This window comes from Coffea eugenioides, chromosome 4 (assembly GCF_003713205.1).
Source record: "Coffea eugenioides isolate CCC68of chromosome 4, Ceug_1.0, whole genome shotgun sequence".
Lineage (NCBI taxonomy): Eukaryota > Viridiplantae > Streptophyta > Magnoliopsida > Gentianales > Rubiaceae > Coffea > Coffea eugenioides.
In genome coordinates, this window is record NC_040038.1 from 13319587 (window position 1) to 13391675 (window position 72089).

Genomic DNA, 72089 nt, shown 5'->3' on the forward strand with positions numbered 1-72089 from the left:
CTCCTGCTCTCAGCCAAGGTCCATATTGGTTCTCATTTTGTTCTCTGCTTAGTATTATTTGTGTCTTGCAGCTCCTCTCACTATGTCAAATCATTCCACAATGATAGCAGAAATCTAGACATCTTTCATATTTAAACTGTAACCATTTATAACCTCCATCCAATTTCACAGTTGTTCCTCTGGGAAGAAGTTGGTTTAAGTCCATGGTAACCCATAGTTTCAAATGTTTTCCTTCTTTTCCTCCCCCTTGTGGTATGATTACCTCCTTCACTTCTGCAAATATACTCCCTATTTTCCTGCCAACTTCCTTGGCAATCCAGTGTATAGGAAAGTTCCACACCTGTACCCATAATGGAGCTAAATTAAGCTGATTCATCCTCTTGAATCCCTGCTTTCCATGGTCTAAGTACCAGAATCTGGTTATTTATAATCCATGGTCCTTCATTTTGAATTTTTTCCCTTTTTTCCACTTTTGGGATAAGGAACTGGAACAGATTTGGTCCAAGTTCAGTTGTTCTTAGCTCCTCAGGGTACCCAATGCTGCTGTTACAAACTTCTTTACACCTGTGAAATTTGCTATTTTTTCACTCTTAATTCTTCCAATCAAGCTGTTTTGGCATTCCATTATTCCATTGTCAGCATCGTTTACATCTAATTCAGCTCCCCGCATTTCTGACAATGACAAAGCAAATCTTTGAACTATCTCTGCTAGATCGTCCTCCATGACTTGCAGTCCGAATACTTAGGGGATTCTTTCGTTAATCACAACCAAATGTAATAGATCCAAGCACTCCTAAGATGAAACTAACTAGGACAGCAAAAACAAAGTAAAGCAGTGCAATTTTCAAAACATTCAAGAAATTACCCAAAAACTTTCAGAAGAGCCAAGAGGCTAAAGGATATTAGAACAGCATAAAAACAACATAAAAAAGAAAAATTGTGAAAAGGCACAGAGCTTGCAAGGTTAAAGGATTTATGAAAGTCTTAGCTCATGAAATCCACACAAGGTTCTGGGCCATAGCTGTAACTAGTATGTTTACCGCCTATTTAGTAGTCTTTGTTCCTTCCATATTTTCACGCCTGCATTTTTGTCTTGCTAGTAATCATGTTTTGATGGTCAGCTATGTTGTTTCTGGGTGTATATCATCTCTGCCACTTGGATTTTCTGGGGAAGCTCCAGCCAACACCTTTGCATTAATGTCTCTGGTAAGTACGAAGATCCCAGATGGAAGCTAGTGTATTAAATACAAAGATTCCAAGTTGGAATCTAATGTGTTTAATGTTCTTGGATCACGATTTGTGTTGGTGGTGGTGTTTGCTGAATTTTAGAGCGCAAATGCTTTTGTTTGAAAGTTTGAACTTTTGATTGTTTGAAAAGCTCCCACCTTGGGGAGAGAATCTCAAACTAGAGAGAGAAAACCACAACTTAGAGAGTGGTTTTTTTTTTTTTTTCTAAATTCCTTATTTGACAAGTACAGAACTGTCATAGACAGGCAAATAAGGCAGTTCACAAAGAAATCCATGGATGAGGGGCACGGATGGTTGCAGATAGCAACTGTCCTTGGCAGTTTACGACCATGATTTGGCCAAAAAAAATTTGTAAGGTCCAGATTTCGTCTTATATTTCATTCTTAATAACATGTGTGTGACCTACAAAATTTGTTCTAAAATTACATGTTGTTGAAAGTAAGTTACATCGTGTGCAAATAGAGTTACACCGTGTGCAAAATGCACATAACAGTCAGGAACGGTTGCTTCTGCAACAGTTCCAGCCCTGGGTCCGAAATCCATCGGTTATTTTAAAGATGAAATTGAATACCATAGACAATAACTTGACATTATTCTGAGCCTCCAACTTCTTTAATCAAAACATATATCTATATCCATACTTACGCGTTGTTGAAAGTAAGTTACATCGTGTGCAAATAGAGTTACGTCGTGTGCAAAATGCACATAACCGTCAGGAATGGTTGCTTCTGCAACAGTTCCAGCCTCGGGTCCGAAATCCATTGGTTATTTTAAAGATGAAATTGAATACCATAGACAATAACTTGACGTTATTCTGAGCCTCCAACTTCTTTAATCAAAACATACATCTATATCCATACTTATAAAATACCATGAGCTTAGTGAAAGCAGAATTTTGTCTTACTATAAAAGGGAGGAGACGAGGAGGGGGAGAGGAGGAGAGGAGGGCGGAGAAGAAAAGGGAGATAGAATAGAGAGGAGGACAGAGAGGGGTGGTCGAGGTGGTGGGTGACAATGGTAAAAAATACGTTAAAAAAATTTTAAAATTAAAAAATATCCAAAATACATCCTCCAAAAGGACTAAAATACCTCTAAAAATATTTCAAAAAAAATACGTCAAGAAACACTTATCCACTGTTTTTGGAGTTGTTTTAGAAATACACATTTACTGTAGCATTTGGGATGTGAAAAACAGTTTTTCAAAAACAGCTCCAAAAACAAGGATCTAAACACAAGTTTTTTATTACACAGTTACAGTAAAATTTTTTGAAAAATACTTAATCTATACGGAACTGGAGCCGCACTTTTTAATTTCATGATCACAATTTTAGAAATAAAAAGAGAAATAATGTAAAGCACAAAGAGAAAAGACTTTCAAAATTTTCATCAAAACATCGAATATTCATTTAAAAAAATCTTATAGAAATGTTTTCCTACATAGAATAGAATACATTTTTACGAATTACATCAAACCTCGTAAAAAAAAAGGATCTTAAATTCTCAAATAAAGTCTCCGTCTCTGACCAGTCCAGTCCGCTAATTCAGCGCCAGCCTACCAAAACCCAAAAAAAAAAAAAAAAAAAAAAAAAATCCACCGCGTCATATGATTCTCTGACGTCACCGTTTACAAAAGCCCTTCTTGTTCTCATTTTGCCTTAAACCCTATTTTTTATCTATGACTCGTCATTTTCCCGCCAAAATTCCATCTGCATAATCGAACTTCATCGGAATTTTGTAAAAAACCAATCCGATTGAATGATAAGTATTTGATTACTGAGAAGACGAAGAAGAAGACGGCGACGGCGACGAAGAGTTTGGCGTGAAATTTCGAATATGACCGCCAAGGTCACTTCCGGAGATGTTCAAGAGATTGTTTCCAAACTCTCATCCGATAAAGCTAAAGCCAGAGAAGTAATTGATATTAATTTTTTATTATGATTTCGCAATTTGTTCTAAAAATGAACTAATTGTTTTTTTGAATTTGTGTGATAAAGGATGGGATAAAGCTGTTGAATACTTGGCTTGAAGGCGAAAGATCGATCCTATTTTGTAAATACATCTCGGAAAAATCTGCATTGCTTAAACCTGATGAACTTCCTCACTGTAAGAAATTCTTTTTTCATCAGTAGTCATATTTATTGATTTTTTGAAATTTAATGAATAATCGAATGGTTAATTTGATTGATGTTTTGAGCAGCGGAGACATGGCCGTTTATTATATCGTTGCTTACACAATGTGTGACGCTGGAGATACAATCAAGCAAAAAGCGTTTGCCGAAATTAGGTTTTGCGAAGACTCTTAGGATTGTAGTTCAACGTGCTGAGGATCCTAAATTTTCCGGTTTGTATTGATATAGCTGCATTTTTCCCGGTTTGTTGTGAAATTGATTGAATTATTGGTATTAGTTGAAAATCTGTTAAGATTCTAATATGTGGAACTCTGGTAAGAACTTCAGATTAGGTTTATTTAGTAATGTAATAGATATATATATATATATATTCCCCTTCGTAGTGAGATTGATTGAATCATTGAATTTAATTTTGTTAATTTGCATGAGCTTGAGGAAATATCCAAGAATTCTGTTTTGGTAGAAATTTGGAATAAACCTTCACATTGTTTCTGGTTAGTATAATCGTAGAAACCTATATACCCTCCGTAATGAATTTGTTTGAGTTATTAAGATTAGTTTGATTAAGATGTGGTAGAGAAATATATTAAGATTCTAATGTGGTAGAACTATGGGAAGAACTTCGCATTATTTCCGGTTAGTGAAATGGTGGATAGAAATGTTTCCCTTGATTGTGAATTTGATTAAATTATTGATATAAATTTAGTTAGTTTGTTTGCATCAGCTCAAGGAAATATGTGAAGATTCTAACACGTAGGACTTTAGGAAAAATTCATTTTAGTTCTAGTGAGTGTTATGATGGATATAAATATTCCCTTGGTCATGCATTTAGTTGAATTAATGTGATTAATCTAGATAATTTGCATCAGGTTGTGAAAACATGAGAAGATACTGATATGGTAAAACTCTGGAAAAAGCTTTACGGTTTTCATTTTTCATTTCCCAAATATCTTAGAAATGTGAAAACAATAACTCTGAGTTCTGTTGCCATTATATTCCTATTGATTATGTAAACGATCTAACAGCTGTCTATAGTAGAATGATATAGTTGTTGTTGGATTATTTGCAGGCAAGAATTTGCTTCTTGTTCCTGTTGTGAAATTGCTTTTTAATCACATCTGGGATGTCTTAAGAGATGTCCCCAGCTTTCAATCTGAGTATGGGGTCATTCTCCGGCACCTGTTGCAAGTACAACATTATCGTTTACATATCAGAAAGCGCGTATACTCTGGTGAGTATGCTTTTCCTACTGTTGTATAGATCTTATATCTGTTATGGTTTACTGTTATTTTTTCTGAAGTTCCTTTTTTTGATTTTGGTCAAAGGTCTTGTGCTTTTGTATATGGAAAAAGTGGAAACAAGCTTGGATGTGAAAACTAGTGGCTACTCGAATCCTAAAGAGGAGGTCTTTCGTTGCATTTTAACTCTTCACTCTCTTCTTGAAAATCCTCCTGGAGATTTTCCTGCTGATCTTCGAGAGGACATCGTCAAGAGCTTCATTGGAATTTTCTGTCATATCAGGTAATATTTCCTGAGTCTTCTCGGCACAATTCACTTTTTCCTTTTGGTGTGGTGATATGGCTTTAAGCTGGAATTCCATTTGCTAAACTTTTTCTGGTGGATGCAAGGGAGGAGGGGAAAATTTCACGCAAGCTAATTGAATGCCTCAACACATATTTGTTAAAGGATGGTCCAAATTTGGATTCCCAAAACCTTGAAATCCATGATGCTGTTCAGCAATTTGTGTTCCGCTGCTGGTTAACTACACATGATCGAAGCTTAAAGGTATTTTATGCCTTGCATAGTAACCTTTCGCTAATTCCGCATATCAGAATTGGCCTAAAAGTTTTCTCCTGGCCTTTTTTTGCAGGATGCGCTTGTTCTTTATGCAAGGTTGCAACTGAATTTGACCAGGGGTACTGGTGATGGGAATGCTTTGTTAGAACAACTCAAGGAGGTGCTAAGCAAGGAACTGGATCAAATGACTACTTCCAGCAGTAATTTACCCTGGTTAGTTTATGTTTCTTCAATGTATGGGTTGAAAATTTCTTTGGAGTTTTATTGCAAAATTTGTCTATTCCACTGTTTGTAGGAATGACATAACAAGAGATGAAAAATGTGGTATCTTAACACGCTCACAGCAAAGGTTCTTGGAGCTCGCAGCTGTTGTTTTTTGGCGGGTATGTGCTCTGCAATTTTCATGATTCTATAGCAGCATTTATGCTGTGCTTTGTTCCCTTCTTCCTTCATATGCTTATTTCTTTCTTTAGGGTTCTATAGTATTTTTCACTGTCTTTAGAACCAGCTTCTTCAACTTTGAGGCTTTTCTTTATGAGATTTTTTGCTTTTTTCCTGTAAATTATCAACGTGTAATTCCTAAGGCACTTTTTGCAACTAAAGTATACATGCTGTTTGCCCTGGTTACTCAACTTCTTGTCTTTTAACCAGATGGAGTTTGCCAAAGTTTAATGACTGTTGCACTTAAGGTGAATGTTACTCAATATTCTGACTTCCTTTCTTCAGGCATGCGCTAACACATCGAAACCAGCATCAGCTGAAAAACGAGCAAGGAGAGAGCACATGGTGGTACAAGTGAAAGATGGGCTGATGAATGGAAAGTGGTCATGGTGGGTTTCATAGAGTATTTGTAATGGAGGGAGATTTTAAAATTGGGGATCATTTGTTTCTTTAGAGATTGATTTTGGAAGCATTTGTTTTCTGGAAACATCTTTCTTATCATGTAATACATTTCTTTTACTTTCCTTTCTTCCTTTTTCATACTATCTTCAGTTTCCCCATTCTTCAAAGCGCATTCTGGAGTTTGTCAAAATAGAACATGATGGGATGCTTTCTATTTTATTTTCTTTAGTTGGTGGTCTGAAATCATTTTTTTTATTTAGAAGCAAATATTTTTCTTAAAATTCATTTTTTGGGTCAAGATGACTTGGTGTCACTGCCTGGTTCTTTCTGAAAGAAATTATCCTCATTAATAAAAGCAAGTCTAGGGTGCAGTGCTCTTTGTTGTCAGTTGATTACTGTTTTGGATCAGTGTGAGCCACTGTCTTCTTACAAATAGTGTTTTGGTTTTATTGTTTTTTGTGAGATGTGATTAACTTAATTATGCTTCAGTAATACTCGCATAGTCTTACTTTATTTTGTGGGTAATATTGACCGTTTGTTTGGCAGGCATGCTGCTTTCTGTTTTCTTATTCGTAATTACTCTAATCGCATCAGAAAGGATCTTATCATCTATTGGTTCGAAAGCATATGTGCAAGCTTTGACAGGTAGATATTAGTCGGCATGTGATACTATATGGTTTCTATTTTGCTAAGTAAAGTTGTGCCTTTTTGAAGGTGAACAATTTCATATATCAGAAGGTATCGTTTATTGCTTGGGATGGAAGTTGGGTGTGGGGATGCGTTTCTTAAGTCCATGTCATTTTTGTGTTGTTACTCAAATATATGTGCTCTGTTAATTGCTCTGATTTGTAAATGTGATACTCATTTGTCAAATATTTCTATTGCTTCATTGAAATGCTTTGATGGCTGACCTTCTAAACATACAGTTAATCACGTTGCATCGTCAATTTCTCATATTCTTTGATGTGGAGACATGTTCTCCTATCATTACATAGTACACCTAGTTTGCATAAATGGTTTTCTCAAATTCAGTGATAACATGGGATGCTACGTTTTCCAACAGAATCATAAATGATGCAAATGTGGAGCATACTTATGATGGCCTGCTGTGGACTTTGCGGTAAGCTACTTGCATCTAACATGAAGTGGAGTCATATTGGTGAAGATATCGTGCTGCCTTTACATATCTTTTTTTCAACACTTTACAATAGTGTATGTGATTTTAAGTAGTTAACTTTTTTGAAAGTTTAAACTCAATACTCCTTGGTACAATGTGTCATTTGATTCTTACATTTCCCAATGATTTTTTCCATGAACTTATGTGCATCTGTAGGAGTCTGCAGAGACTTTCTTCTTTGGTGCTTTTTCCTAGTTCAAGAGGGGACCTTTCACCAAAGTCATCTTTTTTCATGAACGAGGTAATTGGTGAATACTTGGTTTGATTTACAGCCAATAGAAATCATAGTTCTGATCATTGAGGAAATGTTTGATGCTCTTAAGTTTCAGACCTCGTTTTGTATTTGTTCATCAAATTAGCTGCACAATATCAGCTGCTTTAGTGCTCCATGTAGAAAATTTAAGCTACACCAAAAGGATTTTAGAAACCTTCTATGTTCTTTCTTGCAAGTTCATTGGTTCGAAGACTGTGTGTTCTCACTGGATTCTGCTGTGTATTGGCATATATCTTCCAATGAGATGTGAACAGTAAACATGTTGGCTAATATCAGCAAATGATCGTTTAGTGTAGGTTTCAGGGGCCATTTAATTTATGTGATAATGGTGGCCATGTTCTTTGTCCTGGTGGTTAAATCTTTGGGTTGTAGTTTTTGAGTCTGTGGTGGCAGTGTTGGTGTTATTGACTACAATTTTGGCTTTGCTGGTAGCAGTGTCCACATGCCCAATGTTTCTGTTTGACTTAAGTGTAATTTCAAGAATTTTTTTGAGTGGTCTCTATATTATGCTACCCTGATGGGGTTTACCGTCATCAAAATTGCAATTCAAATTCGAGCTTATATAGAAGAACAACTACAGATATTTGTGTAGATAATGTTGGCATTGGTTTGGATGGAGGAAGAACTGCAAAATATTTTTAGAAGGCTTGTATTTTAAGAAACTGGGAACTTCTAATTTAGTCTCCTAAGCCTCTGATAATTGCTTCATTTGTATAGTGTAAATGCAGATTGTGCAACTATATCATATCTTCTTAGTATCTGTTGTTTGATTTTATTGACTTGGCTGTTGGGGAAACTTCTGCAGTTTGACAAATTTTGGCATACAATATGGAGCTGTACTGTTCGTGGTTTGCCAATATTCAGTAATATCATTTCAGTTGTAAGTTTTGGTCTACAGATGTCATCTTCTAAGTATACCTATTAGTGTCTATTCTACGATAGGTGATCTGTTGGCACATTACACTTATTTGGTAAAGATTGTTAAATGGATAACAATAGACAATGGCTACACATCACTGATACCTGATTTAGATAAGTTGACACATTACACTTATTTGGTAAAGATTGTTAAATGGATAACAATATACAATGGCTACACATGTCACTCATACTCCGCTTGTACTCTTGAAATTTCGTTTATCATATTGTATTTTGCAAATTATGACATCAATGAACTGTTAAGAGTTTTGGGGGAAAATTCTGTACTTAATTTTGGGTTGGTGAATGGTAAGGTGGGGAAGAAGAAGGGATTTAGGGAGATCTGGAGGAAGAAGAACAAAACAACTGAACAAACGACTCAAATTTTTATTAATCAATCTTAATGAAGAACAACCTAGTAGCTCAATTCTTTATTAATTGGTCTTAATGAAGAATAACCTAGTAACAAGAGTACTTATAAGTGACAAACTTTCCTAGAAGATGGAAACCTATCATGAATTGAGATCCTATTTGCCATTCTAATACACAAGCAAAATACTTGTAAAATTTTTCTGGAACTTCCTATTACAATTGCAACTCCAATTAGTTTCCTAATGTAATCAAATAACAAAATAAGAGTCAATGACACAGTGTTTCAGAACTTCTTATGAGTAAACAAAAGACCAAAATACTCCTTTAAGATTTAAAATTCTATAATTTACTAAACTCAGACACTTAAGTATCTACTACTATAACACTTAAATAAAGAATCTTAATTGATGCAGTCCAACTTCCAAATAGGCTGTAATCTTTGCCAGATGTCTAATTGAAGCTGAAGAAAGACAATCTTTTAGCTTAAAATCTTTTTGAGCTCTTTGTTGACTGCATCATCAACGTAATAGAGCTCTGAAATATCTAAAGAATATTACCTTTTTCTGGCTTTTCTGTGTTTAGGCTATGTAATGATTGATGAGTGAGAAAAGAGAAAGGCAGAGGGTTATGGGTTGGGATGGGAATGAAGTTTCAAAAAGAATGGCATTTGGAAGACATTCATTAAATGGAAGTTGTCATCTCTTTATTTAACAATTGTATTTTTATCAGCAAATAGCAGCTTCAATCTTGGTCTGGTTGCAATTTCAATTTAATAAAAAATTGTTAAGTTTAAGGGAGAATCTGCTTTCGATGTTTTTACGGATGAAACAAAAAAGATATTGCATGAACTTGATTCTACTTGTAACTGCTACTAGGTTTTAATTTCCATTACCTTAATAATGGGTTGCAGTACATGTGTTCAGGGCAACTCATAAATTAGTCACAATTGATATTCATTTACAGATAACTACTCGAGTAATTTAAATTAATAGGATGTTTGAGCTTCAAAAGGGATTTAGATAATAAATTATTGTTCATGAGATATACAATGTTTACGTATATAATATTTGATGGTCAGGATATTGATTGTTTTTTGAGAATCTTAATTATCTTCAGAATAAGGTAAAGCAGCACTCGCTACCATTATTATGTAGCAATGTGCCATATCTGAAGTCCTCCCCCCCCCCCCCCCCTCTTCCTCTTATCTTGAGAATTCTTCATGCACACACAGACTAGATCTCAACTTTTGAGGAAAGTTGCTGCTCACTTGCTTATCTGTTGTCAGAACTTCTTGATGCTCAGATACTAGAAATATTTGGGTGCTGTTTATGCTTCCTATTTATACACATTTACATTTTGCTTTATGTTCAGGCGGAAGCCGCTTTAGTGCTTCTTCGCAACATGATATTGAGCGTAAGTAGAATATTGTTGTTTACTTAAGATCCTTTTCTATTAGGCATATCTGTTTTATCAATGCAAAACATGTCTTTAGAGGCATATCTGCTAGTGGCATCTATGCAATTCCCATATAATTTTTCTGATGACATCATGTTTCCAGGATAAGCTCATTACATTTACTGTTCCTCGAGATATATGGGATCTCCGGTTATTCACTCATTTACCATCAGTGTAAGATTTGCTTGACTGTACACACTAACTAATACACAGTTTTTGTACTTCTGCACATTCGGCCTCTTTGAGTGTGGGTTCTTTGTGCAGTCTTCATAAAACATAAAATGTTTGCTTGCTGGTGCTCTTCGTATGGTATTGGATCATTTAAACAGTGTCCATGAAAGAGAAGTGGCTCCTAGTCTTCCTGCTCCTTATGGTTTCAATTTTGGTATTTATTTAGGAAACTTTGTGACAAAATAATAGTTGTTCTATCTAATATTTGCATTTTAGGAAATTGTTTCCAACCTTCTCCTGCTGGTGCTGAAAGTTACCCAGCCCTTCAACTTTTGGCATAATTTTTCCTTTAGTTATGGTGGTGACATGCTCATAGGGCATACAGTCTCCAGTTAAAGATGTCATCCCTGAAATAGAGTTTGTGATAGAAATTGGTGTTCTCTGAGCATTGGTTTCTGAAATACATTTGGTTTAGTGTCATAAGAGTGCCCAAGGGTTCTTTTATATGAATACCAATTCCAGAATTATGCCATAGTCATTTTGGCATTTGGAACTTTTATTGACTTTCATAGTTTCCTATTGCAAACAATTCGTAACGAAGTCCTTTGACTTAGCATGCTTTTCTAGCAACATTCCCTATCTTGGAAAATAACAGTATGTGCTCATTTTGAAATAGTAATTGTGGTGACTAGATTTACCTTTCTATGCAAGCACCTTTAATATCTTTACTGTCATATTGAATTTGCAGTTGCCTAAACCAGTAATATAGTGATTGTAATTTTGTTTCTCATGAGCATGAAACCCTTAACATTTATAAGAAACTGTTGATGTTTATCCTGGATGCTGATTACCATTTTTTTAGCAACAGTATGATGAAACAAGAAAAAGAAGTCTAGCAGCTTTTAATTGATTGGTTAAGCACAACATGGAAAAGTCTCTTCCTCTTTCTTCAATTAAAATAACTTCAGTAAGAAAAGCCAATTAGTCCAATATTGTGCAGCGTGGTGATTTTGGTGTTTTCTGCTGTTCCACTTTTAGCATCTTTCCATCTCTTTATCGGGACACACATGAAAAGGTCTTGATGCCTCGGGCTTTTTATAAGTTAAAAGTCTTGTATATCTTCCTTCCTCTTTTTTGAAGATAAATTTATCCTCATAAATTCATTACTTGGCTTTTCATATCCCACTGCGAATCTCTTCCTCCTTTTGTTTCAATGTAAATAATTGCTAGTCCAATATTGTGCAGCATAGTGTACATGATTCTGGTGTTCTTTCTGTTAAAATACGATTTATTCTTATCAATTAATTACTTGCCTTTTCATGTCCGACTGCATGGATCTAAGATCTATTAGGTTCACCTTTGGTGACTTTATTTTATTTTATTTTTGGTATCATGTAAAATGTAACAAATCTCTGACTTTGGGTCGTGACTTCTTTCAGATCTGTTTTGTGCTTTGTGTCTTGCTACTTCTCTAGTAGAGCCTCTCAAGTAAGTGCTCAACTGGCTTTTTTCTCTTAGGCTTGTCTATGATAATATTTCTGGTATGTTTATCCTGGAAAAACTATACTTGTGGTGATAATTTTCTTTCTGTTTTGTTACAAGTAATACTGGTTTTCAGCTTTCATAAAGACAGCTTTTCCACTAAGAAGTATTGGAGACATTTGGTGTTTTTCAGCTAACATATAAACTGCTATCTTAAGATTGTTTGGGGTGTTAAGCTTGGTGCCTCGGTCACTAATTTTGTGTTTCTATTGCCATACAACTATTGTCTTTGGTCAATCTAATTATCTAGTTGGTTCATTTTATAATGTTACTTGGCGGGTATGTTGTTGAGTCTTGCCAAGTGGAAAATTAGTTTTGTTGAGTGGAAGCAGCATACCATGGTACGCATCCAAAGATTTCATACATGAAGTTTTGTGCTAAAGGATTGCATAAACAGTACTTTTACATTGTGCCATAATTTTAATAAGTATTTTGTCCAGAATCAGTGTTTTTTGCTTAAACAGTTTATATTTTAGAAATTATTCTCCTGTTTAAGCTAGGCTTAAGCTCATAGGACGAAAAGTTCTGGCTTCATCCTGTTTTAGTTGTTGCCAAGATCATAACATGAAGAGTTTGAATTATCCTGGAGAAGAGTTTAAAAGACAAGCATAAGAGAGGAGTGCATGTGCTTCATGTTGTTCAAATTATGGATTTGATCATAATCTAATGCAGAATAATTTGGGGCTGGATTAATAGGATATTTAGATGGCCAATGCATTTAATCTTCTCATTCTTTTTAGTACTTTCTCTCAATAAGCTGCATCGTTGAGATTGTTCTTCCACATTTTGCACTTGAACATAGGTGTTATTTTCATATGCAAGTCTGATACTTGTTATCTTGACAGGGTGATCTGCATGAGGCTTTGCATGTCAGACAGAATCTCTTAAAAGCTGTTTTAGCTCTTCTGAACTGGAAGGTGTGTTTATATGTGCTGATCTTTTAGATACTTGGCATTTTATAGGACAACGCATGTCCCTGTTGTATGTCCACTAGATTCTCCTGCATGTATTTTGTCAGCTTTACTTCTTCAGCTGTGTCCTCTGAGAACTGCTAAAATGTGAAAAGCTGTGATTTTGTTGAATTAACATAAAGCTGAAAAACTTTTGTACCCTGTGTGTATTTTTTGTTAGGGTGGCAATATTGGGACTTGAATTTGTTTTAATGTACATTAATAACTTTTTATTATATAGTCTCCGAGTCAATAGCATTTTTTTTTTTGGTAGTGAAGAAAAAGAATTTGATGAGACTCAATGATTTAAAAATGATTGCTTAATATTCTATTTGTATGTGGATGTTATATTGTTCATACTTCTAGACGAGCAAAGTCGACTGTAAACTTGTATTAGCAAATTAATCTGTCATCAAGCTGTTTCTTAGGATAGAAATTAAAAATAACAATATGTATTAAAATTTATATAGATACTTTTTAATATTATTTCACGATTATGTTATGAGATATTAGAAGGTTACTGTTGTTTTAGGAACTTTAAATGGTAAATGAAGCAGCGATAATAGAATTAGAGTGCCAATGTTATCACTGTTCTGTCATAGCAGCGTGAAAATGATTTAAACATTCATTTAGTTGGTAGGGAATTTAACTCCCAAAATGTTGCTCTAAAACTTGTTGATTGTTGCCTTTTTTGTTGTTTGCAGGAGTCCTCTATGTTAAATGACCAATTGGTGGTGATGTTGCCACCAGCTGTTTATGCTCTTTGTGCTGGTTGTGCGCCTTTGTCACACTCTGTTCCTGAAGCTGGAATGAACTGGGTTATGGTATGTTTATCTTTTTATTCTTGTGTTTGTTATATATTTTTTTAATGTTTTATCTTTTATGAATTTGGATAAGTGGTGAATTGCCACTGTTATTTAGGCAGAAGAACAGGAGCAAGAAAATGCGCATGAGTTTTTTGAACTCTCTGTGGAAGTCCTTGCAAGCATTAGTCATGAATCCACTCCTCAGGTGCTACAGTTGGTATCTTTTGCTTCATTTCATGAAAGGTGCCTGTGTTATGTTGTCTGATTATCAGTTGATGTCATGGAATCAGGATTGTCTGCCTGAATGCTACCAAAATGTGCATCTTCCAATGAAGTTAAGAGATTTGCTATGTCATGAAGTGGAAATTTGTACTCTTGAAGCTCTAAAGGAGATAGAGATTAAGAAGATGCTTCTTTCTGATATCTTCTTGACATGCGCTCTCTTATCTAATTTGATTTACTGCTCATGTTCAATGAGGTTTGTTAATCTAGTATATGAAAATGCTCTCTCTCTCTCTCTCTATATATATATATATATATATCTCGGCTTTGTGTTTTTGCTTATATTCCATACAAATTGGATGAAGTGTGGTGACATTCTTAATTGCAACTTTTGAAACTAGACTTGTGTATTCACATTGGTGGTGTTCTTATTTGATTATTTCACACGATTTTGTTTTCTGATTTTGGAAAATCAGTTTTTTTGATGTCATCATTTACTTTTGTCCTAGATTTTAGATATTTTAATAGGCAAAACAAGCTAAAATATATAATCTATTCAGGAGTAGCTTCTGATTATAATTTATTAACTTTTTGCATATCTCTAAATTTGTCCTTTTCTTTTAGTTTTTGAAGTGTCTACTTCTGCTTCCAAATTTTTGCGTGGCTTAGGTTTATTTTGTTATTAACGAGTGAATTTGACTTTTTCATGAAAATTGACTAGTCTATGTTTTCTATGTTGGATAATTAACCAGAATTTACTTCTGATTCTGGTTAAAATGCAGGTTTTGTTATTCTGAAGTATAAGGCTTTCTTGATTCATTTTGAATTTGCGTGTTTTAGGGTTGCATTATTTATACCTTTTCTAGAATTGTGCATGTATGCAGATTGTAGAATTGTACTCTCGAGGAAAAATCTGATTTGTCCTTTTCTTTCATTTGTTGAATTGTCTTTCTCAGCTTCCAAATTTTTTCATGGAATTAGGTGTAATTTGTTATTCACAAGTTAGTTTGACTTTTTGCATGAGAATTTAGTACTCTTATGTTTCGTATGTCTCAATCTTTTGTGCACTTTCAGGAATAGAGATGAGAAGTCCTATTTCTTAACCAAGCTGGGAGAGTACATGATAGGGTTGTTGGATCAGTCTGCTTCAATCTTAGAAAGAACTCATAACGATATCAGATGTGGTTGTGCAGGCTCCAGTCCTGTTTTTAATAGCATGGATTCTATTGTTGCTTCATTTAACAGTTTTGTTTCCTCTCCTTTTTTTAGCAAATGGAGAGATAAGAATGATATCGACGTTGTAATCTATACTGGGATTGTAGAATCTATTGAGAGACTTCTGAAGGGTTTAGCTAAACTATATGATGCATGTTCTGATAATGGAAAAGATGTTTATTCAGGAGTAGATCTCCCTGATGATTTTGATAGTAAGATGTTACAGAATGATCCAGCCGATAATAGTAAAAGCATCATTGTGGATATGGAGTTGGATGTCAACAGTGATTCTAAAGACATGGATATTTTAAATTTGGGTGGGAAAGTTACCCATGGGTTCGGTTTTTCATCTGAAAATCTGAAGATGGATGTTTTGTCTTTCATTTCCAGTTTTTTCTCAGTTTTGCCTTCTCTAACGTGGGATACCTTGTTTGACCTTATTGAAAAGGACGGCAACCAAAGGGTATGTTATGTTTAACTTACAGTGTTTGTTTTAAGAGATTGTTATTGACATTGCAATACTGGTACCATCATTTTGGTACATAAATATGATATTGAACAGAATTTTCCATCAGGTGCTGGAAAATCTTGTTTCCTGTTTATGCCAGCATCCTCACTGGTCTTCCCATAGAAGAGTTTCTGAATTGGTACTGTAATGGATTGAGTCTTATTTTCATTTTGGCAATTCTAGCTGCAGTTTTCTTTTTCTTTGAACTTTGAAGACTGTGCTTAATAATTTTCATCTTAATCAATTCTTTTCTCCACAGATTATGTCTCTGAATAATGTTGTAGATATGCAAGCAAACCTCAAACTCCAGTGCATTCGTACCCTTGATGCCATCTGCAGTTTGGTGCGCAACATCTTGTTGGCAAGAACTGCAAAGGATAAAAATGTCTCTTCATTATGGGATAGAATATCTGAAGAGGTATTTAGTGTTGACAAATGCTTGATTGAAACAGTTTGGGGTGTCTTACTGAGGATATAAGCCTGTCATTTGTATGCTTTTACTCTTGAGTTTATAGTTCTTGATATGAATTTCTGTGCACGTGTATTGGACATTCATATGTACATAACTGTGAAAATGCGTCATAACAGGTATATCATTTACCAAAGCTCCAGTATGTTTTGAGTGCTTGTTTTGTACTTTTGAGACATGGTCAAAAGATAAAACATGAAAGAAACGGAAAAGTATAAATCCCATCTTCTTTCCACAAGTTCTCTCACATAATTAGGTTCTCTTAAATTTGTATTGAACAGTCAGAGGAGATGATGAGGAGAATAGTCTTGTCAAATTGAGTAGTGTGAATAAAATTTGGTGTCATATGTGACCTTGAGAAAGGCATGTACTGATAAAATTGCAATGCTGAAAATAATAAGCAATCTCCTGGATCTATTCATTATCTTGGCTGCACTCACTGTTTTCACAAGTTCATCAATAGAAGTTGGCAGTGGAGGATAATTTTTGGGGCTAGTCTTTAGCAAGTCCAATGTTTGCATTTCAGGCATGTATCTACATTATTATTTGGTCTCTAGTTGTATTTGTGTTTTCCTAGTTTATCACTGCATCTGAAGCATTGAATTTTACTGCTGCAAGTTTCTGGTTGTTTCTATCATTTTTGTTGTGAATACGAGGCAAAACAGGGAGCTGTTTTGTTATTTTTAAGATTCTTTTAAGAAGTCTGTGATTCTTTATCATTTGTAGAATGAGATGTTCCTGAATATCTGAATTTTCTTTTGAACTGACAGGAATTGATTTCTCTTGGAGATTTGATTAACAAAGTTGATGAGAAGAATCTAGTTGATTGGTGCGGGCGTACTAAGCTTATTGGTTGCATATGTGATTTTGTGTTGCTTAAACCTGAAATTGGTCAGGTGATTACTTCTTTTTCTTGTTTTGTTGAGAAAATTGAGTGTGGAATGACATTTTATGTATTATTCTCCTATAGCATTTGCTTGAGTTTCTTCTTGATCTTGATAAAGTGATTGTGTTGCATTTGTTTTAGTCCATGATTGAGAAGTTGCTTGGTATGCTTCGAGATTCTGATTACCGAGTTCGGTTCTGCCTGGCACAACGAATTGGCGTATTATTCCAAACTTGGGACGGTCACAATGAACTCTTCCAAGATATATGGTAGGTTTTTCGAAGTTGCTTTGTAGCTTATTCTGTAAAAGCTTGTTTGGCTTGTTGACAGCTTTACAATGGTTCATGAGGCATCCTTTCTGCTTTTAACTTCATTTTAGTTTTTCTGTCATTCGCTGGCCTTCCTGGACTTTTTATAGCTAAAGTTGGAGACATGGTGGAACAGTATAACAGGATCAGTTACAAAGATCATATGGCTGTTGTCTGTATGTGTCTGTAGGCATTGTTAAGATATGATATTCTCTAAACAGTGCAGTTGGGAAGTTCTAGCCTTGTTTCTAGCTTGTTATGTATTTACCCTAGGAATACTTTCCTCTTTCTTATGTAGCTCTTACGTGTTAGCTTTTAAACAGATATGTTGGTTGGCTACCATGTTTGTGATCTGTAGGCTGCTCTTTTGGTTTTGGGGCTCTAATTTTTAGCTTATAAATTGATGGATTTGGTTGTTTGTTATGGTTTATAACATTTTTCTTTTTTCATGTTAATTTGGTTTCCTGTCCTGTCCTGCCTTCGCCCGCCCCAACAAATAGGATGACGTGTTTACATCACTCTTAAAATTTTTGTTACAGTTCCAATTTTGGTCCAAGATTGGTGATTTTCTCAAAAGATAGAGTTGTTACAGCAAAGGAAGTTTTGGCTGCTGGTCCTCAAGCTGGATCCCTGTTGGAAACCACGATAACAACCCTCTTGCATCTTGCAGTGGAGAGTGAGAAAATAGAGTTAGAGGTACTTTTCATTTAGTATTTGTGTGTGGGGCTATGTGGTTCCGTGTATCCGGTTTCTGTATCAGAGTAACCAAATATTGTTTTTGTATATCAGAGAAATTAAATGTTGTTTCTGAATACGCTGATGTGAAATAGAATACAAGGAACACCCTCGAACCAACTTCAGTCTTGCCTCTATTTGAAGTCATGCAATTAACTGATAAAATAATTTGTAGATGTATTTTTCCTTCTTGTCCTCCATTGTCACATTGCTTGATGTTGAAACTTCATATGCAGGCTGTTTTTATGATGTCTGTTGTTGCTGCAATTGATCCTTCTCAAAGGTAAAAGGATGTTTGTGTGTTTTTCTTCTCTATTGCCTGTTCCTTTATTTAGAATATTTCTAATTCTGTTTTCAGGGAATTGGTCACTGCTGTGTTTGATAATTTATCGAGAGAATTAAATTATACTAGCAGGGCAAAGGTGATAAAAAAAGGTTTTACTTGATTCCATTTCATATTCATTGTGAGTAGATAGCTTGTACCTTTTACTGATAGCTTGATTTTATGGAATTTACAGTATATGGAGGAGCTGATTGGGCCACTTCTTTTTTGCTGGGTTGCTTGTGGCGTAAGTTTAGTGGCACTTGTGGAGGTAATGCATCATTTCATGTTTTGGTGTAGTGTTATGATTTGCTCATAATTGTTCAATGTATAAAAATAATTTAATCTAATACTGGTAAAATGTTGATCTTGTAGATAAGGGACATGTTTGTCTCGAGTGTGGAACCTTGTAATTTCATCCTGTACTGTTGCCAATGGCTTCTTCCAGCTCTGCTCCTGAATGAGGACTTCTCCAATTTGAATTGGGTTGCTAAGGTAGGAAAATTTCTATTGCATATCTTTTATATCAAAGTTGAATCTGATTATTGTTAGCAAACTCATCTCTTAGTTTGCTGTTGAGCAAAATTACATTTTTCCTGCCTTGGTATATGTCTGCCTTGATTTTGACAGAATAAACTTTCAATTTGCACTAAAAGTCTTTGAGCTGCTATGAGTATTTTCAGTACTAGGGGAATACCATTTTGAGTTTGTAATCCTCAAGTTAACTTATATTTTAAGTGACAGATACAAGCACTTATTTCTTTTCAGATTGCCTGTCAGCCCCTAGCAACTTTGGTCAAGATTCACTTTGTGCATGTGTTTTCAGTTTGTATGGCACTGCATTGTAGTAAAAAGACTGGATGGCAAAAGGGATCAGCTGTGCTGGAAAGTTTGATTTTGAGGATTGCTGAGATATCTGAGAATGAGAGAGACAAGCTCATCAAAAGGCACATGGTATTATTCCTTTTGTTGGCATTCTTTTTGTAGTGTTGTCTGTAGTTCTTCAATTCCTCGTGATTGATTTTCTAGCAATTGGGAATCCCATAAAAATTATTACTTGGATCAAATCAATCTCTTTTGAATCTCCATAGGTGCGATTCCCTCTGCAATAGACAGAAACTGATCTCTCCTGATCTGAATCTTTTTCAACCAGTTTTTGCTATTCTTATCAAAATCACATGGGATTTGGTTCCTTTGCTTTTACTTGAGTATTAATCTGATCTGTGTTGGCCTAATATACCAACGAAATGTCATTTATGCCAGTAGTTAATTTAATTAACACCTACAAGAAAATTGTGCACCTTCAATAGAGCTATAACTATTTCCAAGTGATATTGAGTTGCTTTTGTTCTTTTATCAAAAATAGCACTTTTGGTTTGTGATGGAAAGAGGTTTCCTACACCGGAGTATTTGTTGGATATTTTCATTGGGAATATGAAGCTTTTTTTTTTTTTTCAAAAACTAATTATGACCGATTGTTGGTATTCAGCGTTATCTCTTATTATAGATAGGGCCTTGTTTTTGTTTTTTCGACTATAGGGATTGCTTCTACCAAGGGGAGATAACTTTATGTTCTGATAGGTCTTTTTTTTAATGTTTCCAATAGTTTGACTGAGTTAACATTAATTTTTTGTCGCTTATGGCATTTTGCAATTTTACATCTTTGTTTGAACTGAGATAATTTGACATTTTTTTAACAATGGAAGTGTATTTGCCCTTTTGCATTGTATGAAACTACCTCATATGTATCTCAATGCCTTTAGTTGGTCTTTTTGTTGTTTGAAAAGCTACCTCATGAAGCTTTGATTTATATGCAAATATGTAGTGCCTAACAGCTTCTAGATAGGAGTCTCCTTCTCAGCCTTTGTGCAAGGCCATGAAGTTCATCTCCATAAAATTTTTATTATGTTTTCTTTGATTTCTACTTCTGTTTTTCGGTTTTGATTGACTTATGCCCTAATCAGTTGCTGTAACAAAGTATATAGCATGTAAGATCTGTTATATGCCCTACTCAAATTGATGACAGTACGTCAACCAAGTGAAGAACTTTTATCTTCATTTCTTTTCGCACTCTTCCCCTACACATTTTGGCATCTCTTTTTCCGTCCTAATTTTTTCACTTCTGTTCTTTCTTTATTTCTTTCTTTCTTCCTTTGGAAGATAATGAAAGGGTTCTTGACACTGATTCCTTCATCAAGTGATGCTGTAGATTAGACATAACTGAAAACTCTGGATAAATCATATTATATGATTCTGATTGGTGGGGTGTGCCCTTTGCCTTTTGCCTAGGTCTGAGATCCCAAGAGACCTTGTTCCCCTATGGCTTGCGCTATATTTCTTTCTTTTTACCTTTTCCATCATTACTCCTTTTTGATTCGTCTGTCATGTGCAAGTGTTATTTAATAATCTCTACTGAGTGCTTCTGCAATAGCAGTTTCTTGGCATCTTAATGAATTTGGTGGCGTTAACATGAAAACACATTCTGACTTTTCAATGCCATCATTGTGCATGCAGGTTTCTATTGTCAACCATCTTTTTTCTCTTGCTGCTGCTTCCGCAGACCCTGCACCACCTCTCTTTTCCAGAGATACGATTGTGCATGCCATTCAAACTGTTGTTGATGGATTCTTGGAGATGTTTGGCACCTCACCTTGACTCAGTTCTTTAGTTATTTCTTCATTTCTTCTTTCTCTTTTTACAAGTCTGAAGTATGTATTACTGGTATTTGCTTCAGGGAGGATCGTTCTAGAAGTGGTGGCCTGGTTGACAAAATTAATATTTTCCGACCTGATAGAGTATTTTCTGTAAGACTTCTGACTTTTGGTCTATTAGGTCAAAGAATAACTTATAGTACATGATTAATCATATGTAACTACTTTTGAACTTACTAATTTGCAGTTTATAGTTGAGATGCATTACAAAGTTACTGCAGCAGCTCATCAAAGGCACAAATGTCATAGATTAGGTGGCATTGAGGTGCTAGTTAATGTACTTGGGCACAGAGCTGGTGTTTCAAGTAGTTTCATGTATGTTCTTATAACAATCCTGTAGTTCAATTTGCATGTCCCAGTATGTCCTACATGATTAATATATCTAAAACAATCTGTAAATCACATGCTGTATCTCTGTTTCACATGACTATTTTGTATTGTTTTAGGTCATTTTTGCTATGTTAAAGAACTTTGAAAGGTCTAGATTTTTTATGTTTTGGGTGAATTTGGAAATGTTGATTCTTTTTAAAATGTTTTTGATGCCTTTTCTCTCTTGTTTTTTTAAAATTTTTTTGGTTATCAATCCTGATTTTTGTGTAATGAGAAGAAAAAAGTTTGTAATCTCTTATGCACTGTCTATGTCTAGCACTTATTTTGTAGAGCCTTCTCTCTGTGTGTGTGTATGTCTCTCTCTCTCTCTCTCAATCTGTCTTTTGCTCTCTCACATAATAAATTTGGTCACTTAGTAGAGTTTGTAATGATAGGAATTCCACAGATCAGTGCTTGGGCTGATCCAGAGACCTAACATGTTGGAAAGAAAATTGTTGATATCCTGTCTAACCTTTTTTTTTGTAGAATGTCATAATCGTATTGTGATAATGTGGATCATTATCATTGTTTATATTCTCTATAAGGTCAACACATACTTATTGTAGTATGTAATCAAATTGGAGAATAAGTATTACAAAATGTTATATCTGGTGCATGTTATGTAGAGCATGCAGTATATCTTTTCCTAAGTGCCACACATGTGTGCAATTGAAGATGCATGCAGTGTCATATGATATTGATACTGCTTATTGAACTTTAGATAAATCAACTAACTAAACTGTTTATAATTAGAATTTTCAAAAATAGCTCATAAAGCATATGGTTTTATACTACCAGTCTCTTGGTCTCCTGGCTTCTCTCTTTTTCCTCCTTTGAATTCTAAAGATACAAATCAAGCCTTTAGTTTACAGATTATTTTTCTTAAGTGATTTTAGATCCTTCATTTTGCAAAATTTGAGTTGTAACATTAGATATATGTGATAAATTTATCAAAATTTCTTATTATTGTTCACGTCTAAAGTATAAATTGTTCATTTCTAAAATCAACTGGAGTGGAAGGTCATTGAATCGATGTGTCTAGAACTTCTAGGAAATTAATTTTTTGGAGACTTATTCTTTCTGCTCTGGTTAATTGTTATGCTTCATGCTAAGTATGCTACTTCTGTTATTATTGGATAGCAAAAATGGTTCTGTTATCCCTCAAGTTTGCTGTTTAATTTGATGTGGATTTGGTCGCCTGTATTTATTCTTTTGTAAATAGAGAATGGAAATATTAGCAATCAAATTGCAAAAGCAAAAAAATCTTGCATAGCATGATTGGATGATCATGTTGAATGTATTCATGTTGTTGGAATGCCAATAGTTACGGTAAAAGCCCTTGCAGTGTTGCTTATGAATGCTAGAATTTGGACCTTACCTTGGATTCCTGATTCCTCTATTTTTCAATTCTGTTAAGGACTGGAAGCCACCCTGAAGTTTGAGTGAATTGTCCCCAGTATTGGAGTATATTTTTCCTTATTGTTACTTTGGAAAGCCTTTATTATCAATGTTCCACTTTACTTACTCAAGAATTGTAAGAAGCAGGGCTTCCGTTACTGTGGCTATCCAATTTCGTTATTACAATTATTGTTGCCACTATTATAATCTGTTTGTATATTTGCACTTTTCCCATCATTTTCCAAAATTGAGTACTCATTTATGCAAACCAGATTTTTGTTGAGTATTAATTTGACATTTGATTTTGTTAGTTACCTTCTCAACCTTGTCGGCCAATGTATTGGTCGGGATGCTTTGCTTAACCAATGTTGTCGTATTATTTCAACGCTGCTTAAGATTTACAAAGATTGTCCATCAGATGAGACTACACGCGTGCTTGGTGAACAACTTCAGGTAATGTTTCTAACTATTTCATTTGCAGCGATTTTTTTTTTTTGGGAGGGGGGGGGGATCTGGTTTTAGGTTGCTATTCTCATACTGTTGCCTTTGCTCATGCAGTTTTTGGTATCTAAATTGGTTTTGTGTTATTCGCCATCTGACAATGATGGTGAAAATCCTGTTGCTTGTTCATCTGAAGTTCTGCTGCTGCTCCGTGAGCTTATTTTGCATTCTGATGCATCGCTTTATGAGTACATCAAGGTATCTTTCTCTGCCTTGTTTTCTGGAATAAAGGACTCTGTTTTTATCATGTAAGTTATGCAGTGTGGAGGTGAATATTTTAAAGGCTAGCCCTTTTTTTTGGTGGTAATCTAGCATCATAAACTGTTTTAATGTTCTTAAGTAATTTCATTTCAGGAGCTTGAGCCCTTGCCTGACTTGGATATGTTTTCTGACATACGAAAGTTCCATGAGGAATTATGTCTAGACTACTCAGCAAAGAATCACTTAGTAAATGTAAAGGCCTCTGGCAACTTTTGTGAATTTGATTGATTGTTATCATAATCTTAATTACCATCTTATCTTTTTTTTCCCCAATTGGTGATTTCAGCTGGCAAAAAGGTCTCTCTACCTTCCACCAAGAGTACTTGTTTGGAGGTGCTTTCATGTCATTCCCTATATTTGTTGTATTTCTTTGTTCCATTACTTACAGAAGGTTTGGCTTGAAATGTATTAGGGTGTTAGTAGCAATAAGATGGGAAAATGATGTTAATACAGTATTTGTGTTCCCTGTTTTGAAATGCCTTTTTATGGTTTTAACCAGGTGTGTTAACTCATTCACATAGTGGATGGGTGGATTCTTTTATTTTTGATTCTGTTAGTTAAATGAGTTTCAGGAGCAGGAGTGATGTGGATGTTGCTTTCCAAGATACTTTATTTCCTTATTCATCCCTTTTTCTGTTCCTTTCCTTTTCTTTTTGTGTCACCTCCTTGTCTCTTTAACTAAGTATTTGTATATATGTTTCTTAAATGACTTATATTGGTAGGGATAGGCAACTCTAGTATACTCTTAAATCAATGTAGGAAGATCATTATTGATGTTTTTACATCTCAGACCTCGAAGCGATTGATTCTTTAGCACTTTGCTTGTTACTCCACTCATTCCAAATTGAGCATTTTAGTTTGACATGCTTGGTTAGTTAGAGTGAAAGGGCTGAAAGTAAAATTTAGGTAGTTGTGACAAACGTGTGGGAACATGTTGTCACTCATAGATACAATTCATATGAAATATTTGAAGAGCAGAATATAAGGTTCTCATTCAAAGGAAGCAGATTCAACTTGGAAAGAGAGGGAGTTATAAAGCAGTGCAATGCTTCATTTTGCTGCATTATTTGATGCTAAATGAAGTGGTTCACAACATCATAACTGAATGAGTTCACTGTGGTCATGACTAAACTGTATAATATCTTTATAGGGAAACATTTATTATGGATTTCTTGGTTTTGTTAATCTGAATGATCGGAATTTGGAGGTTTTTTTTTTCACATGAGATAGAGAGAGAAAGAGAGATGGCCTAAAACATGATTGAATATAGCATGTTGACTGGCAGATTACTTGCTCACAGATCTTTAAGAACATGTTTTCTTGCTCAGGTGAGACTTAACTTTTGTGAATTATGTGGTCTTTTATGTTTAATTGAATCTAACAATAAGACTAGAACTTTTTTGTGGATAGTAGGAGCACGCTTGTTCCAAGTTTATCCTCCAAACTCAAATTTGTTGGAGCATAACTTTGTAATGAGTACTAAGAATCAACCTCATAAATGATGCCTTTTGTTCTAAACTAAATAGATTTTAGGGTACTGGAAAAGGAAGCAGGAAATCAGTAATGAGATTTGAGGAGTGCATGAAATTATCTGTATTGCTGAAGTTAAAGAGTTGCCTGGAGCTACAGGACATTTCAGTTAATGGAAGAAGTGTACATGGTTTCATGCAGCTTGCTAGTCTTGCTTTTGATAATCATAATTAATGTTTCTTGCAGCCTTCAAGCGTTGCACAAAAGATTCTTTGAAGAGGAAGCTCGTCAGGGGTGGAAGAGAGCAACACTTGGTTTTTTGAATGAATATTGGCACTCTGACCAAGATATTGTTTCTGCAATTTGGCATCTTGTTCGAATGTGTAGCTTGGATGATACTGACAATTTTGCCACATTGGTTTCTGATTTTGTGTCTAGGGTACTGCTATTTTTGTTTTCTCCTTTTCAAAATACTTCATTTGAGCATGTTCATATCCTTTTATGTCTGTTTCTGTTGGGATGCAGGTTGGTATCGATGATCCCCATCGCGTTGTTCTCCATCTCCCTGGGGAGATTAGCCATGCACCTCGCTTTGAAGAAGATAAAGCTGAAAAGGGAACAGATCGGCTTGTTCAACTGGATACAGTTGTATCTGACGAACTTTTGAATTCACTTATAAGGCTTTTGAAGAAGTATTTGATGGATGACTCTGTTAAGATAATTGATATGACATCTCAAGCTTTGCGGGTTTGTGTATAGAAAGCATTGATTTTACTTGTGTTGAAATGTGGACTTGATTTCCTTCTTTGGGCAGTTATTTTTGTATTGCATAATGTATAGGGTTGTAGAATTGGTCATTATTTGTGATCAAGTGAAAACTTATATTATTCCTTTGAGTTTGTCAAAGAGTTGACATCAGAGATGATCGTGTTTCTTGGGAGTTAAAGTTGTAATTCTGAAATTGTAAGTTTTGGAATATGATCTCTCAAGTAAGTCGAAATTCTTGAGATGTCTTATAATTTAGCTGAAGTATAAAAGTCAGTCGGTAAAGATGGTGTTGCATTGCACTTTTAGGTAATAAGATGATAAATATCTTGTTAGTCTGGAGAAATTTCTCTTATTTGGTCTGAAAGTAGGATTCTTATGTCTTTTACCATGTCGCACTTTCTTGTTGCTTGTCTTTAGAAATTTCCCTTTTTTGGTCTGAATGTAGGATTTCTCCTATCTTTCCGATGTTGCACTTTCTTGTTCAAGGAGTTATTAGCTCTAGAAATTTCTCTTATTTTGTCTGAAAGTAGGATTCTCTGGTCTTTTCCATCTTGCACTTTCTTGTTCCTTGTCTTTTGAAATTTCTCTTATTTGGTCTGAAGGCAGGGTTTCTCCTGTCTGTCTGATGTTGCGCTTTCTTGTTCAAGGAGTTATTTGCTTTTCATAATTGGAGATGGGGATTTTTAAAATCTCATATATTGGATTAGTGATTGTGGTGTTTGTCTTTCTGCTTATTGTACCTGATATTGGATTAGCTGTGATCCTTATTGGACCTGATATCTTGCAGTAATTGTAAATATGCAATCTTGAGACTTTATCTTTTGCTCCTCATTGGTATTGGATTTACTGAGCGCTTGATAGTTTAATTAAAATGATGTGATGATTATGGTGCCAATCTTGATGCTTGGTTTATAATGTTACCTTTGTGGAGATTAATTTGCTGGCCTCTGGTATTTGTGGCTCCAAAAACTGATTTTTGGAGTAAGAAAAGTCTGATTTATGTATATTTTCTGAGCAGGGGATACTTTCAACAGAGAAAGGTCAAAGAGCTTTGCTATTATTTGATCAACATGAGAAATCTCTTATTGAGGTATGAGCAGTTCTTTTCAGGACCATTGTTGCACTGCATTTTGGAAGAATTTTAGATCAAATTTAAAACTGCATCACTGGATGGGTTATTTCATTAACTAGCTTCCTAGGATTAACTTAATTTGGAATGAAGTATTCAGACATGAATTTTCATATATTCCAAGTGTTATGGCAGTAATAGATTCATTGGAGCTTTGGCTGTATGTAACAAAGAGACTTTGGATTACAGCAATATCATCGGAGGTTTAAAGCCATGGCTCCTTTTCTTTGCCATGTCTATCTGCAAATGCAAATATTTAGAGTGAAGGAGAGATATGAACTGATTGTCTGTCATGAGTTAATATTGCCAGTCAACTAACATATCTTTTGATATCTTGTACTTAAAACTGTAGGGAAAGCTCTTGTAAAGCTAAATGTTAGCTGATGCACAACTTCCGCTGGATTTTAGTTTTGTTTTTGATGCATAAAATTCAAAGAATAAACATGCATGAATATACTTTAGTTTTGACTGTCTTTTTAAGGCCCCCCTTGGGTCCCTGGAAAAATAGCTATTGGACTATTATCAGGGTTGCTGCATTGCATTGTGGGTTACTAGCGTGTTTAGTAGTTGATGCAGATTACCTGTGGCATTTGACGAAATAGTTATGAAATAAATGATATATATGAATCAGCTGGACTTACAAGTTGGTGGCTTGTGGTATCATGTGCTTACAAAAGTCAACTTGTTGATTTGGTAGTTTGCTGAAGCCGCTACATCATAATTCCAATAATTTTGCGCAAGTTTGTATGATGGATCCACATCATTTTTGCCTGTCTCCTAGTTGTATATGCATTTATACATGTCTATAGACGTGTAGCCATCTATCTTTTATTATCTTTTGTCTATGAATACTTTGCAAGTGAGATTAAAACCTAGTACCACTATAGTAATGTTCCTATTGAAAGGCTTGATTTTACAATGTTTGTTAAATAATGATGATGATGATGATCATCATCATTATATTTTGTACTTTTTCTGGCTGTATCTGTTGATAGATTGTTCCAGTAGTTATGGCTCTACATTTATTTCATAATGTAGGTTCACTCCAAGGGTGTCAACACAGAGCTCGCACAGAAACTGGTATCAGATCTGGAAGCAAAGTTCAATGGTATAACCCCCATGAGGAAATCTCTCTCTCTCTCTCTCTCTTTCTTGTGCTACCCTGGATGCATTTTGTGATGTAACCTTGTAGTAGAATCATCTCTCTAATCATTTCTGAAAGTATCATTGGCTCCTTTCCCTTACCTTTTCCTTATGTTTTTTTTCTAACTTGTTTTTCTTTCTTCCCTACTCTTCTGAAACTTATTCAAGTATCATCTCTCTACCCGTTCCTTTTATGATCATATTCCATGCTTGCAAATTTTAGAAGAATTTTTATCACATATTTCCTTTTTATATAGAAAGACCCATAGGCATAAGTCCAAATAGGACTCCCAAATTAATTAGTGCCTCTTAAATCTTCTGCTTTGATGTGCAGATTCTGAAACTGATTTCAAAAACCACAAATCTTATGGAAAGCACCTGTTTAATTTCTTTACCCAAAATTCACTTCTCTATTCAATGGCATTTTAAAAGAATTTTTATCACATATTTCCTTTTTATATAGAAAGACCCATAGGCATAAGTCCACACAGGACTCCTAAATTAATTAGTGCCTCTTAATCTTCTCCTTTGATATGCATATTCTGAAACTGATCACATTCAAAAACCACAAATATTATGGTTGGCTCCAAAGCACCTGTTTAATTTCTTTACCCAAAATTCACTTCTCTATTCAATGGCATTTTATAGATTGTTCAGAAATTTGTGTGAGAAACGAGCTTAATCACAATGCTTAATATGGAGAAATGATAACAGAAATCATTGATTTAAACATCAATGATTTTTTTTCTCTATCGTCCTGGATTCTGATATTCTGGACAAATCAGAACGAATATAGAAAAGAATTTGTCCTGTTTATAAACTTGAGCTTTTGTTTAAGTTGGTAATATGCTATGTATCAGCCACCTGTTTGGTAGCTACTAAGGAGTGGCAATGGCAATGTGTATCAAGGACCACCTTGATGTTAATGTGTTTGTGAGGATATCATTTTGTTGGACTAAAATTTGCAGCTGCACTGGAATTGGAACTAACCATTCCTTTTTATTCCCTATGTCTTTTTTTTTCTTGGGTTTTCCTTTTTATTTTTTATTTTTTTCTTTCCATGCTTCTTGTTGGTATTTTCTAGCACAGAAGTTGCCTTTTCTTGGTCAATATAGTTTCACTCTCCTAAAATATTCTACCTGCATGCCACCTTCTACATTGTCGGGCAGCAACTCTTTCTGCTATTGAACATTTTTGAGAAACTCTCATATGTAAAAACACATCAAAATCGGCATCAACTGATTGTGGATTTTCTCAGGAACTAAATGAGAGCCAAATTTGGCCAGACAGTGAAAATATATCTTTATTGCTTCATCAGAGAAATAAAAACAGACTTCATGAAAACCAATAAGTCCCTGTATTCTTGGTTATTTTGCTTGGATACTTATCATAATTTGAGTCTTCCAACTCTGCTCAAGTTGTTTTTAACAACTCCCATTTCTTTCTGCCTTCGTTACTCGCCTCCATATCTCTCCTGTAAAGAGATGCTTTTCAGGTTGTCCATTGCAAGAACCCAAGCTTGGGAAAAATTGAGAAAGAAGAAATAGTGGGAAGGAAGCTAACTTGGAAGTTTCAGAGAGGGGAGAGAGAGAAGCACATTATATTTTTAACTTTTAGAGAATAGGGAATGAGAGTTGTTAGTGCCTGATGTGTTGGCTAATGGGTTTGTTGGCTTCAAGATCCAAAAGTGGGTAATTGGAATTTCCATGAGAGGTGTACTGAACACAGTCAATGGTAATCTGAAATTTGTATTCCATTGACAACTATAAAACATCCCAACTTAGCGGGTGGTAGATTAGATTCAATAACAGAATGTACTTGAACTTCAGCTTTTTCCATCGTAAGAGCAGCACTGCAGATTCTATTAGTTCATGTTGTCAAAGGCTTTGTTAGAAGTCCTTAATAAGATAACGGTTTACATTAAGCAATATCCAGTTTTGTAGATGAGTTTTTTTTTTTTTTTTTTTTCTCCTAGAAGGGGAGAGGTGGGATTTAAGAAGCCGGGAGGGGGAGGGGGGATATGAACCCTGGATCTCTACAAAAAAATTTTTCTAGATGAGGTTTTCATGACATATAATTCTATTACCATCTAAGTGTCTTTTGGAAGATTGTTTTGGTAGTTTGATTGCTGACAAACTTTGTCTAAGGATTGTAAGATATCCTATAGCTGTTGTGGAGTGCAGATCCTTTATTTTATATCATTATTCCATATGTTTGTATGGCATATCAATCTTCCAAGTTTGTTGAGAGTACAAAGTTTCATAACAGCTGAAGCAATTTCTCTGGAGAACTCTGCTATGTGGAAGACTCATGACAAAACTTTTGATATGTGGGTTTGTCCCCTGGTTTATGGACTGATTGGTTACTGTGATGATATTATCATAAGGTACTTCTTACCTGCATGGCTTTAGTTGTTATGGTGCTCTTCTGGCTTTTTTAGGATTTTTTTTTTGTTCTTTTTTTGTAAAACATTTAATTAGAATTTTCCTGTTCTTTTCAGGTTTTGTCAAGATATATGTTTGGTAAAATCTGAAGTTGCAGAGCTTTTGTTCCCAAGTATCATGGTTAATCTAGCAGGGAGAAAAGATTTGGATGTTGACCTATGCAAGTTGATATCTTTCCAGGTTGTCTTAAAAACCGTTGCTGATCAATTTCTTTTGTAATTTTTAGTTTTCTTTGCCAATGCAATGAGTTGGTAAGAGTTAACCTTCGTGATTCATATAATCACACTGAATAGGCATGCTAATTCTATAAATGCCTGCAACAGCTGGATGACTTAATGTGTTAAGCCTCTTTCTTTGTAGTGTTATGGATGACCATTACCTATGTACTTCTCTTCCTTTAAGACTAACATTTTTATCTCTAATCCTCCTTTTCCCAAAGTTTTGGCTTGAAGTTTGCATGAATTTGAGGTAGTGGGCGAATTGATACTATTGGCAGTGTTCTATAAGATTTACAAAGTTAGACAATGTTGGTGGAAATATTAACCATGATCATTCTTCCGGGATTAGGAGGTGGCTGAGGGGAGAACATGAACATAGAATTTCATTGATTTTCTTCTCTTTGTCCTGAAGTTTGTAGCTATCTGTATTTGCTCTCATGATATGGTTAATGCATTTATTCAATGGAAATACTGATCTGGACACTAATGCTTTTGGACAAGGAGTAGATATAGGGATTTTGGGTATAACGAGCTTAGCTGTGGTTAAACTCAGGATATAACAGAGAGAGAGAGAGAGAGAGCATATATTTTTGCTGTGGTTAGCTGTGTTGTAAGCTTGAAATTTGGCTTCTATACTGCCTTCAGTAGGTGACCTTCTTTTTATTGACATTTGACCCCTGTGGAAGGCTGCCAATGGGGCCAATCCCAAGCTTCTTCCTGTGTCCACTAAGATTATGGCTTGAGTTTGGTGACAAGGCACCACAGGGCATCCTTTGGTGGAAAAGGATGAGACTGATGCACAGCTATGATGGAGAGAGATACTCCAGTATCTTCTTATTGCTTTTGGTTTTCATTGTTTCCTTGCTCTCTTAGGGTAAAGGAGCCATCAAAATGGGATGGGGCTGCCAAGTGCCATCTCGTTGCCTCTTCTTCTTTTGAGTAGTGCAAGCTACAAGATTAGTTGGGTGGTTAGACCAAACTTACTACCCAAACTTTTATATAAGGTGTATTTCATAGTTTTAGGTTATGATTTATTTTCTAATGTTGACTTTGATTGTGACTTAATAGGTTAATCCAATGCTGTAGATGCGTGGTATTAGAGTCTTTAGAGTTAGTTAATGCTGTGATGTTGAATGTCTCATACATGACTTGTGGAGCAAATTATATAATATGAATGTAAATTTTCATGTAACAGAATTATCATATCTGTTCTTCGTAACTTGTTCATAATCTCTTGAAATACTCAGTGCCGTCAAACTCTAATAGCATTAATCTGTCACTGAATAAGTCTCTTCTGAAGTCCTGTATTGTTTCGTTGTCTGATGTGGTTCATGTTGTGCTTAAATTTTGTATTGTTCTGTTTTGAATGATAACATTCCTTCCTTTTTGATTTGTGACCCCTTGGGATTATAGCAGTTTGATCTATGGCATTGTTAGATAAAACACTTATACTGTGAATCTGGTCAGGTTCAAGAAAACATATTCATTGAGTCCAATACACTAATGAAATCAATAAAAGTTATGTTGGATGCACTTAATGAGCTTCGGCTGTGTCATATGCTGGAGAGATCCACATCATTGCCTGGTTCATATAAGCGAGAAAACTCAAAGGTAACCTTATACATGCGTGTTATTTGTGGGTTTAATTGACTTTGTTGCTAAAAAGTGGAAACGTAAACTAGAGGAGTTCTTTTGTTTCATTTAATGAAAATCAATTGAAATGATATACTGATTGATGGTGCAACAGCACACTAAGGCTTCTAGTTATGGATCAAAATCCCGTTCTACATCAGTGAAGCTGAAGGACAATTCATCATCTAGATTGGTAACAACAACATTATCATGGGAAAAGGTACGTTTGTTATCCTGGTAAATTATGGACCCTGTTTCCGAAAGATCAGTTCCTCCTTTTGTTCTTATTTCATCTCACTGCTTATCATGGCATATAGCAGTGTCTCTGAATTTAGTATTACCTTCTTCAAATATGGATCTCTGATCATAAATGTGTTTCCATAAGATTTTCCAAGTTCTTCACCCCAAAAAAAAAAAAGAAGAAGAAGAACAAAAATGAAAGATAAAATTTGAAGGGTGAATATTATGGTAAACCAGGCAGAATTGGTACTTCCTAGAGCCTAAATTGCAGGAGCTTGTTTTTTGGGTTTCCTTGCGTTTAATAAAAATGCGCTAATGTTGTATCAGGTATTGTGTCTCATCAGTCATTGCTCTTCTTTTAAAAATAAATAGCTTTAAATGTTACCAAATGATGAACAATGGATTGCAGACAGAAGCCCAAAGAGTTTATGCAGAATGTTTTTATTTGGCTGAGTATTTCTGGAAAAATTTTATCATTACTGGGCTTCATTTGACTTTTACTCTTTATCCTTTCTTTGCTATATCTCTCCCCACCGTCGGGAAGGGATGGAGATGGTATAAGAGGTCTTTTTACTTGACTATGCAACAAAATACCATCATGGGTTAAGGAGAGGTGAAATTTAATCACCACAATCATAGAGGAATAAAGTACAAACTTGCTTTTCCTGATTTTGATGTACTAAGTGAACAATTCTAAAGAACTAATCTGGGATAAGATGGATAGCTACAAAGTTGAAGCTGTGTTGGTGCGGTGTGGTGAAATGAAGAACTGAATCTCTAGAAAACTCTTAAGACAGTTTCATGACTTTGTGCATCCAATACTTGAAGATTTCGTAAAGATTTGGCAGGGTTTTTAATCAGATAAAGTCCATTTGTCCCACAAACTTATGGGGTATCCGGCAAATAAAGTTTCTATTTGATGTATGAATGTCTTTGAAATCTCAAGAACTTAGTGCAACATTATTTGCTAGGGATTCTTTTAATTCTCATGCTTTAGAATATAGTCAGGGACACCATCATTGTCTGAACTGATATTGCAAAGTTAATAGGGATTTTTTTGGATATTTGTTGCTTTTTTTATTGTTTATTTTTTGGAATTATCAATAGGAACATATTGTACAGCAGATTCATGAATAAACCGTTAAATTTCTACCTTTGCTTTTCTAGCATGTTAAGATTGTGGAATGTTGTTTTCTTATGTCCTATGTTCTATTAGGTTTACTGGCTTCCTATTGATTATCTTGTGGTTTCAAAGTCTGCCATTGTAAGTATCAAAACTTCACTCTTTTTTTCATGGAAATGTGCTGTGGAAGTTGGTTGCCTTAACCAACCTTTTTCTTACTCATATTTTCTGGATTTGCCTGACAGAATTGTGGTTCTTACTTTACTGCTGTTCTCTATGTGGAACACTGGTGTGAGCACCACTTTGATAGCCTCACACTAGGGAGCCCAGATTTCTCCCATCTTGAAATAGTGAGTTGTAGTTGCTTTTCCTCTGGAATTTCCTCTCTGCTTACTGTTAAAGTTGATTTCAACTAGTTTGTAGTTTTAGTTATGTGGCTAGAAAGAAGAAGGTATTGATTGGGATTTTGAATAGTAGAATATGTACTCTTGCATAGACGAAGCTTGTAATGTGAAGTTTCAAGAAATCCTAAGTGTTCTTTTTTCTGTAGCTGCCAAGCCACATTGAAATACTTGTCTCAGCAGTCACGCAAATCAATGAGCCTGATAGCCTGTATGGGATAATTCAATCTCACAAGGTCAGTTATTCTCTACATGCTACTGTTTACAAATTTTGTGAATTACAATGTTGTACCAACTTGTATATTGAACATACTGTTTCGAAATGCTGTTGAAAAGTAGTAGGTCAGGGGTTATAAACGGCTATGGATTGACGCTGAAATGCTTTTGTTGCTTGTTAATGTCATAGCATTTGGGGCGTAGCCTTTACTAGGATGTGTTTTGGCCTTTTTTGAGCTAATTCGTCATATCATTATTAGTATTTTGTTATACCAGCTTCCAAATCATTTTACTAGTATATGAGTGGCCTAGAATATGTTGTGCAGAAAAAATGTCAGACATGAAGGAGAACATTTCTCTTAGACAATGCCTAAAAATGCCAAAGCACTAAGACTGCAACTTTTTTAAATATATCATAGTATTTCCCTAATCTTTGCTTCACCATCTTATTCTATCCACTGGGCTGGCAGCTTTTGGTTAATTTTGAGCATCCACATACACAATTCTCTACTCGTCTGAATAAAGAACTAGGGGACTCTTATATCTCATTTGTTACATGACCAAACTCTAATATCAAGTGGCATGTCACAAGCATCCCATTCATATTCAGATAAGAATCCTCAGTCATACAATTGATATTGTTATAGCCTGTCTCTGTAAAATGAAAGTGGAATTTTTCCTTAGGTTTTTCCTTTCCATTCACTAAGATCTCCAGTTTCATCGAATTTCTTCGAATAGTCTTTTTCTTCCGAAAAAAGGGAAGAAGGATCTTGTTTGATGGATCCCTCTGTACATGAAAAACTAATATGATGCGTCAGGTGAACCTGGACCAGCAGTGAATGACATTTCTGCCTCTACGAATGGAAATCTATGGATTTTGCAGATATATTTAGTGTTTTGTATAACCAAACATGTACTCCCTCCCTCCCAATCTTTTGGTCACATTTGGGGATCTGTGCTATTTGTCAACAGTTGTTTGTGGGGCCACAATTGTTCGGATAGTTGGTAAACATCCATTAGAGGTTCACGTGGTTTGATACTCCTAAGCAAAGCCACACTCTGCTTTTCTTACAGTCTTGGTAAACAAATGAAATATCAGTTGGAGCCCACCAATAATTATTATTAAAAGCTTTTCCGACCACGTGAACAGTATGCATTTGTTGGAAAGATAAGAAATTTGTTCGTCATTTTGGTTAGTGACTAAAATTTTTTGACATAAGCCAAAAGGAAAAGCATGACATTCACTGTGGGACACCGGGAGTATCTTGCTGGAGCTTTGCACTCACGTAATTTACTTAATGAAATGGGTGAGGCAAGGGAGTTTATTGGTTGAAAATTTGCCAAAGCCTAAATATCATCTAGTAGTTACTTAATACTGATGGATTAAACAGCTTGTAGGTATTTTTGTTATCAAGGGGATGATGTTATCCGGGTTCAACTTGTTCTGGTCTAAGTTATGAAGCACTGGAACAAGCTTACAATAGCGTTCCTCCAACAATTATCTTCTTCCCTAGTACTACTGTTTTGGCCGGAATAGCTGTGTAAATCAATTTTCTTCTTAAATTTTGTGAGTTATTATAAACAGTGAAATATACTGAAAATTTTCTCCCTAAAGTTTGTGAGTTGCCATAAGCAGTGAAAAATTGATGCTGAATTTATGGGAAAAAATTTTAAATTTTAGATTATTGCAATGAAAATAATTTAAACTTTATGTTTTTATTGAAAAATGATTGCTTCATAGTTTGGCATTGCACTTGCATCCCAGTCTTTGAGAATTTTTGGACCGTTTAAAATATCAGCAGTTTATCCTCATTGTTGCATTTTTGGCCTTTGAAAGTTTATTGGTCGTTTTTTGACAGTTGACCTCTCAAATAACCATGTTCGAACATGAAGGAAATTGGACTAAAGCCCTTGAGCACTATGATTTACTAGTACAATCGGGACTGAAGGAGCCAATAAGTGGCCATCCAAAAAGTCTTTCTTATGACGAGTCTCAACCAGTGGTTCCAGCACTACTTTCTAAATCGAAAGATCAGATTATGCAAAAGAGACCTTATAAAGGTTTGATTAGATCTTTGCAGCAAATTGGCTGCACCCATGTGCTGGACATATATTGCCAGGGATTAGCTTCTCTGAAAGGCCAACTTCTACATGATTTAGAATTCACTGAACTGCAGGTCTGTCTTATTTTATGTCATCAATGGACAGCCAGAACGAAATTGGTCTTTGTGTGTGTTTAGCAACAAATTAAGGCACACATACTGGGATGCCAATTTCTGCAGATTTTGGTTATCTTCTTTTGCTTCATGTGTTATACAATTTATTTTCTCCTGAATTGTGTTTGTCAAACTGTGCAGTATGAAGCTGCTTGGCGTGCTGGTAATTGGGATTTTTCTCTACTTAATGGTGTAGCTACTCCGGTTCTTGATCAAAAAATTAAATGTGGTCATTTTAATGAGAATTTGCACAGGTAATTTAACAAATAAATGGAAATTCTTAGTATCATATTTATGTGGACTTCATGCTATGTGATTTAAGGCTGCTTCTGGCTACATATTACCGAATGAAATTGTCTCTTGACATTACGCTACTATATCATTATCTCCTATCTGACCTCAATGTGGTTGCCTTTTCATTATTCCTTTATTTGCACTATTCCTAGTTTTTTGTGGGTCCGTGGGCTTTTTTTTTTTTTGGGGATTCCTTGATTCTTGTCATTATGCTTTGCTCAACTACTGAGATAATCTTTTTAAACTCTTCATAAAGACGATGGAAAGTATGATCCTGTGATTTCAGTGCCTGAACTCTTTCTTTTCCTGCAAGTAGTTAGTTTTAGACTCGTAAAGACAAGAATTTTATTGTAATTTGCTTTCATATGTTGGAGATGGGAGCACATGCATTGTTGAAAGACTTTTCTTTTTCAATCTATCTGAAAAGACCTACTGCATTGTTGGAAAAGCCAATATAATTTGCCACTGCAACTATTCATAACATTGATAATAAAGAGAAAAGCCACCAGGGGCCATACAATTGTGTGGATTTCCATATTAGGGTCTTATACTTTGTCTTTGAGGATGTGTGAGCAATCTTTTCGATGACTGATCTGTATAGTGTCTAGGAATTTGACATTATGATTGCAACATCTGGAGGTATCAATGGCTATCCAACCTAAGTGAGGGAGGTTTCTTCTCTTGAGGATCTGAGATTTCTTTCTTCATGTTAGATATAGTGCTTACCACAAAGCAAATTAATCTCAAAAATAGGCGCTGCAAATGTTACTAATGCTCACTTCATAGTGCATTTTGTAATCTGTGCTTCCATCTTGTGAAGCAGCTGTTTAAGGGCTTTAGAGGAAGGGGAATTTGATGAGTTTCACACAAAATTGAGAGATTCCAAGAAGGTATTTAATGGTCTTGACATTTGAATGACTTGCATTTTTGAATTGCATCATTTACAACCTTTCTTGTCTCTCAGGAGCTTCTGCTGTCCATCTGTCATGCAAGTAAGGAGAGCACTGAATACATATACTCAGCCATGGTTAAACTTCAGGTAATCCATATTTGAAGATTACACTGCTGTTCTTCTAATAGACATGGAGACATATTTATTCATATTTGTCCACTTCTGAAACAAGGAATTAGAATTATTGCTGAAAAGATTTCATTTGGTTGGCCTTGTAATCATCATTCTAGATTTATAACTGACGTTTCTACTTCCAATGTTGAGTTACATTGGCACCCTTTTAAATTGCCAAACTTGGTTAGCCTCATCTCTAACATCAATCCAACTAACCGATAAAAGTCCACCAGAAAATGATCTTATTGCAGATGAGGTTATACAAAGGTTGTGAATTGCATAAGAGTCTCAGTTGGAAAGAAATGAGGAAGTTTTTCAGCAGAATTTGAAATTGAATTTGGTTTGGATTATGCAAAACTAAGATTCTTATCACATTTCCTTGTAATCTTCATTTCTGGGTTTTTTTGCAGATCTTTTATCATGTTGGAATGGCTTGGGGTTTACGTTGGAGTATGTTATGCAAAAAAACAGTTGCCTCGTCTGTGACATTGAGGTTGTCATCTGAACCTATTGTCCCCTCTATGGACCAGGTACTCTTGTAATTGAGATGTTTGCCTGTTAGTTGCTGTATCTGTTAATAAGTTCATGCTTTAGGTTCTTTATTCTCTGACTATGCAATGACATCAATCAGATTAAAACTCCAAATCAGCTTTTGACAGTTTTCCATTCCTTGACGATGGTTAATTTTGCTGTTACGTGTTCATAAATTAGAATGCTTAACTTTTGGGCTCTATGCTGATTGACATGCCACCGAGTTTTGGATGCTTCCTTTAATTTTGCAATTAGCTGCAAGAAGAACAAGTTGCATGAAACATTTCCCCTGCCAAAAAGAAAATGTAAAACAAAAAAATCATTTTTAATACAAACTGTTTGCATAGCTAGATGCAGTGCTGTTAATGCACTTGTTTTGACAAATATTTCAGTCAGTTTGCATCCCCGTTAGTGCCAAGTAGATCTTCTAACACTAACAGCAACAGAAGAAAATAAAGCCACTGCTGTTTTGCACCAAACAGAATAAATTAATAAAATAATAATGATGATAGTACTACTAAATAACTAAATAATCAAGACAAATATAAAATAAAGGGCCACTCTTGTATTAAGAAGAATGAAGTGGAAAAGGGCCATGAAAGTTGTTGAGCAAATGTTGAGCCATATTGAAAAAGATTAACAGAAGAACCTTAAAGAACCAAAAGAAAGGCAAAGGAACTGGCTTAAGTCAAATTCCTGCATGAAGTACATGTACATTTTTGTTTTTCTGACCGGGTAATCTTAACGGTTTCTTCAGGTACAAACTTTTGGGTTTTACTTCTTCCTCAAAGTTTTTCCAAACTTTTCTCATCAAATAACTAATTGTTAACATGTTCTGCTGAGAGGACAAAATAAATTGCCTTATTTTGAATGTCAAGTTCACATAATAGCATATAGCCAAGAGCTGAGTGACGAAAATGAGATTCACCCCTTCTTCCCTTGGTATTTACCATGTAATCCATGATTGTAACTATTTACCTTCACTGACACTTGAATTTTTTTTTTTTTTCCAACTTGTAGCTGTCATGGCTGAATAAAGATTGGAGACGAATATTGGAACAAGCGCAGTTGCACATGAATTTGCTAGAACCATTCATAGCATTCAGGAGGGTCTTACTTGAGATCTTGAATTGTAGAGACTTCAAATTGCAACATCTTCTGGAAGCAGCATCTACACTTCGGAAAGTAATAATCCTAAATTTCAGCTGTACTTCTGGAAGCAACCCAGTCTCCTTTGTCTGACATTTTCTCATGTTACATAGGGCATTCAGTTTTCTCAGGCTGCTGCATCTTTACACGAATTTAAGTCCCTTTGCACAGCTATGGGGAAAGAACATTCCAATGTTTATTGGCATGGAAGGGTATGAACTTCTCTTCCCAACTGTGGATTTATGTGATGCTCAAATCCAAAGCTCCTGTACTTTATCCCTCCATGAATTTTAGAGCTGGAGATAGGTTCCTGTGTTATGCATCATGTGCTCAATTGCTGTTGGATCAAGAAGCATTCAGCCAATATTTGGATATGGTTTTTGTCATACCCTTACTTTCATATTCATGTTGGCATGAACCAAATATTTGCTGTTGTTTGGATTACTACAGAAGAGTAAAGTTGTCATGTTATATCTTCGTAATTGGATATTTAAGTTGTCATCTTTCCACAGAAAAATTTGTTCTCCAAATTGTTGCTTGGGTTGAATCACTTCAGAAGATTTTCACTATTGTTGTTTTTTGTTATTTGCGGGTCCAAAACTTATTTCTGACCACTACTTCTTGAAGGTCTCAGTTCTCATTGAATTGGTAAAATGTTGGCTTTTCCAGAGATCTGGAAATTGCTTGTATATGATAGGTATATGATAGATCTTTTCTCTTAGCAGATTGAAGAAGCTAAGCTTCTGCGGGCCCAAGGTCAGCATGAGATGGCAATCAACCTTGCTAAGTATATAGCCCAAGATTCCCAATTTGATGATTATACCTCAGATGTATTTCGCTTAGTTGGGAAATGGCTTGCCGAAACTCGTTCAAGCAAGTTAGTTTCACATCATTATAGGAGCCAGAAGTATCATATTGATTAGCCTGCCAACAAGTAGTTTTTGCTCTCTTGTGACACAACCTTTTTTGCAGTTCTAGGACTGTATTGGATAAATACCTGAAACATGCAGTATCACTGGCAGACAATCTCAAGGCTACAGACACAAAGTCTATAGCAAAACAATGCCAAATGCATTTCCATCTTTCTCATTATGCTGATGCACTCTATCGTACTAATGAAGAGAGACTGAACTCCAATGAGTGGCAAGCAGCAATGCGCTTAAGGAAATTCAAGGTACATAATGATTGGAAGAAATCCTTCATATTGAAGAAACTGAAATTGGAAGGAGTTCTGGGCTTTTGATATTCACTGTAACTTGCTTGCTTATTGTAGGCAAAGGAGCTGAAAGCTCTAATTAAACGTCTTAAAAATTCATCAAAGGCAAGGTCCTTCTCTAAATGTCAAATCTCAAGGTGCTGTTGCAAAAGAGTGCTTATGGAGCTTTAGGTGGAGGCTGACTTTTCTGTACATGGTTTTAGGGAGAACAAACTGAGTATTCATTAAAAATACAAGAGCTGCAGAAGCAACTTGCAATGGATGGGGAAGAGGAAGAAAAGTTGCAGGTGGTGGCTACTTATTTAGATTTTGTTAATATTCACATTGGTGCAAGTTCTCAATCATACTGTATTGTGGTCATATCTTCTGCTTGATGTTTAATTATATTATATTCATATTTGATTTTCCTAAGGAATAAAAGAGGGAGGAAAAGCGAATGACGAGAAGACAACAACAATGAAATTCATAATTCTAAATCCTTTTAATATGTATATGTTGAGCACTTCCCTACCTTTTATTTGGTAAAGGTGTATTTGAGTGGTCATTTTGAATAGTGAATACCAACCAATCATTAGAGAGTGTTTATCTTTTCTCTTGTATTCTGATATTCTATAACATGAAGGTTTTTACATTAAAACCCATAGTTAATATAATAGTAGTGAGAAAAGCCAAAACTTCCTTCCTATTTTACTCTTTCTGGCTAAGATGCTTCAGTGGTTTATGACTGGAAAGGTATTTTTGCCGATGATCATATTATAATGAACAGTGTAACATGCATGTTTACTGGCCAATAGCTGCCCCTTATGTGGTGATCATTGAGTTTGACTGTGAGATATTATTGACCATTGGGTGTACAAGCCATCTCTTGAAGAATAGTTGATGGCAACTTGGAACGTCAGAGTGGTCACTAACATAATTTGTCATTGCCTTTAAACTTACTGAAGAAGTGGAGTAATTCTAACTATTCTTAACTGCAATGGGTCTGACTTGTGGAAGCTTCCTAACGCTTTCTTCTGTTGAGTAAATACAGTGGTCCAAAGGTTGACCAGTCTAGATCAGGTATTTGATGTGCCAAAATACTGGATGGATTTTCTTATGCACGAATTGTTTTCTACCGAGTTATCTAACAAATTATTGATGTTTAAATTGCTTCTGCTCCCTTTCATCTTTTATTTCTATTATCTATTTTAATCTCATCAGATGTTCTGGTACTTGGATTTTAGTCTTACCATGTTGATGTCTATTCTTGCTGATCAGGAAGACAGGGACAACTTCTTAACTACTGCTTTAGAAGGGTATAAACACTGTTTGGTCATTGGGGATGAATATGATGTCAGAGTGGTATGTATTCATAATCCAGGTTTTATTGTGGAAATAACTTACCAGCTTTGGTGCTTTGTACATTGTACATGAATGTTAGATGGAATGCTCTGTTTGGCACCATCTGCATAAGTACAATCACAATATTGCTAATAATTTGTTGGATTTCTTCACACTAATAAATTGAATCATTTTTTTGAGATCTGTGAATAGAAATATCCAGATGAACTGTTTCTGTAGCAAGTCAATTCTTGGTACAGTCAGATGTATTGTAAGTTTGATCATTTTAATTGAGTTCTGGTTTGATCTTGGAACGGCATGTATATCGTTTCAGGTGTTTCGACTTGTTTCCTTGTGGTTTGGTCTTTCATCCAGGCCAATTGTTATCAATGGCATGATTAGCACAATCAAGGAGGTAAGCTGGAAAAATGGTATTAAATAGTTATTCAACAGTATTTGTTTGGACAGAGGTAGTCAGGTATCAATTACTAATATAGCATTTCTCTTTAGGAAACTAGTCCTCTAATGTATAATTCGTTCGGTTCTTTGTGAAAACACTTCTTTACCTTACAATCAAAATGAGTGTGCAGGTTCAGTCTCACAAGTTCATACCATTGGCATACCAAATTGCTTCAAGAATGGGTAGCACAAAAGATCAGGGACCACATAGTTTTCAGGTTTTTAATTGATGTTTAGCTTGTGCTTTCCACCTGATTTAAGTATGAGGTGTGTATGCATGCCATGCAATTTATCACCATAAAGTGGGTTTTCATTTCTCTGCTAAATTTTATATAAATCTGTTTGATGTATGGAACATCTGCTTTGCAGTTTGCTTTGGTTTCTCTTGTGAAGAAAATGGCCATTGAACATCCTTATCATACCATATTCCAGGTATTTTATTTAGTATTCCTTTAAGTTACACTGATGATAAGTTGTTATACTTCTTACCTTTGGTGATTTAGTCCAAAGAAAGAATGTTTATTTTGTCCCATACAATTCAAATGAAAGGTGTAAGTTATTTCTGCTCCAGTCAACAAATTGAAGTGAGTTCATTATTATTTCTTCCATTTTGTTACCATTGTGGCTCTTAGCTCCTTGCTCTGGCAAATGGTGATCGGATTAAAGACAAGCAGCGTAGTAGAAATTCATTTGTGGTGGATATGGACAAAAAGGTTGCTGCAGAAAATCTCTTGATAGAACTGCATTCGTATCATGGGGATGTCATCAGACAAGTATAATCCTTCACCAGCTATTGTTTTTCGTATAATTTTTGAGCAACTGTATTGAAGGTTTGGCTTCTTATTAGTTGCTACACAATATTGTGTTTTATGTAGATGAAACAAATGGTGGAGATTTATATCAAACTTGCAGAAATGGAAACAAAGAGAGAGGTAAACCAAAAGTTGGTTACTTTTATTCCCTCTTCATTTATTTCCTTTGTTGCTACCAGTTACTCATAACTCAGTCTTAATTTGGTATTTAGTCTGGTTTCCAGTCACTGAAATGTTGTTGACGACTAATCACTAGATACTTTCAACAGGACACAAACAGAAAGGTTACTCTACCTAGAGATATTCGTAGTGTTCGAGAACTTGAACTTGTAAGTACAGCACTTCTATCTGTTGTTTCTTGATGAGTGGGAATTAACCTGTTGAACTGCAGAATGGGAACCTTTCAATCATGCGGCATTGGAAGTTTATTCTGATTTCTTATGTCTGGTCAAAAATTCGTCTCAAGAAGGGATGAGCAACGTCATTGGTAGTATTATGGCATGGAGCTTCCTGCTTATGTGTAAAAGTCCTGACAAGAATGTGCATGGGATATGTCAAATGAGTGTTGTACGAATGAACCTGTTTATGTGCAACCATATCTTTAAAACTTTCAACTACGTGTTCAGTTTATTTTCATTTTTCCCTTGGCATTCCTGAATAGAATTGATGTCAATTGTTTTGTCTGTCGTTTCACAACAGTTAGGATTTTGTGTCCCAGCCTTGCTTTGGAGTAGCGCATCAGATATTCTGGTTTCTTGGTGTTCATGGATGGCCTTCCAACATATAGTCTATGTTCAAATATGGAATTTCTGGGTCAATGTAGTGAAAATAAATTCAGCATATGCTTGCTGGTGTTTGTTTATAAAACATCTAAATGATTACTGTAAGATAATTAGATTTACAAATTCTGTTTGTTCTAATCTACAGAATTTGTTAAAGTACTATTTCATATGGTTACTAATCTGTTCAACTATGCCCTTAAACACTGTCCATGCCAATGACATGCATACGTGCATCTTCAGGTTCCTGTCATAACATCTAATTTTCCTGTTGACCGGAGTTGCCAATATTGTGAAGGATCTTTTCCTCACTTCAAAGGCTTAACAGATTCTGTCACGTAAGTATTGGGATAGGGGCCTTACAAGCTTCTTGTAATTCTGCTACTTATTTCTCATAAATGTTGACTTTAGATCCATATGCTACAACTTTGCAGTGTGATGAATGGTATAAATGCGCCAAAAGCGGTTGAATGCTTGGGTTCTGATGGTAAAATGTATCGACAACTTGCAAAATCAGGCAATGATGACCTGCGGCAGGATGCTGTATGACTCCCTCTGCGTTCTGCTTTTTACTGATGCATCATGCTGTTTATAGTCTGAGTAGGATGCAAGATCATGTTATCTAGTTGGTCTTGGATATCACAGTGTGGAGAGTAATGTTTTTAGTAACAAAAATGAGGCAATTATTGAATGTTTAGCATGCATAACTGCCTAGTGTTTCTGTGAATTAAAGTCACAAATGTTAGAATAAAAGGGAAAGAAGTTGCATTGATTCTAATTTTAAGTTATAGTAAATTGCATTGCAGCATGGTGAGCTGCAGATGAAAGATTTAGCATGGTGACAAATTTTGGTTTTATCTTTGTTTTACAAATGCGTATTGATATTCCATTGTTGTATGAGTTAACTTTAAACAGATAATTTCTTTTTTCCTAACTGAAATTATATGGAATAATGTCCCTATTACCTATCAGCTTACAATAATTTAATTGCGTATTGATATTCCGTTGTTGTACGAGTTAATTTTAAACAGATAATTTCTTGTTTCCAAACTCTAATTATATGGAACAATGTCCCTATTACCTATCATCTTACGATAATTTGATTGCGTTTGACAACTTTTGCTATTACATGGAAATCTTGTAGTCTTGTATGCACTTTCAGATTCACTTAAAAGAACTTTTCTTTTCTTGTGTTGTCATGTCATTCTTGTGATATGCTTGATTGCATACACATGATATCATTTTATATTTGAAGCCTCATATGCATGGCATAACTACACTAATAGAAATCTTGCAACATCTGCAGGTAATGGAACAGTTTTTCAGTTTGGTTAATACTTTCTTACAGAACCACCGGGAGACGTGGAAGAGAAGATTGAGAATAAGCACATATAAGGTGGTTATCTACAAAGATGAGGATATGTATTATTAGTCTGCAAAGATGAATGCATTCTTTTGCTACCAATTATAAACAACAGAATACATACAAATTTATGTTATCCCTGAGACAGGTAGTTCCTTTTACCCCAAGTGCGGGCGTTATTGAATGGGTGACTGGCACTGTACCTCTAGGTGATTATCTTACCGGAAGGTCAGTAAAGTCACATTGACTTCATAGTTCTCAAGCGGCAAATATGATGTGGTAAAGCACTTACATACTAAATTTATAATTGATCTTAGATCCAGCACGAGAAATGGAGGAGCCCATGGACGCTATGGACAAGGAGATTGGACATTCCTCAAATGTAGGCATCACATGACAACGGCAAGTAGCATATAGCCTTATCTTTATTGTTTCCTTTTCTTTTTTGACCAGCACTTTCAATCCATTCCCTGCACTATTTCTAATTTGTTTAGAAAAATCAGAATCCAAATGATTGATTTACTAAGGTTTTGCATAGACCAATAGAAGCAAGCTTATATAGATCAGCTTTCTAATTTGTTGGAGTTAATTGTTGTATGTAGATGAACATCACTTTCCACGATGCTGGGATGTAGTTCTCTAAGACAAAGGCATTTGTTCCTTAGACTCACATAAAACCTTTGAACTGTAATTGGTCCATTTACTTTACCATCATTGACATTTAGAAATTAGGAACCGCAACTTTAAACATGAAGTGAAAACCACCAGTCGTCATCATTTCTATATTTTTCCACAAACTTGACTGTGCATATGCAAATGAGGTTTTAGAGGTTTGGAACAGAAACTTTAATAATGACCGTGGACCTCCAAGTAGGTAATTTGATGTTTTGATTTGCCATTGATCAAACATCACTTCAATGGCCTGAGTAATGTTTTAATTGCCTATTGCTGTTGTACCAGTGAAATACAATTATTGATGGTTTGTTGGATTCTGGAATAGAAAAATATTGCACAAAGATACAGCAGGGAGAATTTGATAATTTCCCTTGTTAGTTTCCATGATATTGAGTGGGGAATGTTTTTCCAAATAATGTGGTTCAGATGTTTGGAACCAAAGGTGAAGTTTTTGCTTTGGTGTGTCAGAGCACATTCACTTTCTTTGTGATCTCCTAATGCTTTCATATCACTCTACAGTTTCCCAATATGGTCTTATGGAACTGCTTTCTCTTCCTCATCTTTTATTAGTGTTGACAATCTTTGCAGATCATCCTCTTTTATTTTAGTGGCATTGTCACGGTTGATTTTGTTCTGGTGAATTAAATTTAGCATATCTGTCATTCTAAACTTATTTTAGTTTCAAATGACCATAATGAAATTGTTTTTGGATGGTGTTGTAACTGCAAGACTTTTGAAAGGCGCCAATATTATTTAATTAATCTTTTTCCAGTCAGAAGTAGTTTGTAAACAGTTGAAAATGGTCTGTGCTTCTTTTTGTGTTTTGGGGGGGAGGGTGGGGGGGGGGCAGCTGTTGCTGCCTCTTGATCTGTAAGAGAATATTAGGCAATAGTCGCATGCCAGGAAGATTAGCCAAGAGGATCATGTTTTTCTGTCCTTTTACGAAGAATAAAATATGCATATTAACCCCTAGAATTTTCTACTCCGCGTAAAACTACCCGATTGGTTATCTTATCGAAATATTTAGCTTATTGCTGGATTGGGTGGTATTCAGAGCCAGCAATAAGTTATTGAATGTCACCCGCAATTAGACGAAGATTGCTTGTCACTGTGGTGTGGCTAAGTGTAAACCGTCCCCCCTTGCTGCCTTTCATAGTCTGATGTTTCTTATTCCTGTTTCAAACATAATACTTTGTTGCTGAAAAGGATTGTGTCTGCAGGAAAGTGACAAGCGCAGGGCTTTCCAAGAAGTTTGTGAGAACTTCAGGTTTCTTACTTCTGTCTTGTCTACCTTGTGTTTGAATTTGAGCTAGATGAATCCATTATCTTTTAGTGCAGGCCTGTTATGCATTACTTCTTCCTAGAAAGATTTCTACATCCAGCTAATTGGTTTGAAAAAAGGCTTGCTTATACAAGAAGTGTGGCTGCTAGTTCAATGGTGAGCGTGAGTGGCAGATATTTATTTGTTTTTGGGTAGCAAGCCTAGAAATCATGTCATTTGGTTCCTTATTAGTGCACTCATTCCTCGTTTTCCATCATTTTGTCTCTCATTTATTACCAAACATGGAACCGCTTAAGCAGGCTGCTCCCCAAACATTACTTGACTATTGGCGGTATAAGTCAAAGTTTCAATTAATTAAAGCCTTCTTCTGATATTCAGGTTGGTTACATTGTTGGGCTTGGAGATCGACATTCCATGAACATACTTATTGATCAAGCAACTGCAGAAGTAGTTCATATAGATCTTGGTGTAGCATTTGAGCAAGGCCTGATGCTGAAAACACCTGAGAGGGTTTGTTCCTCTTACTCGAGTCCGTCCAAATAATGCAGTCTTTCAGTTACTGAAGATCTTTGTGCTTGGTTTATTTATTTATTTATTTTTTCAACAAACGTAATTAGTACTTTTATATATTAACACTTGATAATACAAGAGTTAGTTACAAAAAGGGGCAACTGCCCTCATATCTTTCCTAACAATATCCATCAGCCATACCGGGAACTCATGTCCCATTCTATGTCATTCTTTTGTAGGTGCCATTCCGGTTGACAAGGGATATGATAGATGGTATGGGCGTAACAGGTGTGGAAGGGGTTTTTAGGAGGTGCTGTGAAGAAACTCTCTCTGTCATGCGAGCAAACAAAGAAGCATTATTGACTATTGTTGAGGTACTATTGATTGAGAGCACATTTTGACCCTTGGAACATTGTATTCAGATGCTTAACAGAAATAGGCTTTTGCTGCAGGTTTTTATCCATGATCCTCTGTATAAGTGGGCCCTATCCCCTTTGAAGGCTTTGCAGCGTCAAAAGGTACTATTTGTGTGCCCAAGTCTCTTGTACTGATCTCCTATGAAATTGATTTCAATGTGCTCTAGAGCAGTAGTATGGGACAGAAAAATGCGATAAATGTAGTGGATTCTGGTCTTCAGAACTATATGATTAATAATCCTATAGCTTTTTCATGGCCTCTGTGGAAAGTTTGGTCTTGTAAAGTTCTTTTTTCATCTACCTTTTGAAGCTGAAGGTGAGCAGCTGATAAGAAGAAATATTCATTAAAAATTTGGTCGTAGCAAATTGTGCATGTATTCTATATGCATCTAGTTTTTTGGCCAATGCAGTATTAGTGTAATTGTTTTCATAGATGCATATAGAAAATGTGCAGTAGAGGCAGTACAGTTCAGCCATTTTGGACTATTGGAGCATATGTTAGCAATCAATAACTTTAGATATATATTGTTGCACTCTTCAGCTGTGGAATGTTCACGAGCCTTCTCCACAGTTTGAGGAAAACTCAGTTGCAGAATGATCACAAGTCCTCGTTGCATCTCTGCTGTTGAGACTTAAAATGCAGCATGTTTTACTTTAATCTGGATGACTTGGGAATTCAACATACAGAAAAGGTTATAGTGTTGTATGTATATTGAGACATATCTCTAACTGTAGAATAGTTTGCTTCCTCAAACAAACAAAAAATAAAAAAGCAAAAAACCAAACATTTAGCCAGCTAATATGAGATTCCTTTAGGTCAAAAGCTTTATACATGGCTTCAATTTTAATTTGCATCATTTACATGCTTTTCTTTCTTTTTTTCAGGTTCTTGAGCCATTCCTTTACATTTGACTTTTTACATTTGTGTATCATTTCACCATGGTCCACAGTATGTCAGTGGCCAAACAGTTTTCTTATGATGTCCTTAAATTATGTGGAAATTTCTCTGTTGTATAGGAAACTGATTATGATTTGGAGACAAGCTTGGAAGGCTCAGAAGAAGATGAATATGAGGGGAACAAAGATGCTGCTAGAGCTTTGCTGCGTGTTAAACAAAAACTTGATGGATATGAAGAAGGTGAAATGAGAAGTGTGCGTGGACAGGTAATTAAATTGTTGTTACCTACTAGCTAATGGATTAGAAATAGATAATCCTCAGTCTTTTACCTTCCACCTTTATTTTGTTGGGTCTTGGAAAGGTGGAAGTGGCTTTCTGTGTGAGAGAGAGAGAGAGTTTGGTAATGGGGGAGAAACAAATAAGGAAATCAGAGGATTTCTTCAGAAATGGGAGAAAAAACACTAAAAGGGCAGAAAAAGTAGAATTGGTTTAAGACATGGTTGGTACCGAGCACCTGGCAAAGATTTTCACTTTTTCTCTTAAAAAAAAAAGAGAGAGAGAAAAGAAAAGAAAAAAAGATGGTTGTGAGTGCTTGGGCAGGGCAAAAACTAGCCCTGTTTCTGACAGGAAAAAAAATTAGCCAAACTGTTTTGTTGGGTGAGGTGGGAAACTTTCACATTGAAAGAGGAAGAGATACCTTGTTTGTGCAACTCCAGATAGCAAGAACAATATCATACTTACTCCTCAAACAGTGTATTTGGGCTAGCATACAAAGAGAAATTTATGACGTGAATATCTCTATCTAGAAATTCAGTAAATTTTGTATGACAAAGCCAGCTTTCTTTAATATTTTGGTAACATAAACAGAACACTATTGGTGCCTTAAAGCAAAAGACTGCAGTGGTTGCTATGGTTATTTTTGTTCTTTAACTTGTACGTTCAATTTTCTTTTTTTTTTTTTTCTATTTCTTTTGGCAGGTTCAACAACTCGTACAAGATGCAATTGATCCTGATCGTTTGAGTCAAATGTTTCCGGGCTGGGGGGCTTGGATGTGAGAACAACCATCATCCAAGATTGAAGTTTTCTGCTTCTCTAAGCATCATTTTTGGTTGCACTTCAGTCTTTTTGTTCCATTTATTTGGTGGTGTTCACGAGGCTTGACTTCGTACATGCAGTGAGGCTGTAAGTCGAGCATTTTCATTTCACCTTTCAGTGTGAATATGTATAGGCACTACATAGATCACCAGTGTAATATAATGAGTTCATCCTATTTCTCTATTTAAAAAAAAAAGGTTCATCCTATTTCTCTATATTCCTCAAGCTTCACTGACAAAACAGCCTTGGATTTCTTGTGGATGGTGATCATGACAGAGGCATATAAAGAAATAAAGATATATGTAAATTCATTTTGGGTCATATATAGCGATCTGGAGTTATCTTCCATAATAATGTGTTTCTTTATCGCTATTGAATAAATATTGACAAATTTTATTCGTTATCCATACGTGTGAAAATTGATTTAAGAAAAATCGACTGTAGTGTTGATTTTAGAAGATTCACCTCTTTAATGAAGTCGGTCTCTCTGCAGAATAAAAAAAAAAAATGGAGAATGAGCTCCCGCAGACATATGACCTGAACGCATGTGATCCTTTTTTTTCCTTATTTTCTCCACTGCCGCTCTATGCCTGGTCCATTTCTTCTCAATTCTTCCATTGTTTCCAAGTTATATATATATAGAAGCTTTTGAAAATCAAACTACAGACTGTATGATCACCTCCTAACCAAAGTCTTGTGAGTTAAGTTGAATCTTGAGAACACTCCTTTGTATTTTCACTTTTTAATTTACTCACAACCAAAGCCACAAAATTTGAAGTTGCAATCCACACTGCCAAGTATAGAATTTGATGTTAATTCCTAGAGTCCTATCTTCACGACGTTGCACCAGAAACCATCGCGGCCGATACATTACTCTATGTTTTGCCCTCCTCTATTTTCTGAATCCCTTTCCTTGCCAAGGTGATACTAAGGGGGCGCTTGGTTCAAGCTTAGGAATTGGAATTGGAATTGGAATCATACAAAAAAACTTTGTATGGGTTTTGGACAAAGGTATGATTACAAATGGGGGTGCTTGGTAAATATTGGTAAGGAATGGGTATCAAATTTAATAATCAATTTTTTACCTTTAATTTCTTTTTTCTTTTCATATCTTTCTTCTTCCTCGTTCAAATGCTTATCCCACATACTCATCAACCATATATATATTCATATATAAATATTAATTATCTGTTTAAAATATATTTATAAATATTTATAAATATATTTATATTTATATTTATATAAATAAATAAATATATTTATTTATATAAATTTATAAATATATTTATTTATATAAATTTATAAATATATTTATTTCAATTTTGTTTTATAATATGTATATTAATATATATTAATATGTATATTTCAATTATGTATATTATATATATTATATCAATTGAAATAAATATTATATATTTATATATAAATATTTTTGTTTAAAATATATTTATAAATTTATTTATATTTATATTTATATAAATATATTTGTTTATATATTTATATAAATATATTTATTTCAATTTGTATATTTCAATTAATATTTATATTTTATTATATATAAATTATATTAATATTAATATGTATATTAGATATATTATATCAATTGAAATAAATATATTTATATAAATATATAAATATATATTTCAATTTTTTTATAATATTTATATTAATATATGTATATTAAATATATATTTAAATACATATAAATATATATTAATATACATATTATAAAATAAAATTGAAATAAAAAATATTATATATATAAATAAATAAATATTAATATATAGAAACAGAGCCAGTATATATTTAAAAAAATCCCAAAAATAAATTTTTTTTTTTTAAGATTTGGGAATCAAATGTGGGATTCATCAAAACCCTCCAATCTACTTGGGTATTGAGAGTGACTGATTTTTCATGAATCATTCCAAGATTTCAAAACCTATACCCATTACCCAAGCAACAATTTTGGGGTTCAATCCAATTCTTGATTCCTATACCCTCCAACCAAGCACCCCCTAAGTTTACTTGAGATTCCATGCCTTTTGCCCTCCAAGACTGAGGTTGATGGCGGTGTAGTATAGGCAACCATGTTTATCACTATGTGTTAGATCGAACTTTCAGGGCCTACAAAATGATAAAATAGCATCATACTCTCAATTATTCAATTCCATTGCTCTGTTATATGGAAAATGAAGAATACCCTGAACAAAGTTTTGTTTTTACAGTAGGGAAAAAAGTCCCAATGGTCCTTCAACTTTTAGCCCGATAAAGTTTTAGCCCTTCAACAATTATGAAGAAACTTTTGGCCCCCGATCTATCAATAGTGTAAATTATTGACCCTTCTGTGAATTTCAGCCGTTATGAGTAACGGAAATGAGGGCATTCTTGTCCATGTAGAAATATTAATCGAGTAAACGGCAGTAAACTCAAACTCCTGCTAAAAAATAAAACCATTTTCTCTAATGAAAATCTATAAAATCAAACTTCTCCTCAACTTTAACAATGCTACCCAAATGCAACAAATCCTAGAACGCCCATTTAAAGGAAAAAATTAAAAAATTAAGAAATTTCAAAAATTCCAAATTTTTACAGCCTAAAAGTCACTCTTTAACACAGATATGTACAGAACTTATAAAATCAACAAATGGGTTTTTTGAATCTTACAAATGCAAATAAAATCAACATATTTACAATCATTAATTTTATGCCATATGAAACTCTTTAGGGGTGACCCCTTGGAAGGTAAAAGTAGTAAGCATTGTGGCTTCAAAGCAAAAGAAGAACAATAGCTGATGGGTCCGATGACATCCATAGCGGGTTTCCCAAATCCAATGATTCTTTGATCTTCTTTCCATTATCTTGATTGGAATCCTTCATTTTCTCAAGAAACCCATCCTTCATATCTTTCCTTTTCTTAAGAAACCCATCCTTGATAGAAGCATGATACAGAAGATGAGAAAGCAGAAAAACAAGCACAGAGAAGAAAGCATAAATTGCATAGATCCATCGCCACCTCCTCTCTCCATTATTGAATATTTGTCTTATTACTATTTTTCTGTCACTCAATTTCACATGGAGAAAAGCACACAGAGGAGGAGGTACATAAGGTTTGGTTTCAGATCCACTGAATTGTGTGAAAACATTAAAAAGAGAATAGGAAAAATGGGATTTTTGAGGCTTTTTCCTGTGTATATTTGTGAGTTAATATCCATTTTGGTTGAGGTGTCCATTGATACTTTGGATATTCGATTAATATTCCTGAACGGACAAAAATGTCCTCATTTTCGTCACACATAAACGGCTGGAATTCACAGAAGGGCCAGCAATTTACACTATTGATAGATCGGGGGCCAAAAGTTTACTCCTAATTATTGAAGGGCTAAAACCTTTTGTAGTTAAAAGTTCGAGGGTCATTGGGACTTTTTTCCCTTTACAGTAAGATAAGAAAGAAATTCTATTTTCACGGTTGATGGTGGCGAAATTAGTTTATTTTTTATTGATGGATTTGGTATGGCAGTAAAATTGATATTGTTTGGCCCAATTTGGATGGAAGCACCTAATCGTTTGGATTGCAAAACCTCATGAAAGGTTTTTTCACTAAAGGTAAATTTTGAGATTTTATTAATAGAAGAACTCTAACTTTTATGTTGTGGAAGAGGGGGGAGGGGAAGGAATGGATTGGATGGTATGGAGGGAGTGAGTATAAGTGAGATGTCCCGGATTCAAGACCTCCCACTTATACTTAAAAAACTAAAAAAAAAAAAAAAAGAATTGTGGAAGAGAGGACAATACGGTTGGGTTCTGGTATGGTTTCGTCTGGTTATTGTACTTTTTGTATTATTTAATATACAATTACATTACATTATTGTATTCGAAGTAAAAGTGGTATACATAATTAAAATATTTGATATATATTTAGTATGCCATCTGGTATGGTTTTGTTTGATTATTATACATTTTACATTATTTGGTGTACAATTGTATTACATTATTGTATTCGGAGTAAAAGTGGTAGACATAAATAAAATATTTGATATATATTCAGTACAACATTATGATATATCTGTACATTAAAAATTTCAACATATACAATAACTTAACAAAATTGCACAAAATACAATTGTACTAAGTCTTTGTCAATTGTACGTAATGGCACAGGCTATCTATACCACAATATACCTACAGCTTTCAAAGGCAAATATGCATGTACAAGGTAATAAAGCCTATCAAAACACTCATGGGGAATAGCCCACCCCATAACCAGCTTCCAGTTCTCATGGGACTTAGGCACACTCCTCCAGGAGGCACCAATGAGCCAAATAGTTTCAATAATCTGATTTGCCATTGCCACAGTAGAAGCAACACCAGGTTCCTACTTCTCCAAATGAAGCGCACTGAGACAGCTAGAGCAAGCCTACGAAAAATCTGTCAACAAAAGGATTGGATTTCCAATGTTCACAAATCCATGGTAATTCAAAAGACCACGGATACCATCTTCTGAATGCTGAAAGCATTCCAAGGATCTTCTGTCAAACTGCAGCGAAACTTACAATATTTTTGTAACTAAACAAGACTGATGGATGTTTAATGCTAAACTGCTGCGAGTATTACATCTTTTATGCCTGCCGTCCAGCAAGAAATTAACGTAATGAAGGATGAAAATTTTACGAGACCAGCTACTAAACGTCCAAACTGTTTTTCTTTATTCTTCTTTATATATTAATTTATTTATAGGACGAAAGATGGGTTTCCTTACGAGGGATGATGCTTCTAGTTTCAAGAAGTTGGCCGGCTTGCTTCAGAAAATCTTGAGTTGGGGTAAACAATGTGTGCAGAGTTATTGAGCTTTGCAACAGAATTTACAACCACAAAAAGATTAAGAAAGAAAATAACTTTGCAAAATATTTCATTTTAAGAGATTATATTTTCTTGTTTGCTTAAATTTAGATTGATTTGTAAAATTTGCAAATTAAAATTCTTTGGATCACCTGGTAATGCAATGTTTACAACTGGTTGGTTATACACTAAATAAAGGAGTGGGGTCAATACGGTTGTGATCTATGTAATTTGGTGCAGTTGTTGTCCATATTTAGATTTGTGACATACAACTCGATGATTATACTGTTGTATTGAATATAAGTTAAATATTTTATTCATATACACCACTTTTTTCATGAGTACAATAATGTAATGTAGTTGTACATTAAATAATGTAAAAAGTACAATAACGAAGCCAAATTGTATGAAACTCCAATAGCATTAGCTCCATTTTCAAAATAAATTAGGAGTTGCAGCCAAGTCATGTCACCGGTTCAGGATTCGGGTTCAAACCCACATAATAAAAATAATCAATTAACAATACGACCCATTTAACTTTTCGCGTCAAATTTGTTGATCCGAATCTAACCTATATATTTGTAGGTTATCTAAACACGACCAAAATTGACTAGAAATTTATATAGGGTTTAGGAAATCGTCCAACAATTTGTTAATGAAATTTGCTTTTTACAAAAAAAAGAAAAAGAAAAAAAAAGAGATGATTTTGGATTTTTTGCAAATTGCCCAGAGTTGACCATTATTCGGGTTCCTAACCAACAAAAACAATGTTAGGCTCAAATTATGTTTTTAGGTCATGCCAGACATGGCCACCTCTATGCATTATGCATGACAAAATATGCATTTCCGGACAAAAGAAAATAAAAGGCACAAAAACATAAATTCAGAATAACCCGTTGCGAACCAAGAAATAAACATGATGTTGATGAAAAAGCCAATCAATATCAAGTTTCTTTAGCAGTACGTAATATGAATGTTAACATCTTGTGGCATATAATTCCGGAGGATTGTCTTACAAGCAAAAAGCGAATTGACTCCATATTAATGTTAAATAGATGTCAATAATACTGCAAGAGATAGTAATAGTCGGGGGTTCAATCTTTTTAAGGAATTTGACCTGAACATAAATAATTGAACTAAATTGCCACTATATATATATATATATATATGTATATAGTTATCATTGTGTTTATTCTTTGCTTTATATGAGATTCTTTAGTAAATATACAAGTGCAATAAAATCCCAAAATGGGTTTGAATAGTTTAAAGAATTTTACTTTTGCCCAAAAAAAAAAAAAAAGAAACAGCAAAATGAAAAAGATAAAAACTTGGCCTATTGTTACCAAAACTTGGGAACCAAGAAATATATACATGTGTAGTCTTGTTGGAAAACTAGGACATAAAAGTCCCTTTCTCACTACGTATTTAGAAAACGTCTACATATCTTTGGCAAATACTCCATAAGGGATATAGCTGCTATTAGGTAAAGAGAAATTGCACCCAATACGAATGCAAGTTCAGTAAACATCAATAGAACTGTGATGCTAAGACTTTGGGTACACCCTTCTATGGGAAGAAGCACTTGGACCACGCGATATGGTTGCATACTTAGATCAGGTAATCCCCATCTGAACTGAAATATCAAACTCTTAGGATCCATTTTGACTTCTCCAAATGTATAGTCATTTGTACTCCCAAGTAGTTAAAAACATACCCTAGTTTTGGTACAACGAAATATGCTAGATATTTATTTCATTGTTAGTGAACCATATAGCTTTTTTTTTTTTTTTTCCTTTTTTGGGGTCTAGTGAATTATCTAACTCAAGAAAATTTCATCGATTCTTTTAGACTTTGTCACAAGGATTTGATATTTCAATTAGTTTTCAAATCACAAAGAAGCATAATGTAGTCCGAAAAATGATGAAAGAAATATTGCTTCTTTGACTTTCATGCACGTCAAGAAAATTTAGTCTACTTTAATTTCATCTTACCCCTTGTTGTTTAATTTAATCTAGTTTGATTATATTCCGTGTAAAATTTAAAATTTTGACATATGTTCTTTTAACAATAAAATATTTGATTCCACAAAACTTTGTAAAACTTCTCATTGCACTATTCAGTTGATACCCTAACGACTTTTAGCCTGCAGTAAAAGTTCTAGCTGGCTCCTTTATGCATATATGAAAAGGGTAAAAGCTAGACTTAGTCCTTCCTTGTCCACTTAAAATGAGTAAATAGACCATAAAACTAGAGGTGGCAATTTGTCCCAAGTCCCAATGGGTTACCCATGCCCATGGAGACTTTGTGTTGATGGGTACTGGAATTTGATATTGGGTTTAAAATAGAACAAATTCCAATTGTACCCATTAATTGATGGAAAATTTTGGAAAATACTTGGGTATCCATTGAGCTCAAATAGCAAGGGCTTCGTTTGGATTAATTATTTTTTGGGGTGTTTTTGAAATATTGTATTGTAGCAGTGTATATGAAAAATTTTTACTATAAAATTTTTTTGAAATATTTGATATACTAATATGGATGGGATGTTTTTTGAGTTATTGTATATTACTATAACATTGTACTTGAAAAAATTATTTTTTGAAAAAATAGCCAATCCAAACGGAGTCTTAGATTCAAAAATTATCTTTAATAATTTTTATAGTCATACCAGCGAATATAATCTAGCAATCTTCCTAGTCATTATCCACAAGAATTTCTAGCATTTTAGTCAGTTTATACCTGTCATCCTTGGACAATGATAAGCATAAATATTCAACACCCTAAGTGCCTTGACCATCTTGATATATGTTGGAATATGGCTGTATATCTATCTTTTCCTTTATTTGTTAATCCAATTTTTGGTGAAAATCCTGAGTATAAAGCACTTGCATGTTTATTTAATAAAACTAAAAGAAATTTAATAAATAAGAAATATTAAAGTTATATAAAAAATTAAAAATGAATTAAAGGAAAAAAATATGTAGAAAATAGATTTGGGTATTGGGTAGGATCAATCTAAACCCATCCCAAAATGATCACGCCCAAGTTAGTCCCAAAACACATATAGGTAAGATTGGTCCCAAACCCATATGATTCGGTTCCATCTCAAACCCAAGCACATCCCACCCATTTTGCCACCTCTACATAAAACCGATTGGGGGAGCAAAATGAGCCGGTAATAATAACCTATTGACTGAGCCATTGCCAATATAAGCTGGTAATAGTTTTTATCTGGTATTTGCTCCATGTTTCAAGAAAGTAGTATTTTGATAGCCATAGAGATGAAATGATCAGGTGCGCCGACCACGGTTTTTCTGCAAAGACTCTCGGATGGCACGTGGCCATTCACGTGGTCATGAAACTTTTACCCTTTTTTTGAATAAATTTTGTATATATTAGTAGTGTATGCATTTTTATCGTTAGATAAATATCACATAAATAAAATTTCTGACAGTGTATACAATGATACCACATTACCAAATTCTTCAAATCTGTAAGAAAACGTTAAACAATGATTCCACATTACACTCCACGATATCATGATTTTCTACTCTCATTGAAGTTCATGTTGCACTAGACCTTGATTCATTGTTCCAAAACTTAAAGAACTTGGGCCAATGTTTGAGAAAGTTAGAAGTAGTAATTTCCATATGTTCAAGATACATGATAGCAGTTTTTTTTTTATGGCTAAGAATTATATTTTCTGAAGGAGGATCATTTACATCTAATTTGCTCACAACCAAAGCCACAAAAATTTGAAGTTGCACTCCACAAGTATAGAATTTGATGTCAATTCTTAAATTCCTACTCCACTGCACTGCATCAAAAGCCATTAGAAGACATAGCAGCCAACACTTTACCGTATGTTTTGCCCTCCTCCATCTTCTGGCATTCCTTTCCTTGACAAAGTGACACTAAATTTACTTCAAATGCCTAAATTTCTAAACAGATCGTACTCCACTCAAGACAATTACTCCAAGATGGTGAGGTTGATGGTGGTGTAATATAGGCGACCATGTCTTTTACTATAGGGATAATTTTAGAAACCTCCCTTGAGGTTTCTAACAATTTCATTGAGCTCCTCTAAGGTTTGGAAAATTACACTTACCTCCCTTGATTTTATAGTTTTGTAACAAAACTTTAAAATAATATTGGCTTGCACAACTTTTTAGAAATGTCCTTGTGGAATGAGTTTTAATTTATTTCCCTATATAATTATAAGATTATTTAGTATAATTATAAGAAAAAGATGCCAAAATTTTCATGTCCATATCTACTATTTGATAAACAACTATAGTAATAATTTTATTACTATGATATGATATTTTTTGGTGTATTTTATTATGGATTTAGATTTATAAGATAGAAAAGAAAGTGTTGAAATAATTCATTTAGAGTTTATAAATTTTTGGAGTAGTGACTAGTGAGATTATCATAATTTAGTAGTATTTTTAGGCCATTTCTTTTTTATTTATTGTTAATTTTAAAACCAAAAAATAAAAAACAAAGATTAGCAAAGACATTGGATTATATATAAAATTAACTCATCAAAAAAATCACTAGTTCGACATTTAGTTATAATAGAAATTTAGAGGTAATAGTAGTAATTCTACAGTTTATTGGTGAAAAAAATAAAAAAAAGGAATAAGAAGGAAAAGAATTAAAAAAATAATTTTAAAACTCATTCTAAGCATAAGCATACCAAATAAGAGAATTTCATTAAAATATTTAACGGTAAAATTTTTATTTTGAAATGATAAGAGAGGTATGTGTACTTTTTCAAATCTCAGAAAAGTTCAGTAAAATTATCAGAAACCTCAAGGGAGATTTCTGAAATTATCCCTTTACTATATATTAGAACGAACTTTCAGGATCTAAAGATGGTCAAGTAACATCTTTTTTTTTTATTCCTTTCTAAACCCCTTCCACTCCCGCTCCCCGCCGCGACATCCTTTTCATTGCTAATTGTCAGGCATAAGAATCAAACTATGAACTTCATAATGGAAAAGATTCTAAAACCCTCTTTTGACCACTGAACCGACCCTAGTTGTTTAAAAAAAGCATCCTCTCAATTATCCAAATTCATTGCTCCTTTTCAAGGCTGATGGTAGTGAAATTGGTTCATTTTTTTAATGAAATGGGTTAAACAGTAAACAGAAATCGTGAAATGCACAAATAGTTAACAGATGTCGTAATAGATGCTTTAAATGGGTAATATTGGCATTTTAACAGGTTGAGCCAAAGTTGACCTGATTGTGTGTTGGGCTATTCAAGCTTGACCCGATTTTGACGCGAACCAACAAAAGCAATGTGTATGGATAAGAGATTATTTGGAATAATATTTTGAAAAAATACTGTAATATTTTTTTAATGTGATGTAAGTAGAATAAAAAGGTTGTTAGAAAATATATTTATGATATAAAAAAAAAATTTTGCAAATAAATAGCTATCCAAACACACGAAATTTTGTGTTAGGTTCATGGCATATTTTTTAGTTGTGTCAGTCATGGCCGCCTCTGTACATTAAGCATATCATACTATGAACTTGCAAACATAAAAAGAACCTTTGTTTCATAAAAAAATAAATGGGACAAAACATAAATTCAAAATAACTGTTCGTGAAACTTGCGAACCAAGAAATAAACATGATCTTGATGAAAAAACCTATAAACATCAAGTTTCTTTACCATTACGTAGCATGGACGTTAACACCTTGTGACATATAATTCCGGAGGATTGTCTTACAAGTAAAAGGCAAATTGACTCGATATTAATGTTAAGTAGATGTCAATAATACTGCTAGTGATAGTAATAGCCTGGGGACAAATTTTTGTAGGGAATTAGACCTGAACATAAATGATTGAACAAATACATATTGTAACATATACAGATATATATATATATATCTAAATCAAAAGAAAACAATTCTAATAAAAGACTTTGATTGTAATAGTGTCAAAATCAGAACTAGTTATTGATATTTTGAAAGTTACATGCTTCTACAAATAATGAACCAAAGAAGGTAAAATTGCAAATTTAACAAATTGTCTATTCCTTTTACAATCCTCCCATGCCTAGCATGAGAACGTGTATATATTAAAAGGTATAGAAAGGGGAGTTGGCTTATGAATATGACCTGCAGTCATGGTCCCCCATGGGCACCATGACTAGGTGGCTAAATTTGGAATTTCACCTTAACATGTTAGTATTGTATAGATTGAGTCGAGTTAGTGGTACATTAGTTTTGTTGCCTTATCACGTGAAAGCAATTGGAGGCTAGTGAAGTTGCATGTCTGTCTATAATGCTTCAAATGCAAATTTAGTGTTTTTTGTGCTGGCAGTCTCTTCTCTCCACCTATGTCTAAAACCATGTATCCCAACTTTATTTTGTGTAGAGGTGTCAAAATGGGTGATTTGAGTGGGTTTGGATTAGTTAAAATGGGTAATGGGTATAAGTGAGTTTACCCATTTATATCCATTTAATTAGATGGTTAGGAATGAATAAGTCAAAAAATGAATGGGGTAACTCAATTATCCATTTATAACCTATTTGTTTTAATTTTTTGTAAACTCATTTAAATTCATTTTTGCAAACTAAGTTATCAATTTATACCACCCTTTACACCCATTATTAGTTTTAAATATTTACTTATAATGTTCGATAAGCCTAATTATCAATTTTTTTTCCATCCGTACTCTATGTCGCAAAATTACATACTATTTAATAATTGAACAATAAGAATATCAAATTTTGAACTAAGTACTATAAAATTTAATCCAAAAATTTTGAACCCCTAATATTTTTCCGTGTGTAAATTTAAAATTTTATTTTGAAAAGATAGGAAAAGAGGTTAAAATTTGTCATAAATTGGTAATGCTAAAAATGAGCAAGTTACTTTTTATATTACTTTTTAAAATATCAACAATGCCTTTACACCATAGGACAAGATCGTAAAATCCCTACCAACAATATTACCAATTAAGGAAGTACCCCGCAAAATACAAGAACAGTGGCACCAACAATTGTCAGTACAATCGTTCTTGAATAGCGTAACTACTCTGAAATGCATCATAATTCATAGTAACCCGTCATAAAAATTTATAACAAAGATAATATTGAGCTACTGTTCATGTAACCCTGTAAGTGTCCGTTTTGTAACAATTACACTGCATCATTTCACATTTGCATTCAAGTTTTATTGTGTTGGTCAATACATCTTGGCCACCTATATTATTGAGAATTATTTACTAACAACCTTTTCCACACTATCTCAAGATTGTTTTATAATTCCTCACCCTTTTCATCTTCCTTTTTTTAATGTTGAGTAAATCTTATATACATTAATAGTATCTATAATATCACCGTTTGATTCGTAACATATGTGTAAAAGTTAAATTTTAAATTCAAATTTTACATAATTATCATTCATTTAATGTTGACACTGTATATATGTACTATTGGTATGGGAAAGATTTTTTTTCCTTTGGTTTATTAAGCACACTGCACATGTCTAAAGGGCGCCAAAATTACTAATATGTGCAATTTATATATGTGTCTATTGACCATTCGAATGGTCGAACACTTATCTATTGTTTATTTTCAAGTGTCAATAGCCTCAAAACAAACGTATACGGAATGAGCATTCAAAAGAATTTTGAATGACTGGGACTTAATCAAATACTTTATGCCAATTGCCAAATCCATTTTATCAGCACACGACAAATATTTTTTTGCATTGGAACACTGCGGACACACGTCCTGCCCACATACACGTATACACACAAGTATGAGCCCCCGGTCCCAATTCAATTGCATCTAGGGTTGCGTAGCAGCCCCCTGGCCTGTTCTTTCACTTATTCTTATAGTCGCAATCCCTTTGTCAATTTGATTACTTCATCTTCATTTTTTGACCTTTACCCTAAAAGAATGATATAATTGCGGGTCAACCCTTGAAATCATTAATTTACAACATAGTATTTATTACCTGCCTAGGCATTTTTTATATCCAAGTACAGGACTGGCTAAGCTTTCCTCGCATAGTTTAACCTTTTACCATTAGCCATTGGGATTAAGATTTGTGCATTCAAAAGATTTACTAGTTCTTTAGACCGTCATCCTTTCCATAATAATGGAGAAACAACATTGAGACCACGTAGAAATGAAGATTTTAGAGGACAACTGCTTTTAAGCATAAATTAAGAAACTTGGACGCATTAAATTGTGATCCTTCTAATTAGTGCCCTGGACCGCAAGATAGAAGATGAGCTACATAAAACCTTTTCACAAGACGGTAAATTTTTTCCTCAACACTGTAAATTTTTTTCCAAGAAAGTATCCATAATGGTTACTATTTTATAATTCTCATAGTACATTCTTACCCTTTTTTCCATGTTTATCTAGCACTGTAAAGGATACAAAACAGAATAATTCTTTAAATTGAAAAATCCACTCTAAGCGACATATTACTACCTGCACAACAGATACAAACTAAATGACGGTTCAACTTCCTAATTTTAGTTATTTTTATATTTATATTTATAGTTTAAACATGTCTTGATCTTCTGTTGCCTTTTTTTTTAAGCTAAACCGTTTTTCTTTCTTTTGGTAGCAAAAAAAAAAAAAAAAAGGGTTTAGAATAAAGAAAAAAACTTGACACAACATATGCATAAAAATTTGTAGCACATTATAAAACCACATATATTGTTATTAGAACTTATCTAAAGTGCCACACAAAAAATCTCCCCACTCGCCCCCCAAGTCGCCCCAATATCCCTCCAATCCCTAAACCCCATCTCCAAGAAAACCCCACTGCCCATATTCGGGTTCCTAACCAACAAAACAAATTAATTATGTTAGGCTCAAATCATATTTTTAGGTCATGCCAGACATGGCCACCTCTATGCATTATGCATGACAAAATATGCATTTCCGGACAAAAGAAAATAAAAGGCACAAAAACATAAATTCAGAATAACCCGTTGCGAACCAAGAAATAAACATGATGTTGATGAAAAAGCCAATAAATATCAAGTTTCTTTAGCAGTACGTAATATGAATGTTAACAGCATGCACTTAAATAATTGAACTAAATTGCCACTATATATATATAGTGATTATTGTGTTTATTCTTTGCTTTATATGAGATTCCTTGGTAAATATACAAGTGCAAGAAAATCCCAAAATGGGTTTGAATAGTTTAAAGAATTTTACTTTTGCCCAAAAAAAAAAAGAAACAGCAAAATGAAAAAGATAAAAACTTGGCCTATTGTTACCAAAACTTGGGAACCAAGAAATATATACATGTGTAGTCTTGTTGGAAAACTAGGACATAAAAGTCCCTTTCTCACTACGTATTTAGAAAACGTCTACATATCTTTGGCAAATACTCCATAAGGGATATAGCTGCTATTAGGTAAAGAGAAATTGCACCCAATACGAATGCAAGTTCAGTAAACATCAATAGAACTGTGATGGTAAGACTTTGGTACACACCCTTCTATGGGAAGAAGCACTTGGAATCCTCATCTGAACTGAAATACCAACCTTTTAGAAGCCATTTTGACTTCTCGAAATGAATAGTCATTGGTACTCCCAAGTAGTTAAAAACTTAATTACTCTAGTTTTGGTACAACGAAATATGTTAGATATTTCATTGTTAGCGAACATATAGCTTTTTTTTTTTTTTTTGGATCTAGTGAATTGTCTAACTTAAGAAAATTTCATCGATTCTTTTAGACTTTATCACGAGGATTTGGATATTTCAATTAGTTTTTAAATCACAAAGAAGCATAATGTAGTCAGAAAAATCATGAAAGAAACGGTTCTTTAATTTTCATGCACGTCAAGAAAATTAGTCTAGTTTAATTTCATCTGACCCCTTGTTGTTTAATTTAATCTAGTTTGATTATGTTCCGTGTAAAATTTAAAATTTTGACATGAACAATAAAATATTTGATTCCACCAAACTTTGTAAAACTTCACATTCCACTATTCAATTCATACGCTAACTACTTTTACCCTTCAGTAAAAGTTCTAGCTGGCTTCTATATGTATGTAGGAAAAGGGTAAAAGCTAGACTTAATCCTTCCTTATCCATTAAAATGAGTAAATAGACCATAAAACCTATTGGAGGAGCAATTGCCAAAATGAGCTTGACTGAGCAATTGCCAATATAAGCTAGTAATAATTTTCATCTGGTATTCACTCCACGTTTCAAGAAACAAGTATTTTGATAGCTATAGAGATGAAATGATCAGCTTTGCCGACCACGGTTTTTCTACTAAGACCCTCGGATGGCACGTAGCCATCCACGTGGTCATGAAACTTTTACAGTTTTTTTTGAGTAAATTTTATATATATTGACAATACATATTATTATGATTAGATGAATGTCGAAATTTCTAAAAATGTACACAACGATACTACATTACCAAGTATAGAATTCGATGTCAATTCTTAAATTCCTACTCCACTGCACTGCACCAAAAGCCATTAGAAGACATAGCAGTCAACACTTTACCGTATGTTTTGCCCTCCTCCATCTTCTGGCATTCCTTTCCTTGACAAAGTGACACTGAATTTACTTCAAATACCTAAATTTCTAAATACTCCACTCGAGAATTACTCCAAGACGGTGAGGTTGATGGTGGTGTAATATGGCAACCATGTCTTTTACTATGTATTAGAATGAACTTTTAGGGTCTAAAGATGATAAAGTAGCATCATTTTTTTTTTATTCCTTTCACCCCTCTTAACATCGTTTCCACCACTAATTGTCAGGCACAAGAATCAAACTTTGAACCTGATAATGGAAAAGATTCTAAAACCCTCTTTTGACCACTGAACTGACCCTAGTTGTTTAAAAAAAGCATACTCCCAATTATCCAAATTCATTGCTCAATATCATAGAAAATGAAGAATGCCCGGAACAAAGTTTTTGCTTTTACGATAATAAAGAATGAAGCTCTATTTTTCAAGGCTGATGGTGGTGAAAATGGTTCATTTTTTCATGAAATGGGTTAAACAGTTAACAGAAATCATGAAATGCGCAAACAATTAACAGATGTCGTAAACTGGGGTAAATAGGATGATTTTGGCATTTTTGCAAGTTGACCCAAAGTTGACCTGATTGTGTATGGAGTTATTCAGGCTAACCCGATTTTGATCCAAACCAACAAAAACAATAATGTCTTTGGATAAGAAATTATTTGGAATAATATTTTGAGAAAATAATGTAATACTTTTTTAATGTGATGTACGTGAGATAAAAAGGCTGTTAAAAAATGTGTTTACGATGTAATTAAAAAATTTTGAAAATAAACAGCTACACAAACCCACATAATTTAATGTTAGATTCATGGCGTACTTTTGAGTTGTGTCAGCCATGGCCGCCTCTATACATTAAGCATCCCAAAATATGCATTTGCAAACATTTAAAAAAAAAATTTTTGTTTCATAAAAAAAATAAATGGGACAAAACATAAATTCAGAATAACTCTTCGTGAAAATTGCGAACCAAGAAATAAACATTATCTTGATGAAAAAACCTATAAACATCAAGTTTCTTTGCCAGTGCAGTAGTATGGGCGTTAACACCTTGTGGCATATAATTCCTGAGGATTGTCTTACAAGCAAAAGCAAATTGACTCAATATTAATGTTAAGTAGATGTCAATAATACTGCTAGTGATAGTAATAGCCTGGGGTCCAATTTTTTTTGTAGGGAATTAGACCTGAACATAAATGATTGAACAAATACATATACAGATATATATATATATATATAACTTTTTTATACACTGTCAATATATGATTTTTTAAAATTTATAATAACAAGTTTAGATCATACCACATTACATGAATTCAAATTTAAAATTCAAATTATGCACATTTGGCATAAAATATATGTTGCAGTAATATGTTGGAGGAGTGATTATTATGTTTATCCTTTACTTTATCTGCGACTAATCTGTAAATATTCAAGTACAAGTAAATCCCAAAATGGGTTTGAATAGTTCAAAGAATTTTACTTTTAACCCCAAAAAAAAAAAAAAGAAACGGCAAAAGAGCAATTGCATATATGCATGTTCGATAAACATCAATAGAACTGATATGGTAAGAGTTTTTGGTACACCCTTGTATGAGAAGCAGCACTTGGGCCACCCCATATAGTTGATTACTTGGACCAGGTAATCCTCATCTGAACTGACTTACCAACATTTTAGAATCCATTTTGAGTTCTCTAAATGAATAGTCATTTGTATTCCAAGAAGTTAAAAACTTACTCTAGTTTTGGTGCAACGAAAAATGTTTTTGATATTTCATTGTCAGTGAACTATATAGCTTCTTCTTTTTTCTTGGTCAAGTGAACTATATATCTAACTGAAGAAAATTGCAGCAGTTCTTTTAGACTTTGTCACAAAGGATAAGGATACATCAAATAGCTTTGAAATCAGAAAGAAGATAGCCTAGTCAAAAAAAATGATGAAAGAAATGTTTCTATAATTTTTTTTTCTAAAAAAAAATGTATTGTAATAATTTGATGTATGTGAGATTAAAAAATGATTAAGAAATATGTTTACAAAAAATATAAAAAATTTTCATTAAAAAACTACAATTCAAACAAGGCCTTGGTCCAGTTTAATTTCATCCCACCGCGGAGCAAGAGAAGGGACATGATCTTAAAAATTCCATTATTTTCAATTCGATTCTTTTGGCAATAAAACAACTGATTCTACAAGAACTTACAAAACTTCACATTGCACTATTCAGTTCATATGTTACTATTTTTACCCCGCAGTAAAAGTTCTACCTCCTCGATGTATGGGGAAAAGGTATAAGCCAGACATCCACCTAAAACGAATAAAACAGACCAAGAAACCTATTGGGTGGGCAATTGCCAAAAGGAGCCAGTAATAATAGTAACCTATTGACTGAGCAATTGCCAAAATGAGCTGCTAATAATTTTCATCTGGTATTAGCTCTATGTTTCAAGAAATACTCGTAAATATTTTGATACCTATAGCCGACCACGGCTTTTGTACCGATACCCTCCGGTGGCACTTGACCATCCACGTGGCTATGAAAATTTTACAGTTCTTTTTTTTTTCTTCTTGACTTTTGTGAAGTAGTAAATTGAAGTATCCTCAAATTCTTGAAACCTATGGTAGTAGATACTTGATGCTTTTGCAGTAAACTTTGATTCATTTGTTCCAAAACTTAAAGGACTTGGGCTAATTTTTGAGAAAATTAAATATAGTAATTTCCATTTATCCAAGATACATGATAGCAACTTTTTTTTTTCATTTAAAAAGTATATTTTCTGAAGGAGTATTCTTTATATCAAATCAAAAGAAATCAATTCTAATAAAAGATTTTGATTTTAATAGTGTCAAAATCATAACTAGTTATTGATATTTTGAAAGTTACATGCTTTCTACAAATAATGAACCAAAGAAGGTAAAATTGCAAATTAAATAAATTGTCTTTTCCCTTTTACAATCCTCCCATGCCAAGCATTAGACGTGTATATAGATATTATGTTATGCTATTATGGGCATGCTTGTCTAATTAAACTATACATGAAGGAAGAGCAACTGATTTGGTATTACTCATTTTACGTTACTTTTTAAAATATCAACAATGCCCTCACACCACAGGACAAGATCGTAAATTCCCTACTAACAATATTATCAATTAAGGAAGTGCCCTGAAAATACAAGAACAGTGGCACCAACGATTGTCAGTACAATCGTCCTTGAACAGTGTAACTACTCTGAAATACATCATAATTCATAGTAATTTGTTCATACAAATTTATAACAAAGATAATATTGAGCTACTGTTCATGTAATACTGTAAATGTCTGTTTTGTAACAATTACACTGCACCATTTCACATTTGCATTCAAGTTTTATTGTGTTGGTCAATAGATCTTGGCCACCTATATATTGAAAATAATTTACTAACAACCTTCCCGACTCCTAATCTAACACTATCTCAAGATTGTTTTATAATTCCTCAGCCTTTTCATCTTTCGTTTTTTTTTTGAATAAATCTTATATATATTGATGGTATATATATTATCACTGTTTGATTTATAACGTATATATAAAAGTTAAATTTTAAATTTAAATTTTACATAGTTATTATTAATTCACTACTGATATAGTATATATATACTGTTGGTACAGGAAATATTTTTTTTTTTTTTCTCTTTTGGTTTATTAAGCACACTGCACATACCTAAAGGGTGCCAAAATTACTAATATGTGCAATTTATATATATGCGTCTATTGACCATTCGAATGGTCAAACACTTATCTATTGTTTATCTTCAAGTGTCAATAGCCTCAAAACGTATACGGAAATGAATTTTGAATGCCTGGGACTTAATCAAATCCTTTATGCCAATTGCCAAATGCATTTTATCAGCACACGACAAATATTTTTTGGTATTGGAACACTGCGGACACACGTCCTGCCCACATACACGTATACACACACGTATGAGCCCCCTGGGGCCCAATTCAATTCCGTCTAGGGTTGCGTAGCAGCCCCCTGTTCTTTTATTTATTCCTATAGTCCCAATCCCTTTGTCAATTTGATTACTCCCTCAGCCTCTTCAATTTTTTACCCTAAAAGAATGATATAATTGTAGGTTAACCCTTGGAATCATTAATTTACAACATAGTACCTATTTATTACCTGCCCAGGCTTTTTTTTTTATGTCCAATTACATAACTGGCTAAGCTTTCCTCCCATAGTTTAACCTTTTACCATTAGCCATTGGGATTGAGATTTGTGCATTCAAAAGATTTACAGGTTCTTTAGACCGTCATCCTTTCCATAATAATGAAGATTTTAGAGGACAACTACTTTAAGTATAATTAAGAAACTTGTATCCACTAAATTGTGATCCTACTAATTATTGCCCTAGAGCGCAAGATAGAAGATGAGCTACATGTAACCTTTTCACAAGAAGGTAAATTTTTTTCCAAGAAAGTATCCATAATAGTTATTTTATAATTCTTATAGTACATTTTTATCCTGTTTTTTAAGCGTATTTTTTATCTAGCACTTTAAAGGACACAAAACAGAATAATTCTTTAAATTAAAAAATCTATTCTGAACGACATACTACTACCTGTATGATAGACACAAACTAAATGACGGTACAACTTCTTAACTTTAATAATTTTCATATTTATATTTATCGTTTAAACATGTCTCGATCTTCAATCTCCTTTTTTTCTTAGGTAAACTCTTTTTCCTTCTTTTGGTAGCAAAAAAAAAAAAGCTTAGAATAAAGAAAAAAACTTGATACAGCATGTGCATAAAACTTTGTAGTACATTATAAAACCACATAAAATGTTATTAGAACTTATCTAAAGTACCACACAAAAAATCTCCCCACTCTCCCCCCAATGCCGCCCCAACATCCCTCCAATCCCTAAATCCCATCTCCAAGAAAACCCAGCCACCCATAAAAACAGCTCAAGATTTTGACCCTCTTTTTTTATTTCAACAAAAAGCACCGGCCCACCAAATCAAGGTGCGCTCACACACGCAGAAATCATATCAAATCAAACCGCCCATACAAAACTATATAAGCAAAAATTAATTGAACCCACCTGAAAGAAGAGTTAGTATTGGCTTTCCAGTTCAAGAAAACTTGAGGCGGTGTTACCATTGGCTGCTCCATCCCAGGCCACCTCCCCACTTTCTCTCTTCTCCTTTCCTATTAGTACCAGTTTACCATTTCTTTCTTCTTCTCCTTCTTCTCCACGTAAAACCCAGAAACCAATTCTCCTTCCAATTCCAAGAAGGATCACATTTTTCTTTTTCTTGTTTTTGGAATAGTAATACATATCCAGAATCCGTATATTTCCAATTTAGTGTTGCGTAGGAAAGTTGTTTCCTTTTTTGTACCCATAGAAACTTGATCTTTATATAGTGTTGAGAGTTCTGAAGGTGAGCTGCTTATTCTACAGAGTTCCCCAAGATCAGTTTTTTTTTTGGTTCTTTTCTTCAGCTGAAAACTTGTTTTAAGATTTCTTACCTTTCTTATTAAAGATCTCGGAGAAAAAACTGTGCTTTTGAGATTCTGTTTCTTGCAAAATAGTGGTAAAGATTATAGGTTCTTTGTCTTTCTTTTTTGGTTGTCATTTTGTGAATATTCTCCAACTCTGCAGAAGTTCTTTTTTCTGGAATTCTTGCAAGCATTGATAGCTTTGTGTAAGAATTCAATTCCAAACAGAGCTTTGATTTGATTACTTGTATAGTTTTTTTGTTCCAAAATGGTTAAAGTTCAGAATTTTTTGCTTCCTTCTTGGTTTTAGAATTAAGAACTTTTATTAGGCCAATTGGTAGTTTTCTTCCTCAAGGCGGTTTTTTCCTGATTTTTAGACCAAGTTAGTTGCTTCTGCCTCACGGCTTTGACAAATTCTTGCACAACAAATATGTCGGTTATGGAGAGTAATCTGCAGCAAAGTCGGTTTCTTGCTGCCCCTCTTAAGACTAACGATGAATATCCCGATGGGTTCATGGCCTTAGCTCCAGAAAACAGCAGAGTTGATCAAGAAGAAGATATGATCAGCTCAGAGCCTAATAATGCTGATGATCAAGACATGGTTTCTGATTGTGAAAGTAGCACCACCAACGAAGAGGGATTGGGAATATTTGGTGATTGTTCTATCAAGGTTGACGAAGATGATAAGCAGCATGAATTTATCAAGCAAAGATTTGTTTCGAGTTTGACTGAACAGGGGCTTACGCATACTCAAATTGAAGCCATTCATA

At 34.2% G+C, this 72089-nt stretch overlaps 2 protein-coding genes across 3 annotated transcripts in view; both read left to right on the forward strand.

Annotated features, from left to right (window-relative positions):
• The first annotated feature begins 3010 nt into the window (after positions 1-3010).
• Positions 3011-50678, forward strand: LOC113768701 (serine/threonine-protein kinase ATM). Its single transcript, XM_027313153.1, has 79 exons — positions 3011-3159; positions 3243-3351; positions 3446-3589; positions 4447-4608; positions 4703-4898; positions 5006-5162; positions 5248-5387; positions 5470-5557; positions 5901-6004; positions 6564-6662; positions 7081-7137; positions 7351-7435; positions 8274-8348; positions 10130-10171; positions 10317-10387; positions 11824-11872; positions 12772-12843; positions 13581-13700; positions 13798-13887; positions 13973-14160; positions 14979-15582; positions 15695-15766; positions 15887-16045; positions 16867-16992; positions 17124-17251; positions 17830-17986; positions 18262-18308; positions 18384-18447; positions 18544-18618; positions 18723-18842; positions 19116-19301; positions 20862-20983; positions 21082-21151; positions 21246-21373; positions 23137-23278; positions 23384-23524; positions 23681-23779; positions 23874-23920; positions 25304-25496; positions 25583-25804; positions 26844-26915; positions 27993-28062; positions 30366-30483; positions 30598-30721; positions 32227-32370; positions 32507-32611; positions 33848-33895; positions 34000-34104; positions 34305-34391; positions 36231-36548; positions 36729-36841; positions 37705-37771; positions 37846-37920; positions 38358-38477; positions 39499-39663; positions 39741-39839; positions 40353-40504; positions 40600-40801; positions 40901-40948; positions 41047-41130; positions 42101-42184; positions 42498-42578; positions 42754-42840; positions 42992-43054; positions 43255-43395; positions 43498-43554; positions 43704-43763; positions 44457-44551; positions 44648-44756; positions 45520-45609; positions 45725-45804; positions 45900-45978; positions 47472-47518; positions 47590-47689; positions 47912-48043; positions 48283-48417; positions 48496-48561; positions 49477-49623; positions 50336-50678. The coding sequence occupies exons 1-79, from the start codon at positions 3082-3084 to the stop codon at positions 50411-50413; spliced, it is 9075 nt and encodes a 3024-aa protein (XP_027168954.1). The 5' UTR covers positions 3011-3081; the 3' UTR covers positions 50414-50678.
• A 20315-nt stretch (positions 50679-70993) lies between these two features.
• Positions 70994-72089, forward strand: part of LOC113768595 (probable inactive poly [ADP-ribose] polymerase SRO5) — a 3251-nt gene continuing 2155 nt past the window's right edge. Inside the window, exon 1 of one of the 2 annotated variants that reach the window (XM_027313021.1) lies at positions 70994-72089. This exon is cut by the window's right edge and continues 229 nt beyond it. In XM_027313021.1, the coding sequence (XP_027168822.1) occupies positions 71750-72089 (340 nt within the window). In that variant the 5' untranslated portion in view covers positions 70994-71749. The other variant, XM_027313020.1, reaches the window with a different exon arrangement.

Coding starts and splice junctions, on each gene's coding strand:
- LOC113768701 (XM_027313153.1), top strand. CDS start 3,082: ATGACCGCCAAGGTCACTTCCGGAGATGTTCAAGAGATTGTTTCCAAA. Junction 4,899..5,005: donor GGAATTTTCTGTCATATCAG/GTAATATTTCCT, acceptor GGTGGATGCAAG/GGAGGAGGGGAAAATTTCAC. Junction 23,921..25,303: donor CCAAGAGTACTTGTTTGGAG/GTGCTTTCATGT, acceptor TGTTTCTTGCAG/CCTTCAAGCGTTGCACAAAA.